At 31.8% G+C, this 72,089-nt stretch overlaps 4 protein-coding genes and 1 long non-coding RNA gene across 5 annotated transcripts; all 5 read left to right on the top strand.

Annotated features, from left to right (window-relative positions):
- Positions 1-6,773: 6,773 nt before the first annotated feature.
- LOC133203991 (uncharacterized protein DDB_G0292642-like) lies at positions 6,774-8,166 on the top strand. The gene is made up of 2 exons (XM_061339781.1): positions 6,774-7,014; positions 7,544-8,166. Exons 1-2 carry the CDS (start codon positions 6,774-6,776, stop codon positions 8,164-8,166), a joined length of 864 nt encoding a protein of 287 aa, XP_061195765.1.
- Positions 8,167-17,922: 9,756 nt separating this feature from the next.
- Positions 17,923-31,615, top strand: LOC133203990 (uncharacterized). The gene is made up of 6 exons (XM_061339780.1): positions 17,923-18,099; positions 23,410-23,439; positions 23,645-23,803; positions 27,264-27,323; positions 30,636-30,837; positions 31,524-31,615. The coding sequence occupies exons 1-6, from the start codon at positions 17,941-17,943 to the stop codon at positions 31,613-31,615; spliced, it is 702 nt and encodes a 233-aa protein (XP_061195764.1). The 5' UTR covers positions 17,923-17,940.
- A 1,891-nt stretch (positions 31,616-33,506) lies between these two features.
- On the top strand, positions 33,507-36,047 carry LOC133204168 (uncharacterized). The gene is made up of 3 exons (XR_009723568.1): positions 33,507-33,712; positions 35,630-35,686; positions 35,876-36,047. It is a non-coding gene; the product is annotated as an uncharacterized LOC133204168 (long non-coding RNA).
- Positions 36,048-38,218: 2,171 nt separating this feature from the next.
- LOC133203989 (uncharacterized) lies at positions 38,219-40,209 on the top strand. The gene is made up of 4 exons (XM_061339779.1): positions 38,219-38,234; positions 38,339-38,632; positions 39,204-39,497; positions 40,175-40,209. Exons 1-4 carry the CDS (start codon positions 38,219-38,221, stop codon positions 40,207-40,209), a joined length of 639 nt encoding a protein of 212 aa, XP_061195763.1.
- Positions 40,210-41,893: 1,684 nt separating this feature from the next.
- Positions 41,894-69,157, top strand: LOC133203988 (ubiquitin carboxyl-terminal hydrolase 17-like protein D). Its single transcript, XM_061339778.1, has 18 exons — positions 41,894-41,897; positions 42,358-42,479; positions 43,434-43,484; positions 50,104-50,280; positions 50,406-50,459; positions 53,164-53,331; positions 60,022-60,046; positions 60,162-60,343; positions 60,425-60,490; positions 60,581-60,637; positions 60,814-60,923; positions 61,419-61,504; positions 64,276-64,358; positions 64,472-64,537; positions 65,068-65,143; positions 67,464-67,543; positions 68,670-68,768; positions 68,914-69,157. Exons 1-18 carry the CDS (start codon positions 41,894-41,896, stop codon positions 69,133-69,135), a joined length of 1,728 nt encoding a protein of 575 aa, XP_061195762.1. The 3' UTR covers positions 69,136-69,157.
- Positions 69,158-72,089: the final 2,932 nt, after the last annotated feature.

Genomic DNA, 72,089 nt, shown 5'->3' with positions numbered 1-72,089 from the left:
ACACGGGTTCCTCGCGTCATAAACGTTCGACGTAATTTCTCAGTGACGTCATAAAGGGTCGACGCGCAATCAATGGATCAATTACGTGCCGTTGAGTTTGAAAAATAAAACATTTCACGCGTTAAAGATTATAATCAGGAAAATATAAAATATGAATAAGTCATAAATGTAAATATAAGTAATAATGTATCACTTTTAAACATCTATCGGGATATAAATACGGGTTGGTACGAGATCAAATTTAACATAAAGCCTTTCGGGCTTTATGGAATTTGATCTCGTGACCAACCCGTATTTATGTCCCGATAGATGTTTAAAAATGATACATTATTTCTTAAATATAAGGTGGCGGGGCCTAGTTTATAAGGGAAAGTGTGATGTCACAGTGGCGGATTCAGGGGGGAGGGGGGTTCAAGAATCCCCCCCCCCCCCCGCCAGATCAAAAATTTTTTTTTACAAGTGTCATTTTAACAATATATTACATAAACATAAACTTTATCCAAGCCCATTGTTTTACACAAAGAGGTGAAATATACAGCCACCATGCGAAATCCCTTTCCGCTTGAGCGCACACAATATACAGGTAATCAACAGTACTGCACATGCAGATATCATGATAGTCCGTGCAGCTAGTGATGACGCAACGTCATACACTAACAACCAAAACTGCATAGTTATTACGGTTTTGTTTTGATATTGCTAAAGTAATATTGTTTCGAGAATTTTCTTCTCCCTTCTGATAATTGAATGTTACTTTATCGAACTACGTGAATAAACTGTGATTATTATTTAATACAAAAAAAAAAATAATACATCAGGGACGTATACTAGTTGAAATGCGTTGTGACCTGTACCAAAAAGCACATTGAAAGTATTCCTTTTGTAGATGGAAGTTACAATGCAATCTTAAAAAGCAAAAGATCTGCTTTTTTTTTTTTTTAAATTACAGTTGAATGATGTTGAATAAAACCCAACTAACGGTTACAACTTCGTATAATGAATTGTGGTAAAACTAATACGTATAAATTAGAGGTCCTGTCAAAACAAGAATTGGCCACTTTTCTATTGATTGTTTTTCAAGATTTTTTTTCAAACATTGGGCAGTTAAGTGGGTGAAAAAAAAAAGAATTAAAGAGTGCATTTATGTTAGAAATTATAATAATTAAACCCCCACCCCACCCCCCACCCCCAATGAATAAACAATAATTCCAATTGCTTTCCAAAATAATTTATATTTATTCTTCAATATGACATATCATTATTTGTTTATATTGCAAATTATATGAACAGTATAGTCAAGTAGTTGAAAAGAGTAATTAGGGTTTCTACACAGAATTCGAATGTTCTAAGTGTTGGAAAATTGCACATCAGGCAGTTGTATTTTGGTAGACATAGCTTCACATGCGACAGTGTGTTGGACGTGCATTTTAAAATGAAGAATTGGATATTATATAGCAAATGGCGATATTTCTAATTTTATCAGATTTTACATTTAATTTTTTCTTTAGAAAAGTCTCATTTTTCAAGTTAACATGGAAGTTAAAAATAATCCCAAAATTTTAATTTTTTGTTCAAATTCTTGAAAATTTGGGTAGGTCGGTCTTGAAAAACAACTAGAAAATTTTGGGCAAAAAGTAACTAATTCAATCTAAAATGCTGGAAAATGCACCATTTGGAGCCATTTTTAAAGAAAATTTCTCGAACCCGAACCCCCACCTATGGGAGGGGGATACCCCCTCCCATGCCCTCCCCCCATTGTTCTCCCCCTTCGGCCCTACGGGCCTCAACCCACCCAGCCCAACGTGGACCTCTGAATCCGCCACTGCGTCAGCATGGTAAAAGTGCAGTGAGAGCAAAGCATGTGATCAGTTACTTTGTCACAGTATAAATTATTTATATGATTCAAAGAATATTGCTTGCAAATATGTTTTTTTAAAATTATTAAACATTATTCCAGATGCAAATGTCTTGTATCTACATTCTGGTTGATCAATATTTCAACCTCATAATTGCACTGCGTACATGTATAAAAAAGAATATTGCTGGATACGAGTTTAAATACTGGTCTTATTTTCGTATCTGTATGATAAAACAGTTAACGTCTATCATGCGAGAAATCGGCAAGATTCCAGTTCCCCACAAGTAAGCATTTTTTTTCGTAGCGAATCCGAAAAAGATAATGGACCAAACCCTCACCTTAATAATATAGTCATTTTTTATCTTTCTATCAAATCTATTTGATACGATGCTCTTTCTTAAGGTATAAAGTGGTTCATTTGAAATTCGTATGAAATTTGCATGAATTTCAATTGTGAAAAGTGATTGATTGGTTGTATGTTGTTTTATGCCCCATTCGAGAATTTTTCACTTACATAGAGATGTCACCATATACCAGGGAAGGGCTTCAAAGGAGTATTCTACTTAAGTATAGTAGTGTGGTCCCATTTTACACCCTTGGTTTACCGGTTAAATATTAGCATACGGTATTTTGTTTGTTTTCATTGTGTATAACAAAGTATTTCTAATTAAAGTATTCTGTATCATGGCCATAGGAACCGGGGGGGGGGGCGGACGGGGGGCGTGCCCCACCCCCCACCCCCAATAATTTTGCCGATATATCGATTACTATAGAAAGCATAGCTTACTATATGCTCGTGCCCCCTCAATAAAAACGTCTGATGACCTTTTTTTTTTCTTTTTTTGTTTTGTTTTTTTTTTTTTTTTTTTTTTTTTTGCTTGTCAAGGAATTTTTGGTAATTGATAGTGCCCCCTCAACTGAAAATGTATGGCTGTGCCCCCCAAACTGAAATTGCTTCCTACGGGCCTGTGTATTTATAATGAATAATTAAACGTATCAAAAAATACAAGCCATTTTTTTAAAACCTAACGCACTAAAAATGCCGGAACATTTTCCCCCAATCAGACTTTGTTTTCTCTATTATATGGAAATGGGCGGAGGCATTAAAATTAGATAAATGTGCTATAAAAATAATATCTTGATATTATAGTTTTCTTTCAAAGACGAATTATATGTTAAAGATTCACAATCAACTACAAATAAATTTATTCTTTACAAATCTTTGACAATAAAACGCTATAACAAGATGAACCAAACAAGTCCATGCTGACAGATATAAAACTGAGTACGTTTAAACTGATAGCTATCACGTTTACTGCGGGTTATCACCCGTAACGATACAAATCCACGTGATTTGTTATGATTATAAACAGGTCATAAAGAGGTTAATCGCATGTAAATGAAGTCAGCGAAGAGATTCAAAATCGTAATACTTTTAATTAGAAAACATAGAGCGCAAGGTTGTTCAACAAATATATGTTCACTCAACCTTTACACATATAATATATACATTATATTTCAAACTCGACTCTGAACAAACCTGTCTTCGGTGTTCACGAAACCTTTGAAGTGTGTACGTGTCACCGATTTCTTTTGATATTCATGAAAATCTTCAACACGCAGCTTCGTATACTGCCTATATCTATTGTTTGACATTTTTAGATGATGATTCAAATAATAAAGACATTAGTTAATAATAAAATTTAATCTTTAAATCTTTTTATATATGTTCGAAATTTGACGAGTAACCGTGGACCACATATAAGCCAAATTATTGAGACTTGTTCTATGACCTTTACCAGGCACTCATGACCATTGAACAATGAGGAATCTTTATCGTGCCATCGCCTGCGAGACACGGAGTTTCGTTTTTTTAAGGTCTCGACCGATGGACCCGCAACTTTCATTTCAAAATGCCAAGCGTGTGGCGAAGGAACAGTTGCTACTCATTTTTATCGACTTAGGTCGGTCGCGACCGGGATTCGAACCCATGACCTTCCGATCATGGAGCGAGCGCTCTATACCGACTGATCTACCGTGACAGTTAAAAGTAAAACAGTTGAAAATCACGCAAGCCACTTTTACCTGACTGTGTATCATTCTAAATGAAATATAAGGAAATTCAGGGTATCCACTTGACAGATTATATATAAAATTAAAAATCATTGTTATTCTTCTGGGTGTCAACTTTGTTTTTCTTTACTAAATTTTAATCCCTGTCTTGTACATGTACCTGTCTTAAACCAGCGTTGGGATGTCTTGAGATTCTTTTAATCTACACTTCACAGCATAGGCGTCGGAACCGGGGGGGGGGGCTTAGCCCCCCCCCCCCCACTTTCAATTAGCCACCCCACTCTCAATTTGCTTCCGACGCCTATGCACAGGAATGATTTCGTATTAACTAGACTACTTTTACCCTTTTAATTTTTTTATGCAAACCAATTCGTTTATTTCCATTTGCAGCAACACAAAGGATAACAAATTATAAAAGAGTAACCGTCTATATTGGTAGGTTAAAGTCAACAATATTACAGCAGTATCGATAAAAGTATTTATTTAAAGCATTATTTGAAAAAAGCTTTTCTCAGAAGCCTCCAACTCTTTCCTCTCCGTTTATTAAATAAGTCCATTCATTTTAAAAGGCAGATATCGTAAAGGGCATGTGTATATATATTTATCTGCTGCTAATCGCAATTGGGGAAATTATCAATAATCATTTTTCTCAATGAACATTGCTATTAGAGTAAAAATGAATTGCTGAGATTTAAAAACAAATTCCTAACGAGAAAAAGGAGAATCGAGTTAGATATATTGTTGTATTAAGAATTTTTTATTATTTTTATTGTATTTTTTTTTATCAAATTAACACTTATCTTTTTAATATATAAATTGTTCATTTTGTCACAATGTAAAGAAGTATCACTGTGATAGGAAATTTATACAGAGATCATTTGAATTCACACATACATGTAGCGCAATACTTCTTATTAAATAGATAAATCAATTCACAATAGCTTTTACATGTAGTTGAATAAATCGAAAGATAAATTACAAATATAGTTGTTTATATGTTTAGCTACGGGTATTTCCAACCTACTTTTGTAAATTTCTGAAAGGTAGGAATAAAAAATGGTGTAGAAATTTATTTGTTGAAGTTTTCTTTCTCAAAATTATTTATTAAGACAATTAGTAAAATAACTATATATATATATATATATATATATATATATATATATATATATATATATATATATATATATATATATATATATATATATATATATATATATATATATATATATATATATATATATATATATATATATATATATATATATATATATATATTTTTTTTTTTTTTTTTTTTTTTTTTTTTGATTCAGGCATTCCAAAGTATATTTTGTTTTATTATACCAAGTTGTCGGTAAGTTAATATAAAATTTAATGTAAATATTATGAACATACATTTGATCTAGAAACGTTACAGGTAGTAATTATACTAAAAGGTAAGAAAAAAATGTTTCAAAAATTTTGCTGTTAAAGGTACTAAGTTAATTTTTTTCAAAGGTATTTTTTGGATTTCTTCTTTTTTATTTTTTCAAATCTTTTTTTTCTAATTAAATGATTTGCCGTCGACGTCGTCTGATCGTTACCAAGTAAAACCTCATATATTGATGTATATTTAATAGATATTAGTGTTGAGCTCAAAGTGCCTTTTTGAATGATTATAGGTAAGGTATAATTATCTAATCAGGCATAATATCATTAATTTGATGAAGCTAAAAAGATAACATTATTTTGTTTAACAGATACACATTTTCCATCTCTCTCTCTCTCTCTCTCTCTCTCTCTCTCTCTCTCTGTGTGTGTGTGTGTGTGTGTGTGTGTGTGTGTGTGTGTGAGGGTGTGTGTGTGTGTGTGAGAGGGTGTGAGGGTGTGTGTGAGGGTGTGTGTGTGTGTTGTTGTTGTTGTTGTTGTTAAAGATACCTAAACACATATATTATTTCTAGGTTTTCCAAGGAATCATGTAAAAATTTCGTAATTTAACAAATTTTAACCCTCTCCTGTATATATATACTCAGGAAATTTTACATACATTAATTCTGTTATCAAATTTTTACTTAAAAATATACTACAGAAGTGATCAAGCCTTAAAAAAATTGTTCAAGTTTCTTTTCAAAATACAGGTAAACAATCTACGATGTCACTTATAATAACAGCAGATACACCTGTACTAGCCTTGTTTACATAAAACTGACTGTGTATATTTTTCGGAATCGGGTCCCTCAATTTTTGGAAATTGAAATGAAAGTAGCAGGGTCTTAATCAAAGGAAGATAAGCATGGCATGCTTGATTTAAAGATCAGGAGTAGTTTTTCTTTGCACTTACTGAATGCACTAAATTGGTTTTTATTATGAATCATGTTACATACTTGTATGTGTGTGTAAGGGGGGATAGGGAGTATAATCATAAATCATGATCAGCAACTCGTGAGAATTAATGTAAATATTGCATTTGTACAGCTCCGATGCACATCTACATCGACCCTAATACCGAGTTATTTTCCGAAAATACTTCATTTTAATTTAAAGTTCTTTTTTAGGATACGCTATTTTTAATTTCAGAAATACCAAAATAGGAGTTTTCCAAAAACACTTTGCTATCTACATGCTATATTTAAATCCAAGTAAGCACACTATTCTACTTTCATTTTAGTTTTCCCTCCGCTGTGCCTTGCACACCAATTATGATGCAGTTTAAGAGATTATCAGCACTGTTTCCATCCGACATATCACCGGTAATATTTATAAATACAAGAAGCAAATTAGTGATTGTTTTGAAGGTATTATGCATTTGCAATTTATACATTTTATCCTAAATTTTCAGGGTTGCATGACAATCCAAGATATAAAAATGCAAATAGAGTCTGATTGCGGGGTGTCTCGTTATTCCATCAGTATTGTAGATTTAGAGGAAGGAATCATTTATGAAAATGAACGGCCAATTTCTGGACTATCAACCCCGCTTCAGGTCATGTTTGGGAATGAAAACAGGCAATTTCCGTCATATCTGAATACAGAGGAACCAGACATGCTCACCTATGAAGAGTCTGAAGACGAACCACGTCTGAAAATGTCCTGTGGGCATGCAATAAGTAAGCAAGTTTAGTATATTATTGAAAAATAGCTAAACTTCTTAATTCTGTCTCCAATACAGTTGGGAGGGGCACTAAACTATATATCAGGTATCCCTACAGGTGCGCTGCTGTTATATTTTTAGAATTATCCTACATTTCCTACTTGGAAATGGGTGATTATGAATTAAAAATACAATAATTGTAGGTTTAGGTACTAAGTTGTTGGCAAAAACTTCTATGAAAACTTCTTCACTTTCACCGCTATGCTATATATTATTTGAAAAAACAAAATACAGAGAATTATATAACTGTACATGTATAAGTATTATTTGCCATACTTGTACATACATGCATGGATTCAAGAATAATCCTTGATTACATATGAATAATTTACCTTTTGGTTTGTAATTTTAAAATAGGTAAAAAGAAGTTAAGTTGTAGTACAAAATGTTTCAAAGGCATATCCGTATAAGACAGAAAAAGTAACACTGTTTCTTGAACTTGCATGATTTTTTTTTTCTAAAAAAGAATGTTTTGATTACTTCAGCTGCGGACAGTCTGTTTGGGTTTATGAGGTCGGAACTGATGACTAATGTTGTAGACACGATACGCTGTCCTACTGAGGGATGCAGATCAGAATGGAGGATGCAGGAAATCGTCCGAAAGGCAGATATGACGGAGGATGAACGGATTTTCTTTGAATATCGAATCTCTATGAATGCCTTAAACAAAGACGACGACAATACTTCAAACTGTCCAGATTGCGGGAATTATTGTCAGAGATTGGCAGAGAACAACAAACAAGTCCATTGTATATTTTGTAGCAAATCGAAAGGCGTAAATTACGAATTTTGCTGGGACTGTAAATCACTTTGGTTCCCAAATCACAAGTGCGCAAATTCGGAACTTGAGGCATTTCAAAGAATATTAAACGAGGCTCCTCGGAAGAAGTTGGATTATTCGCATATTGAAGATGTTCCCTCTAAACGAATGTGTCCAAGCTGTCGTTCTTTAATTGAACATGAGAGTATGTGTAAAGAGATGACATGCATTAAATGCAAGTTTAAGTTTTGTTTCTCATGCTTGACACCATGTAGAAATGGTTCTTTGCAGTGTAGCGGATATAACAGAAAATGTGCAGTTGCTCCTGTTCAAAATGTATTTCAATAGCTACATGTGGGCTACTGTGTAAAGATTTGACTCATTTTAATCTGTGCAAAGTCAGGATGTAATGAATCTTTTTTTATAACAATCAAATCTAAATAAATGTTGCTTAACGACAAATGCTTATGTCATTTGTGATAATATTTTGTACCACATTTTTGATATTTGAAATATCAAGTAAATTACTCAAAGAGTATTTATAACTTAATAATTTAAATAATTACTTATAATATACTTTTAATTAAAAGCCTTTGAACAAATCTCTATGTCTGTGTGGGATTTACGTTAAATAGTATACTAAAGAGATGAATCTGAGTGAACTTAATTTCAAATAAACAAAACAAGCGACGAATTCTAAGCAAATTTTGAAATTCTTTAAATAAGGTGTATCTGGGATCAATCTTCTAGATTCAAACAATGAAAAGAAAACTTGATAGACCTATAGTTTGTCATTTTCAATGAGTTAAGAAGAAACCTGTCATAAACGTAAAATTTATTTATTTTATAATTATAATTTTTTTTTTAATTATTTATTTTGCCCCATCAAACGAGACTGTATTTTGCATGCATATATATGCGTGTATATATATATATATATATATATATATATATATATATATATATATATATATATATACATGTAAATATCCCATGACGTCTCAGAGAACAGCATTTTTTATAGATATATTTACATTTCCAAAAACTTCTCCTTAAGATTCTTTGCAAACTAGAAGACAGTTCATTTTCTCATGAACTACCTTGAATGAGTATGAATATCTCTATTGCTATGTAATAATACCTTACTTGACGTCAAAAATATAGAACAAACTGTTTTGCTTAAAAAACTGACAGCTGAATGGCGTTATTAGTGGCAACTCATCAGAAAAATTAATATGTTAATATAAGAAGTGAATTTAATTGTTGAAAGTTCATGAGGTACATGAACTATGTACAATGCTTCACGCCGGCATATTTATCATGAAGCGCGATAGCGCTTTGAACATGAAATATGCCGGCGTGAAGCGTCGTAGTTCATGATCTCATGAGTCTTCAAAAATTCAATTAATTTTTTAATTAACTCTTTTCTTTATAAGAAAAATGATATTAATTGAACATGGATGCCTAATTTACAATTTTTAGGATTTTGAATTTAGCGTCATTTAAATTATTCATTTTTCCATATTAAATTATAGCATGGAAAAAAATACATATATTTGTTTTTGATGTCATAGCTCATTAAGAACTATAAAAACTATTATACAATTACTATAGATCACTTTAGTTCAGGTAAAATGAAAGAAAAATTATAAAGAGAAACTTTCTACATTCCTTTTTCAATTAGTTGCATCGTTGAAATACTGCATGCCAGATCTTTAACTCACAATAAAATAAAATAGGAAACAGAACTGAGAAAAACCGGTGACTAATATACTAAGGTTTTGGAACCTATATGGACTCTCTGTGGTCAAAGTTATTTAGGTAAAAAAAAAAAAGTTGTGCTTAACTACTGGCTGTCAAAAGTACAAATATCCCCTTCAGTCAATAAGAAAATGAAATGAATGTATCAAACGAAAGTAAAATTTAGTATAAAGAATTAATTTCACAAGAACAAATCTATCAGGTTAACCAATAATGTCTTAAGATGGATAAAGCATATTATGAAAAAAAAATAATACGTCTTCTTTCGGTTTATTTTTTATATTTTCTAAAAATATCCGGAATAGGTAAGTTTCGTTTTGTGTTATTCCTAGAATCACCGTAGAATGTTTTCGTCTTCCACGCATGTAGGGGAAATCTAAATGATTTTTTAAAAATCTTTGTACAAGTATAATCTCGGTGTGCTAAATATTTTCAGACATTTCATGCTTTTGCATTGAATCTCAGTGAAGCATGGGAATCTTACCATAATAATATGATACCCAAGAAAGGTAAGCACACATCAATATCATTCTTAACATTTGACAATTAAGTAATAGCTTTTCAAAAAGCGTGCCTGACTAAATCAATCGATATCTATGAAACGCATATTAAGCAAAAGAAGTGCTAAACGTTTCCGTCATCAAGGAACGACATAGTTGCGATAGTTCATTACACAAGATGTACAATGGACTTTCTCAAATGTCATATAATATGTAAGACATGCCACTGTTTGGTCATTTATTAGTTAGCCCACGGGATGACTAGTTATGTTGGAATGAAACTGCAAGTGCACTTGCGTAGATTGGAATTCTGGGGAAAATTGTTAGACGAGTCGTTCTGAAGAAATTCATATTACTATCATTCCAGTATGAGCGTGTCACTTTGCTTGATCGAGCGTGATAAAGATTCACATGTTGATTACCATATTACTCATCGATTTGATGTTTGATTTCTATACGTTGCATAAGAAATACAGAACCCAGCAATGCTGACCAATCGTATTGAATGATTGATTGTTCATGAGAATGCAGTAAACAATAATCACATGTGGACAGGCAAAGTTTTAATCCTTATAATGATGATATTGATCGTCATATAGTATAATAATATGACCGTGCAAAATGTATATTTTGCACATTCGTAAATATTTTCTATTTTCGGCTTGTTTATGAGTATATATTTTACATACGCAATCTTATGAAATTCTTCTTGATAGAACGTAAATTAATGTTTATAAAAAGTCTTAACTGTAACAATGAAATAGTAAATCAAAGATATTAAATATTGCTTAAGGGTAAATACTTATAAGATAGTGAGGACAGATGGACAATGCATTTCAAGATCAAAAGAGTGTTTGGCAGTAATTGAGTTAAAACGTTTAAGTAACAATTAGCGGATTAACGCAGGTGAAATAATGGGCGTTAACCTTTAGCGATAGTCAGTCTTGAGTAATAAAGATTGACAGTCGTTGGATAGATGTAACTGATTAATTTCTGATTGGACATGTCAATCAAAGTAAAGTAGATGTTTTATAAAGTGTGATTTAGTGAAAGAGGGGAGTTAGTAAGAAACAGAGCTAGAGTAAATATACACGTCAGATTAAGAAGTGTCCGTAAAGCCGTAACGTTAACTTCATTGTCATAAGGTCTGTCTGTCCGTCTATCTATTTAATATAGCGAGTTTCCCCATATAGATTGTAAGGAGTGAAGAGTAGTAACTGATTCCCCAGATTGTTATTATGTATTTTATTAACTTCAATAAATGTGGAAAATATTGCGAGTGTTGAGCTAATTCCCTAGTAATCGCCAAGGTGGAGAGACACCACAAAACGGGCGGTTATAATAGTAGCAGAGTATAGCCTTACTTATTTCATGCTTTAAATTTTCTCATACATACATGTATTAACTCCATTCGGTCAAATCACATCAAATATGACACATGCTTTTTTGAGGACAGAAAACGGGCTTTGACTGACCACGTGTTGCTGCTGACTGGCGCACTGGTAAACAATAATTCAATATTATCGGGGTATTGTTGGATTCTGTGTTTCTTATGCAAAGTGGCATTGATTTCATTCAAATCAAACATCCAATCGATGAGTAATATGGTAATCAATTTGTGAAACTTTAGCACGCTTGATCAAGCAAAGTGACACGCTGTTATTGGAATGATAGTACTCTCTTACCAGAGGGCGCGCTTCTTAATGTACACAGATTGATGAGACAGCCTCTATTTATAGACTGGTCTGTTTTCCGTCGTTCTCGACGACGAAGTACATTGTGAATAGTTTTAACTAGGAAAGTTTTCTTGAAGTGTTTAAGACAAAAATGCTTCAATGCTGCTCTAGGACGCAAAGTCAAGCCCATTCTCCAATCAATTGAATGAATCGCAAAGTATGACGGTCTACTACGTGTTTACGATTCAACAGCGACATGTGGTTGTCGTTGGATTACTGCATAATATTTTACTTGGTCACCGGAAAGAATGAGTCCGTGCTCACATTTAATATTGGAATTATTTTAGATGATTTAAAGTGACAGTACGGCGCGTCTCATCAAAAAACTGACTAGATAAAATTATCCGACAAGATTTGGAATTTTTTTACTACTCATAAATATATAAACTTTCAGAAAATTACAACTTTTACAATTAAATAATTTGGATTATTTCATTAAAATTAATAGTTATTCATGGGACGTAAATATATACATCGCAACGTGTTCGGGGTTCCACATTCCATGCTATGCACGCATGCGTAGTTTTCATAAACAAAACAGCATGGTTAGAGAGGGAATCCCGGTAGGCCTGCTACACTGACAAAGTCGACCAAAAAGAAAAAGAAACTGAAAACAGAACTTGAAAAAGCAACTTTCCTGACTAAAATTTAGTTTGGGGATTAATATAATCGCTGGATAAGGAAGAAACGGGAACTCGGCGACACTCACGCAGGGCTCTCGAAGGTTCTATTCGACAGGTTTGTTGATACTTGTTATCATTTCCTCATTTTTCCGTCGCTTTCAAAGAAAAAAAAATAGTGTAATCTCAACATAAAAAATACATCTTTGACTTATAAACATTGTTGCCATTTGAAATGCTAATTTTTTTTAACTGTGCAGAAACATATTTTGTTTGACATTTGCCGCGATAACGTATGATTAGTTGGTTTTTCCTTTCTCGGACCCCAATACACAAAACGTAAACATTTGTACTTTTAATTTCTGTTGAATTCGCCTGAATGCAGACTAAAATCTTTTCGATTATTATTTTAGATTATTTTATCAGATAGTTATGATAATTTTTTGTTTTTGAAAATTGCTTTCACCTAATATTCATTATAAATGTAAACGCTACAGTGTAGGCACGTGCCGTTTTAGAATTCACGTGGTACAAATAAACAGATCTAAGATTGCTCCAGTTCGTACGACCCTTGATTTTCCGGCAGATTCTAATTACGTTAATTTTGTTTGAGTAGAGAATATTTCTGTTTCTCAAACTGCTTACATCAACTTTATACCTTATTTCTTAATGACATATTGGGTAAATTTGGATGAAAAAGCACATATTTTGCAGCCGTACTGTCGCTTTAATATAGTTGCTTCAAATACCGTACAAACACTCTGACGTTTGCATTACATAAAAACATTTTGATGTTGAGGAGTTACATGTAAATGATAATTGCGCACCTTGTACTGCTGTCTTAAACTGTGTGCATGTATATCATGTGAAAAAAAAACACACTCAATGCTTTATCGACACATTGTGACATGACCCGGCGAGTTTTCCTTTGAAGTCAGCCGTACAATAACTGCGATACAGAACACTTTTAGTGGGCGTTTCTTATGCAAATGAGCAGAAACTGTACTGTATCTGCAAAATATCAACGATACAGTACGGTTTATTTTTAGCGATGACGGAAAACTGAATCCGTATCTTAAATGATACAGACATAAGAATCAATCAAATCGCATGATAGCGCTGTTAGTATTTATTCAAAATTTGAAATGAATTAAGAATTAGTTTTACAACGTAAAGTTACCAGTGGCGGATTCAAAAATTTTAGAAAGGAGGGAGTGGGGGCAGTACACAAATGGTTTTCTTCGAGAAAAAAAAAATTCCAAACTGGAAAATCTGGGGTTTCGTGGGGGGGGGGGGGGGGGTTAGATTCATAATCCGGCCTGACACCATTTGTGCGTGATCGTTTCGTGTTGATAAATTAAAAGTGTATACAAGTTTAGCAAACATAATTTACGAAAGCCAAAAAAGAAAAAAAAACTCGAAAGGGGGGATACCGACGCGCGCCGCGAGTGAGTGCTGCATCTGCTTTTGGTTCCCCTACATTTTGTTTCAAACATGAAGGTAATATGCCCCCTTTCTTACATCTGTTTATTTCAATTTGGAGCCCAGAATTTTGTATACATGTATGACGACCGGTCGATGTCTCTCAGAATACAACCTCCCCGAAACATTTTTGCTTTAAATACATTCCCATACATGCATGATTCTTATGTATCAAAATGTTTTGCACTAAATTCGTAGCTTAGATTTAAAAAAAAAAACAGCAAGAGCTGAATAGAAAGGAAAAAACCTACGCAATCAAATATAAATTAAATTTTGGGAAAACACATTATATACTGCATCTCTTAATTATAATTATTTAAATTGATAGATACATGTACCTGAACGTCCACCTCTCTCGGCATTTCAGTTGCGATTGCTAAAATGGGGGTACTAAATCAATTTTCTGCAAAATCATCTGATTGGTTGAGAGATATATACCCAAATACACATGTAAATTAGCGAGGTCATAAGAAAGGTCATGTCACAAGTCATTTAGAATACTCGTTTCCTACTGTATCGGAGATACAGGGCGGGGCCCGGCTCGAGCTATCGCTCTCGCCTTAAGCCCCGCCCTGTATCTCCGATACAGTGAAAAACTCGTACTCTAAATATAACATAAACATAGAGAGAGAGAGAGAGAGAGAGAGAGAGAGAGAGAGAGAGAGAGAGAGAGAATTGAAAAAATTAATGAGTTTCCAAGGGACAATTAAAGTTGCTCTTTATTTTCAACACAGCTGAGTTCGTATTGATACTTGTAGTAGCCCATAATGCATTGCGACTCATTCAACTGATTGGTCAGTCGGTAAAGTAAACAGATAGCTAATTTGATATGCGAATTTATGCTGACGTCAGAAAATATAGTGGTCTCGACCTATTTATAGGTAGAGCAAAACAAGATATTAATACCCCCCCTCCCCGAAAAAAACCCACTTACGATGATGGTCTTACCATATATTATGAATGAGTTTAAAATATATCTTTATGTACAGTTGTTAAATCGTTTACAGTTTTTCTTTTCGATCGATATCAGGATTTTTCTTATTTCTTCTATAATAACGTTTTTTTTTTTTTTTTTTTTTTTTTTTTTTTAATGAATGAAAACCAGTACAGATCATGATGTCTTCTTAAATCATTTTGCCGACTCTTTACTTAGAATCTTACGGGAGTAAAGCCCATTTCCTCTACGGATACTGGCATACACTCTTGTCACTGTATTAAAACATTAAAAGGAAACCCTTGTTCATCAGAAAGCATTGAATAATATGCTACTGGCTGACTTTCTAAGCTTTTTAAAAAAGCTAACCTTGTAACGTACATTATTTTGTAATATTGAAAGAAAAGGTGGAAAACAGACTAAATCAAGAAGGGATGTCCCCCGGGAGCCTGAGTACGAGTCTGTGGTCATGCTGTTGTGTAGGTGCACTTAGTCCACTTAAGGGATATCCTAGATAGAAAGTTCTATCGTTAAAATGATATTGTCCTACGGACCCGGTTTAACGATAGAATTCGTTCCGTGTATTGGCAATGTTGCAAAATAAACACGGGCGATAACTCGTACTCTATGCATTCTCTATGAACAATCCAGAGAGTTCCGAATGTCAACATGGCGTTAAATTTATAGCGAGGAAAAAACGTTGAGAAAATTAGTTGAATTTTCGTATTTATATGGATTATTTTTTAGGTTAAAAGACATATACAATCTCAAAAAGGATTGTTATGATTAATTTGGTAGTTATTTTCAGTGCAACTCCTTTTGTATTCTTCAAAATCATTTCTTAGTGGATCCACTCCGATTTGCTACATTGCAAGTATATGGGACGTATTCTAACTGTGGTGAGGGCTTGTCCCGAGACACAGATTATTCTAACTAGGGATAACCGGAAAACAAAATAGTAAGAATAATCAGCAAATCCATTGCTTTTATTGATGCCTGCCCATATAGAATGTGTTTTTTAATGAGAAAAATTTGCAGTTAATAAAAAATCTGAAGCTTGAGAATCAGGTTAAAAGAACAAACTTTATTTATTTCCATAGAATTATCATACCCATTCAATAGAACAATCCAAGAAAAAGGAGCGAAGATAATTTCCTTGTGACATTTGGCGCAACATGATTGTGTCACCCTTTTTGCAGAAGAAAAATAGACTGATCCAGTAGTTTAGAAACGCAGAAAAAAATGTTACACGGACATGTCAGACCGTATAAAGAATCAAAGAATAAACAGGTGCATCCCAAAAAACTGAAGGAAATAAACACATCATTATTTTTGCTTCAGTAATATGATTCTTTCTTCTGCAAACTGTATCTGTTTAAATGCAGGGAACAAATTCCGATGTAAATCAGCTTGCACAAAATCTAGCTCACTAAGTATGATCGCTTAGTTTCGGACTATGAAAATATTGATCCTTATACTGCCTGACGCATGTAGCGTCAGGCTATAAAAAAAATAGTTATATTTCAAGTGCTGAGAATTTGCATTAGATTAAAATTCTTACGTAATAATTATTCACTTTTTTTAAAATGTATTTATAACATATACGTTCATCATGAATATCAAAAATATAATTGCCAGTAAAAGTAAAAGATAACAGTGACCCCCCCCCCCCCCCAAATGTACCCAGTAAACAAACACAAAAAACTGTCTCAAAATTAATCGATAAACGTCGGTCGCATTTGTACTTGTACATTTATTTAAAATGATTTTCTTTTAATTTTATGCATTTGAACATTTTCATTGAAAGGATGGCTGCCCAAACTAAACCCACTTTTTGTTGCTGTAAGGTTAACTCCCTGTATTAGATCTATCTAGTATTTTCAAATCGATGAAAATTTCAATTTTGATGTACAAAGCATATATCTTGTATATCTACACCCAATCTCGTTTTGTTTCTTTTTAGCTCAGATACCCTATAAGAAGCTTTAAGTTTATGTAACTTAATGTTTCATATCATTTTATTTTTTTTTATTCCATTTCGATAAAAGGTTCCAGTTTTATGGTGTGGACATACAAACTTTGAACATATTACGAGATCGAAAGCTAGGTTGATGGAAAAACAGGCAAGTATATATTTAAAATTACGTCCTCATATTGATTCATAAGATTCATATTGTACATAATGCCGACTAAAGTTAAATTCCCTTTGCACACTTTATATATGTAAGAAGAATTATGCTAACTTTTTTATGTCATATTCCTTCAAGACTACTTCTTAAAATGAATTTTATTGATTATTTTTCAGTAATAATGCAGGTTGAATTTCGACAACAATCCATTTTTGTTAAAACTCATGGTACCTTACGATGTATATTTGCTGGATGTAATAGAGAGGTAAATACATGAAAATTAGGTCTTAGGTAGGCAACAACCATTCTCTCAGGCAGACAGACAGACAGCTAGACGGACAGACAGCAACATGTAGACAGACAAATATATAGGTACATGTGTGATTGGCTGGTTTTTTTTTCCCCTAATGACTTGAGTGTTGAAGAGAAAATTATCTAAACTAAGTGATCCCATTTACCCTTAGTGATGGTTCACAAATCTTTAAAATATTTATCATATTCTTTCATTTTATGTTTGTTTGTTTACCACTGAATAAAATTTAATTATACTTTCACAGATTCTTTTTTACATAATGCCATTGTGCACCTCCTATTTTTCTTTTTTGATCTGCCTCTTATTTCGGGTCTCCCGGAGCAAGACATGGACTTTGCAATTATAATCATATGGCAGGCGGGGTATCTATTAGTGAGCTCAGTGCTCAGTTGTTTTCGTCTAAGCATAATTTGAAAAAAAAAATCTTAATAATAAAAATGTTGGAATAAACTATTATAGTTTTCAATATAGTGATTAGATTTAAAGTTGATGATATCATGACAATAGAAGTTAAAATTGTTGGTATGTCTCCCCTTTTCTTTTCTTTTAATTTAAAATAGCGTTGTGACAAAAATTTATTGCGTGTCTTAAAATATGAACGTGCATGCCTTTTATAGGTGAAGTTTTTCTTCCAAAGATGCTCCCACATGGTGTGTGCATGCTGCCTAAAATCCTCCAACGCATTTGTTGTTGATGAAGATGATTCAAAAATAACAGTTTTCGCTTGTCCTGAGTGTGTTAGGTGTTTTAGAGAATTCTCATCTTGGACAACGCCACAAACTTTGATAAATACCTTGGCCGAAGTTGTAAGCAATACACACACTTATGGACTTTTCTAAAGATGATTCTGTATTCTTTTTTTAATTAATTTAACACGTGTTTCACTGTGATCAGCATTTCATGAAAACGAATGCTGGACAACTCGCCCCCAAGACAGGTCGCCCCCAAGACAACTCGCCCCTATTTAGGACAACTCGCCCCAATACAGGACAGCTCGCCCCCATTTAAAACAACACGCCCCCCCCCCCCCCAGTTTAAGAAACCAACAAATATTAAATATATTATATAGATATTTGAATTTAAGTATGTTCCTAGAAAGTTAAAACAAACAACTGAAAATAAAATTTCTCAATTTTATTGAAAATAAAACACAACACAAATAATTTAACACTAATATCTTTTGTCGGTACTGGCATTATATATATATATATATATATATATATATATATATATATATATATATATATATATATATATATATATATATATATATATATATATATATATATGTTACGGTGTAAAATACGACTTTTTGGACTTATTATAAATTACTGTGATAATTAACTTTTCGGACTCCGTGTAAATTGTTATAAGAACTTTTCGTATATTTCGACAAATGTGATTAATTCTAAAAATTCTACATATCCTTAATCCTACCCGAGGCACAGTCAGAGATGGACACTTAATCCCTTAATTGACTTCTGTTTTCTATAAATATACGTAATTTTCAGAGCTTGCATGCTTTAATTCTTCATCACGTTGAAGCTGCTTCGGAGCTTGGATACGGCACGCCAATTTTTTAAAACAACTAAATATACGCAATTTTCGGAGCTTGCATGTTCTAATTAGTCGTCACTTTGAAGTATCCAAATTAATTGTTAGCTTTGGGGTGTCATTAAATTTTTTTTCTGATGTTTTCATTTAATTAGTAATAATCATTATCATAAGTTTCTTCAAGTTCAAGTTCAATTTATTCACTCAAACCAATTAATGGTACATGGGGTTCTATGTACAATATATATACAAAAACAATATACAAGATACACGTGAAATGGCGGAAATACCATTCATTACATTCAAATTATAAAGTAACAGAAAATAATAATAATAATAATAATAATAATAATAATAATAATTATTATTATTATTATTATGGAGGACAGACTTGTTCATATACCCTATCTATGTAGCTGCATAGTTTGATTAATACCTTGGAGTCAGCAGTTGACAACAATTCTGAGAATTTGTAGAAATTTGGTCTATTACAATATTTACTAGGTAGATACTTTTTTCTGCATTCTGAGAAAATTGACATTCTAAAATATAGTGATACTCATCTGCTATTTGTCCATTACTACAGATATTACAGAGTCTATCATTTTTGGGAATTCCAAACCACCTCCCAGTCTCAACTAGGAGACGATGATTTGCTGTTCTTAATTTAATTAAAATTGTTCTAAATATTTTAGGTAGTAAGTCTAAATATTTTTCATATCCAAATTCTGTTTTGAAGATACTGTACATATGACCTTTAGACGAATCGCGCATGTCACTTTGCCATTTCTGTATGTACTGATCTTTAAGACGTTGTTCAGCTATAGTTTTGAGCCATTTTATATTTAAAAAGGTCTGTTCATTCCATATATTTGAGAAGCCACAAGTATCAAGTATATTCTTAATGCATAAAATCCAAGGGTTCTTATGACTTCCTGAACAAAACTGTTCAAATAAATTCTTATATGTAACATAAACAATCTTATTTTCAGGGCTTACCAGTAATTTTGCCCAGTGGGATATCATTCTTATATACACCGTTATATACAAAGGGAATCGACCCGTTTCGCCATAAACCATATAACTAGGAGTACTACTATTTAGATTAAAAATATATTTCAAAAATTTAAGATGAACGCGTTCAATTATTTCAATGTTCTCAAAACCCCATATCTCACATCCATACAAAAGTACTGGTGTGAAAACTTTATCGAACAAATCAAGCTGGCAATCTACTAGTAAATTAAATTGTCTAATTTTTCGTATAACACCATACATGGCTTTTTGAGCTTGCTCACATAAATGTTTTTTAGCCTTACAAAATGAACCAGATCGGGAAAATAGTATACCTAGGTATTTAAATTCGTTCACAATTTCAATAACAGAATTATTGTAGTAGAATACATTTTTTACAGATGGGCCTTTCATAATTTTTGTTTTGTCTACATTGACATTCATTTTCCATTGTAAACAACACGAATGAAACTCATTAAGAGCGTATTGCAAACCCTCAGCAGACTCAGACATCATAACTGTATCGTCAGCATAGAACAAAATAAATAATTTAAAATACAGCCAAAATTGGTTTTCTACAGTGTTTGAACTGCTTGCATTAAAGGATAGCGCATGCACATTTTTACAAGTGAGAAATTCTTCTAAATCATTAATATACATAGAAAACAAGAGAGGCGATAAATTTTCTCCTTGGCGTACACCAATGTTACAGTTGTAAAACTCAGATGAAAAACCATTCATAGTCACAAGGGACTTAACTCCATTATACATATTTTTTATAAATGTAAAACATTTACCACTAATGCCATTATTTAACAATTTGTACCAAAGCTCATTTCTCCACATCGTGTCGAATGCCTGTTTAAAGTCAACAAAAGCACAGAAAAGTTTCTTTTTGAAAGACATAACCATGTTTGTAAGAAAATGTAAAGTCAGTATATTATCTAAGGTCGAATACCCTTTCCTGAAGCCAGTTTGACTTTCACTTATAAGGTTTAAATTCTCTACATAGCATTCCAAACGTTTACATAAAATGGAGGTAAAAAGCTTACCAAGACAACTTAAAAGTGTTATTTGACGATAATTTTCTGAATTTGTTGGGTCGCCTTTATTTTTGAAAGTCGGTTTGACAATACCTGTGAGCCATTCGTCTGGAATGACTCCACTATCAAAAATCAAATTAAACATTTTTTTGTATACAGGCAAAAATATAGATACTGTCTTAAAGCCGTCAGTTAAACGTTAATTTCGTCATTAAATAATTAAGATGTTTTAACACTGAGGACAATGCCGGTGCTCTTTTAAAATAGACATATTTTATAAATATAAATTAAAAAAAAAATATGAAAAATCAAAATGCATTTATTCACTCTATTTCATAAGAATTAAATTTAAGAAAGCATGGATATTATGAAAAATCTTTTTATGCATATATTGTGTTCTTATACAAAAATATGATGTGAATGCATAAAAAAAATAAACAACCTATTACAATCGTAAATATTGATTGTGATTTAAATTTGCATATAAAATATACTTAATTGAATAACAGTTATTTTTTCCCTTGCAATTCACAAGAAAAAATAATGGGGGCGAGTTGTCTCTATAATGGGGGCGAGCTGTCTTGAGTGGGGGCGAGTTGTCCTAAATTGGGGGCGAGCTGTCTTTAATAGTGCTGGGGGCGACTTGTCTTGGGGGCGAGTTGTACTGATTCTATGAAAACAGCCTTTAGCAAAACATATATGTAATTTTCAATGACCATGATAATCTAACTTGAACAAGATGTGTTTGTGTGGCAGCTTTTGGTGAGGGTTAAGTTTCTCAAATGCAAGTCAAACTCCAAGGTCAAGAGATTTAAAATTTTGTTACACAAAGAAAGGACTTGTCTCAATGAAAATTCTTGTGAAATATTAAAGCCCAAGCACCAACCATTCAAAAATTATGGCCAAGGTTAATGTTTTATAAATAACGGTCAAATTCCAAGGTCAAGGTCATAGGGTAAAATTAAATGTACCCAGGGAATGCTTTGTCTTCAGAAATACACATTTGAAATATTTAAGCCTTAGTTCTAATTAATCAAAAGTTTTGACCAAGGTTAAGGTTTTTCAAACGTAGGTCATACTCAAAGTTCAAGGTCAAAATTGTTGGTGTCAAAAGGAAGGTCTTGTCACCGAGAATACACATGAAAAATTTATAGGCCTCAGTAATAACTGTTGAAATTAAATTTATGGCAAAGGTTAATTTTTTTAAAATGTGGATTAAACTCAAAAGTCAAAATCAAAAGGGCAAAAATATTTATATCCCGTGAAAGGTCTTGTCACAAAAAACACACATGTAAAGTATGAAAGCCCAAGCACCTACTGTTCAAAAGTTATCGCCAAGGTTAAAGTTTGGTACAATTTTCCAAGAGTGGGTCAAACTCCAAGGTCAAGGTCAAGAGGTCAATTATGTTGGTACTAGTGTTGTCAACGAGTACCCGGTTAGCCGGATAATCGGTTGGTAAATCTGCTACTGGGTTTCTCTTATATATTGATTTTTATAAAGAAAATCAGTAGGAATAATGTATTTTGTTCCTAATGTCCCCATTTTACTTACCGTTATATAACGTAAGTATCGACCTAGCGTTCCACAAATGTGATCAATTTGTTTTGATTAGTATTTCACAGTTTAATTTATTGCAATTGATTGCTTTGATTGCCGAGTTGTATACAAGAAGGTTAAGATTTGATTATAATTACCTCACATAAACCAGTGCTAGTCCGCAGTAAAATATTAAAGAAGATGCCGCCACATGCATCGAAGGCATGGAAATATTTTTTAAAAGAATGGCTGAATTTAAATCCCTGAGGTGTAAATGATGTGAAATGGAATTAGCATACACGGGTTATGTGAAACGGAATTAGCATACACAGGTGGGACAACTAATATACTAAACCACTTCAGACTGAAGTTTAACTGTGAAACAGCGATATGTAAGTACAAAACAACCAAAGATTACGAGTCTTCGAGAACATTTTTTTTTAGAAGATAGTGTTCGTAATTATGAATAAAGTTTATATGCAGTGCATTTGTGTTTTCTATATACCGATAAACAAATGCTAAGATAAATATAGAAATTGTAACGACATTACATGCAATATATATTACAGCTGAGTATATATACCGCAAACAGGAATGTTTCGATTTCTAAAGAAAAGCCATCCGAGTAACCGGTTACTCGATCGGAAAAGTAAGCGAGTAACCGGTTATCAAAAATCGAAGTATGAAAGCCATAGCTCCACCCAGTGAAAAGTTGTTGCCAATGTTAAAGAAAACTTTGTTGTAGGAGATGGAATCACAAAGTTTTCACTTTACAGTGATTTTTGAAATGGGACGTAGGGTCATAGTAAATAATTTGGTATAAGGACAGGTTCATTTTATGCATACAATGAATCTAGCTTCTTTTTTTTTTGTAAGTGATTTAAAAAAAATTGAAAAGTATATTCAAGTAGAATGATCTTCCATATTATATACTTGTATCTCTGAACTATTTTACATCTTATTTGTAGTTTTATTGCATGCAATGCTGTAAACAAGAGGTAAATCTTTTTGTTTCTGAACCAAAATATCATATATGGAGTAACGTAATTATGAGAATTCTATATTAGACATTATAAGATGCAAATATAAATCATTGGTATATTTTTTGATATAACATATATTAACATAATTACATAATATATTGAAAAGATTAACGATGAAATTGATAAGAAAAAGTAAATTAAGATTTTCTAATTTATAAAGGCACACTACCGAGGGAAATGTGGACATTTGTTCTGTCTCCAATGTCTCCAAAGAATAGATTCTAAAAGCAATCAAAGAACATGTAATGTACTAGGTTGCACAACAATAATCAGCAATACAGAAGTCGATGCATGTTATAAGGAGATTCAAGCCATAGAGGTATGTATATGAAGAGATACATGTATAATGTATTCAAAAGATGAAAAGATAAACAACTGCACTCACAAGGACACATAAATGAATCAACGATGATTATATGCTTCAAAATGGAAAAAAAAAAAGAAAACAGAAAAGAAATCATTTTTATAATGGATTTCATATAACCAGTGTGATGCATGGTCCAAGAAAGCAGCCACACAGCAGTGAGAAAACTGACGTATTTACATACGTTTATCAGTAAAATAAGACCGCGGAACATGAACTGGCAAGATTGGAAAGATGCAGCTTAGTCATTTCCATCAGTTACAATCAAAATATTTAATGATAAACAATGAAATGGGCGGGTACAATTCGACACGGACGTCCTAGAAAACATTGGATTGAAATTCTAGTTTGAAATTCATTTGCAATCCACCTAAGCTGCTTTCAAAAGCAAAGTGTGAATGTATGATGCAAAAGACAAATAATTTCAATTCCCAGATATAAGTTTGAAATTCATATTTATATGAGTTTTTAACCTATAAGTTTAAGGACATGCACGTAAAAGTCGTAGAAGACATAGATTATTTTTTTCAGAGGACCGCCATTATTTTTTCAGAGGATTCTAGGATTCTAGAAGGGGGGCTGTCAAAAATTGTCCAGTCAGATCATGCCTTCACATGACAGAATATATTTATTTCTTATTTCAAGAGCTTTTTTTAGTTTCGTCCTCACTGAAAAATGTTTGACAACTATTTTATTTATTTCCAAAATGGTTGCCCCCCCCCCCCCCCCCGAACACACACATACATATACCAAACAGAAATCAAATATTTGTCCCTTTATATTTCTTTAAAACACAGGGCAGAAATTTCTGATTTATATAAAATTCAAACTATACCGAAATTGAAATTATTTGTCTTCTGGGTCAATCAGTAACACCGTGCGTTCTAGCTTAGCTGAGGTGGATTGAACATGAATTTCAAACTTGAATTTCAATAGAAAAATATGTCAACATGCAAGGTAATTATGTCTGCATGCAAAAAAATATGTCAACATGCTTAGCACGTAACCAATCTTTTTAGAGAATATAACTTTAATTTACTTACTAACGCCAGTATCTGACATCAAACATGCAAGATGCAACAGAATTATGTTGATATGCGACTTATTTATGTTTATATGCAAGATAATTATGTTAACATGTAAGATATTTATGTCAACATGCGACTTATGTATGTTAACATGCAACATAATTATGTTGACATGCAACTTATTTATGTTAACATGCAACTTATTTATGTCAACATGCAACTTATTTATGTCAACATGCGAGTTATATCTTAAGGACGTACAACAAACCCACCACCAAAAATTTCCTGTCGTTTAATTTTCGCTATTTTTGTATATATTATACATGACTATATATATACAATGCGTATGCACATTTTGGACAAAATCGTTTGAGTCGTATTTGGACAGGAAGTTCCAAAAGTTACCCCCCCCCCCTTTGGTTATTCACGCGGAGAAGAAATTTTCAATCGGTTAGCTATAAAATCCTTGATAATCAAAAAAGTTCAGCTAGTCTGGCTGTCAAATTTCATTGATTCATTCATATTACCATTAACCACACAAATAGAGTATTTTTGTAGAGGTACACATTGGCAAAATATTTTTTGAAGAACTTAAACTGAAAAACTATGTTTCATTTAAGCCTTAAAAAAGCGTATTTTTTTTTTATTTAAATATTTGTTTATGAAAAAAACCTACCGTTTAATTTTTGATAAAATACTTTTTTCATGTGACTGGTTACAAAAGTAATCTTGATAATTTTTTGTAATTTTTTTGAAGGAGCCGATTTGAATTTATTGCGAAAAATCACCCCCTCCCTCCCCTTTCTCCTTAAGTCACGTTTCTCAAGCGTCTTTCAGATGTGGGACGAAAACATTGTTAGATCTACAAATTTATACAGATGAAAAATTCCAAGCTAGCAAAAATATTTTGCTTTAAAAAAATTATTTACGTTATATATCAGAGTTCTTAAAACATTTCAGTTCATTGAAATGCAGATGTATAGGCAATTTTTGGCGAAGCTCCCCCCCCCCCTTTTTTTTGGTCGCAGTCATTAGAACTTGATGAAACATAGGTTACCCTCGATATATATATATATATATATATATATATATATATATATATATATATATATATATATATATATATATATATATATATATATGATCTTTTAAATCGATCCCTGAAGTACCAATTAATTGATTCATTGAGTAAATAGAATCAATATTGGATTCTCGAATTTTTGTATTCCTCCGCGGGAGGGAGGGATGGGGGTCAAAATTCCGACTGAGATGTATATATTTTTCTAATATTCAGTTTTATTTGGGGCTACTTAAATGTTCAGTAATTGTAAGCCAGCAAATATTTAGGGTTATTAAACTTATAATTATTGGTGGATATTGACACGAGTTGACCGCACAAATGAACGAGCTTGCAAGTGCATTTGTACAGCCAACGAGTGCCAATAATATTCACCAATATAATTTCAACAATTCCTTATTATATAACTAAAACATTTTCCATTGATTTGTATTAATCATTTAAATAGAATAAGTCAAAATTAATGAAAATCTTTCATTATCGGTATTCAAATGTAACTGTCTAATATCCGCGTCCTTCCTGTAAGTGTTCATTATCAGTATCACAATATTCCATTGACCCTAACAAGCATTATGATTAACTTACTGAGGTTTTTATTGAGGCTAATAGGTGCTAAATTATAAGAAAATAATTAAAATTTTGCATGAAAATAGACATAATATCTTATTTCTCTGCCACTACTTTTCATAAATATTGCCTTTGAGCGGTTGGTATTTTTTTTATAACGGGGCGTTCGATATTGCTTGCTCGTATTCGAAATGTTTAGGGACGTATTCGTATACGTGATGCAAACTCAGCGTTCAATAAAACGCCTAGATGTTGAATGTTAATTTTTTTTTTGACTTTTAGTAGTTGTTTATTATAGAATATTAATTAACTAGATAATAAAAAGTCATCTCACATTCATATGGATTTCTGAAACTCAAAAATTTATGAATGGTAAATGAAAGAAGATACATGCATAATGTATTAAAAAGTAAATGTTTATATTTATTCCAGTGAACTCATAAAACGTATCTCTATGATTATGAAATGTAGTGTACATTACAATTTCTCGGCAAAATAAATGCCTAAAATATTCAACTCAGTTGATAAGGATTTCAATCGGCCAACTGATCCACATCTTCCCAAACCCATTCAAACACGCGTACGGGTTATTGTTAAATGGCTTACAATTATTGGCTGATGATTTATTCTTTTAATCTAATATAATAACTAATTAATTTTATAACAGTAAGCTTTTCCAATTACATGTAGAAACATTTCATTTGATATGATTACGTACATATATTCATTGTCAATATTTTAGATGTGGAAATCGTTGGAACTTCCAAAGATACAAGAATGCCAATTTCCTTGCAAGCAAAAGGTACAGTGAAATTTTGTAATCAATTAAAATCATTATCTTTTTCCTAACAGACATAGGTCTTTTATTGAAGTAGTTCCCCATTCAACAGAATATCTGGAGAAAGTAATGCTTTTCCCTAAAAATCATTCAAACTGCATTTTTTTTAAATGAAAAAAAGCCCAAAATATATATCCTTAAAGGTAAGGTTTCTGACCAGAAAATATATACCCCTTCTTTTATCATAAAACGTAACTGTAATAAGGTTTTGACAAATTTAAACACAATAATAAAGCAATAATAATTTAAAATTATTTTAAAATCTACAGTGTATTCATAGATCAGTAAGACTATTATGTTACAAATGCATACTAATTTATTTTTGCACGGTAAAAAGTCTGTTTAGATGAAAGACACATTTCTTAACACATTTTCCGTGTTCAGAATTTCATTACAAGTAAAGGAAAAAGTTCTCTGCAAAAAACTGAAAATTTAAACAGGTGTTTTCATTTTGTTTCATTTAACTAATTATTAGCGATTCTCTGTAACCACATTTTTTGCAACGCATGGTCACCGACTTAGATGAAACTTTGCCCATTATTACAACTTGACATTGAGATTTTCATCTACTTTGAATTTTTATGAAGCCTTAATAAAGACTAAGAAAAAAAAACTATTCTCACAAAACATGCACTTTTTTGCCGCCTATACTAAAAATAAACTATTTAGAATATATCTCTAAGTAAGTGGTAACCATGGGTGCATTTAGGATTACATTTTAGATGCTGAAAATTGCTGAAAAACGTTAAATATTCACTAATATTTACATCCATTGAATATTATTTCCTTTATTTCTTAAGAAACCCATTGCCGTTTATCACAGAGTAAACAACACTAAGCAAGCTATCTGCATAGATTTCTTCAGCAACGGCTGTTCCATCAATTATACATACAATGACATACACTTCTATAATACAATATTTAACATGTTTAATAATACTTTGATTGTTTTTTTTATACAGATATAAATATAAACAATAAAATGACTTCCTTTGTTTGTTAGTACGGGAACTTATGTCGCAGCTATTGCAGAAAAAAAATTTACATAACCCGCTTACGCGGGTTATGTATTTTTTCTGCAACAGCTGCGACATTAATTCCCGTACTAACAACCAAAGAAAGCATTTTATTGTTTAAATGACAGATATTAGTTAATCAAACTCAATCAACAACCCAAGAAAAACAAATAAAATATTTGATTTTATGTAATTAGGTATAGGCAATATTATTCTAAAAATAACTTTCATGGTTGTCATGGTAACAGAGTGAAACCATGCAAAATATGTTGCTAAGATTTGGTTAATGCTACTATCTTGAGGAAAAAACAACAAAATTCATGACTGGCACATATACATCCTTAGGACCTTGCAACACAGACAGCATAAGAAAAAATGTGATTAATTGTTACTTTGCAATGTAATCATGGAAACAACGTACCAGTTGTTAAAAGTGATATTTTTTGCTGCTTTAGGAATTTACTAACCTTTTAATCAAGAAACGTGTTATTTGACTCACCTTGAATAGTACGTATCTGGTAGAACTAAAGTAGAATATCACATATTGATAAAGTTTGATGAAAAATACAACACCGTTGCTATGGTTACCAAGAAGGGAGAATACTCGATTTTTTTTAACTTTATATCAATATGTGCCAGCTTTTTGCATCCAGTTAGAGATTGGTTGGTAGTCAAAATTGAAAGTCAGGTAAGTTTCAATCATAAAAAAAAAGATTTTTATGCATATTTTTGCGGTTAATTTCCATAGCAACGCTCTATTTGAAGAATTTAAATTGATTTTTTTTAAATGTGAAAATTACCCTAACAAAAAAACAATACTATAGAAAACTATAGTTAACTATAGTTTACCATTGTTAACTATAGTATCAAAGTAAAAACTTAGTGTAGTAAAATCTTTGGAACTATGATTTACTATAGTGAAAACTTTGGAACTTTGATTAACTTTAGTGAAAACTTTGATACTTTGATTTACTGTAGAAAAACCCATGGAACTGTGTTTTTGATTCTCATTCTTGATATTTTATGATATTAAATGTTCAAAATTCATAAAAGCTTCAGAGAACTTTTCAATGCAGATGTAATGAAAGTCTTTTTTTATGGAAAAAGGACAATAAAAGTCGCGTCATTTAGAACCAAAATACCTTATCCATCAACTTCAGTAAAAATGTTTTTTTTTAAATTTATAAATGTTAATATTGCATTTGAATTAACTAATTTGTAAATTTAAATTAACGTGTACAACAACCCCCAGCCTCCACCCAACCCCAACACCATCCCCTTAAAAAACGGCAAAATAAGCAACAAATTATTTAAATACTTAAATAAGTTGATAAACTATTGTGAAAACATTAAAATAGTATAATGATACTTTGACACTTTGATTTACTATAGTAAAATATTTGATACTTTGATTTACTATAGTGAAAACTTTGAAACTTTGATTTAATATAGTAAAAACGTTGATACTTTGATTTACTATAGTGAAAATTTTGAAACTTTGGTTAACTATAGTAAAATCTTTGAAACTTTCATTTACTGTAGTAAAAACTTTGATACTTTGATTTACTATAGTGAAAAACTTTGGAACTTTGATTTGCTATAGTTGATTTACCAAACATGTTTATCATGCATTAAAGACGTCAGGCCTTCAACTTTCAGAAACAGTCATTGCCACTTGTTTGCTTTGCTGCAAAAGTTAACTATGGGACTCTGAACATGTTGAAAAATGCCATTTTTTTAACTTTAGGACATATTGCTATGGTAACCATGACACGTAACAACCAATGTTTGCCTGATTTAAGTTTACGGTATCAAAGACTTTTATCATATAGAGTTTGGAGAAATGCGCATTTACCTTGGATACATCAAATATCTTATTACTACTAGAATGCCCATGTTTCAACAAAACCAGAATTTAAGACACTTACAAATAGTTTTGAAACTTCAATTTCCAATCGTCAAAATCTGATGAAATGATGAACAACCTAAAAGACCTCATGCTGTTTATATTTCTGAGGTGCTTCAGATTCCGACCACTAGCCTGCTTTCCCGAATTCCAGGAGGTGATAATCAAGGCGCTGACAATGGAAATCAGTCTCTCCAAGCCTGGTCTAATTACAATGAAACTTTGAAAAAAGAATATTCCACATATATTGCTAATTGATTTGAAATAAGATTGTAGAAATTGTAACTGTATAAATATTAGTTTTGCTTACTGAGAGCTTTTTCCTGAGCTAAATTACAAATATTTTGCCTCTAGGTAGTCCTTGCTTTGAAACCTTGCGGACATGGATTCTGTTACTCATGTATACAAACGAAGCTGAAAAATAATATCGAGACCAGGCATACTCTTTCTGGCAAGAAAGTGTTTCGATGTACGGGGACTCTATGCCAAACAACAATCAAGGAAAGCATTTTAGAGGACTATCTGTATAATTTATCTCGTTCTGTCCTATCGGTAAGTTCATTTCTTAAAGCTGAGCGTCGCAATTTTTCATATGCATAAACCATGATTTGTCAAGGAATAAAGAAATGTAGATAAGTTTTATTTGAGCCATTTGGAGCAAAATCTGGAAACATTACATTTTGTTTGTTTGTTTTTTGTTTTTTGAAACGACTATATGACTTTGTCTTAAGAGTACAAGTCTTGTAATTGACATTGTTTTTTCCATCTATTTAGTTCTCTGTCTGTAAGCACCTGTACGTACATGTGTATGTGAGAGATAATCTGTTTGAACCCTTTCAAGCTTACATACCTCATATTGACGAAATGTATACATATGGATGGAAATAATTTTTGGAATTTTTTTCAAAGTCATGTCAAATTCAATGCCAAATTGATCCATGGACTAATTTATTTCTTAATCTGTTATATGTAAACTAAATCATTTTAACTAGTACATAAACCGTGAATTGAAATGATGATATTGCTGGGCTATTTTCTGCTGAAAAAACTAACATGGGCATTATAAAAATCAAAATTTGTAACTCATTGCGGGATTTTGTTTGAATTAATTGAAGTTGATATTTTTGTAATTTTTTTCAGAGAAATATAAAAAAAAATCATATCTCATTAAAGAAAATCTGATTTTTCAGGTAACATTTATTTTTTGAAGTAGAAAATGTATTTTGTTTTATCTTTAGGCAGCATTTATCCTCGAAATATCGACTAAAGAATGCTTCAAATGTAAAAATAATAGCAAATCTGAGGCAGGTCTGACTAATATTTATGTTTTTTAAAGACGATTTTTGCTAATTGTAAACTAAAGGTTAGTAAAACTAAAAAGTCTTTTATTGCCAAAATATTATATCATTTGTCACCATGAGTAAAGCAATTGTGCACAAAGTAAGGATAGTTTTTCAATTAACACTATCAATACAAATGCAATTGTCAGATGACAGCATTTTTTCTTAAGGTATTTCCACCCTCACAATTTTAATGGTTCAAAGTAGTAAAACTGCTTTTATTTTCACTGAATATACTCGTATATTAAATTAACTAATAATTGCAAAAATATATCGGTCGCATAGTTTTTTTTAGAGATGGTATACATAAATAAACAGAATTATATATCAGCATTAAAAAATCGTACATTTTTAGTTAACAGTATTATAAAAATTATATAAAAACTGGTTTAAATACATAAGTCTTATGCTGAAAGTTTCAAAATAATTGCTTCTTTAGAAATCTATGATTAAATTGTGAATATCAGAGAAACCATTTTGCATTGAAATTATAATAAAGAAAAGGTCTAAATAAGAATACAAAAAGAGAAGTTTTTGCCCGTAGCAACATTTTTCAAGATTGAAAAATTGATTAAATAAAGACAATATACATTTTCAAAATTTCTTTTTTTTTTATCAATATTTTTCGATAAACGTACTGAAAAGCAGTCTTCGAAAAGATATTTTTTGTATTGTTTGTTTGTTTTTTAACGTCCCTCTCGAGAAATTTTTCACTCATATGGAGACGCCACCACTTGCCCCTTGAGGACTACAGATTTTGACCTATACTCGACACTAATTACCATTGAGCAGTGAGGGATTTTTTCGTGATAGCACCTACTGCGACACGGGACCTCGGTTTATACGGTCTCATCCGAAGGACCGGTCTCCACGACTCTAGAGCAGACGCTCTTACCACTGCGCCACGCGGGCGACTTTTCAATTGGGTATGAATTTTATTAATAACAGTTTTTGTATAAAAAAAAAAAAAAAAAAAAAAAAAAAACAAAAACAAAACTATGACATCATACTGTTTGATTTATTACACCTGATAATGCACATATAACTTTAGCATTGCAACAGTTCTGTCTATCTGGTCTATAATTCAAGCTGTAAGGTTAGCCTAAAATTGTCATTTATGCAGAATTTATTACATCTTTTTTTGTTTCTTCATTACTCATTTATTTACAGCAATTCAATTATGATAAACAGTTAAGTCTTTTACAAAAGATTGTTTAAATCAGATCTACTCAATCTAGCCATCAACACAAAATTATGTTGAAAATTGAAAATGCTTTGAAAATAAAATTCATCCTCAAAAATCTTCCACTGTAGCTCACTCGCTCTGTGATCGAAAGGTCTTGGGCTCATTCCCTGTCCGCGACTGACTTAAGTTGATAAAAAAGGGTGGCAATTGTTCCTATGCCAAGCGATGTACATGTTGAAGTGAGAGTAAAGGGTCTTTTGGATGAGACCTTAAAACAGTGGTCTCTTGTCATGGTAGGCGTTTCAACGATAAAGAACCCCCACTGACCAATGGCCCTGACTGCCGAGTAAAGTCTCAATTAAAATATCTTTACCGATACATGTATATAATGACATCTCTATGTGAGTGAAAATTTCAAGATAAACTGTTTGCATGATCATAAAGAAATATTTTACCAAGATGATGAAATTCATGGCTCCTGAATCGATGGTTCCCACCTTACAATTGTTCGTAATTGGTCATATTTTAACTATATATACATCTTTTAAATGCTCCTCTCTTATCATGGTAGTTCCAAAATTTTAATATGCATTTAGCCCTCCGCCAAGATTACGAGACTTATGCACCTACGCATCTTTCAATTTACTGTTGCTAAAATTTAGTGTTTTTATTTAAAAATACATCTTGTCTTGTAGCCTAGAGTTCGAAATACATCATGTGCATCACACCATATTTTTTGCCTGAGTTGTTTGTCAAACAATAGAAAAAGCAGTGGACGGAAACCTTTTCTTCACAGTAACAACATCATGTTACAGATGCCTTGTCTGGTTCCGCAGTGTGAAATTTCAACACCATATCTAACCTTAAAAGACTTTATCGATACTCTTACTGGAAAGTCGAACAAGGTAACAAAATGGAATAAGCTATCTTATACTCTATATTTCAGGGAGAACAACTTCATTATAAAACTTTATAGTTTTCAACTGTTTTATATTGTATATTTGTTTTGCTAGCCTGAAATTCCTACAATAAAAGTTTGGACCATTATCACGCAACAATGCAAGCCGTGTATGCGTGTCAGTATTAACCTCTGCCACGCCACTTGCGTCCTTTGATAGTTTGGCAGAATCATAGATGTTGGCGTTTTGTTAACAATATAGATATAACAAAACATTTATTATTTAGAAGTAGAGATGAAACTAAACATTTTCCTTACTCAAAGTTTGTTATACAATGTTAAGAAACAATCGGAAACTTGAAATGAATATTGCATATTCTTGCGGGATTTCGCTTAAAATTATGCTAACTGACTGCTTTTATTATATCTTTTGTTGCCTTTATCTTGATAAAAAAAACACAATAAAATAAAAAAAAAAGAATGCCATAATATCGATTCTTGAAATTTTGATACATTTATTATTACATGCAAGGTAAATGTAACTGTTACAGATATATTTGCCGTTAAAAATTTGATTTTTTTACTATTTATTGAGAACAAAAAAATGCACAATGACCTAATTTGGCTTTTTAAATGTTCAATGTATTTGTGAGCAGAAGGCAACAAACAGATTATTATGATAAGTGGAAAGAGTTGATTATGAAAATAATATTAGATTTAACGTTCTTTTTGCAAAATTTATCGATGTATAAACTCATTATTTTGCATTCACAAACTGAATAAAAGTGCGATATTTGTATGGAAAGAACAGGGAAAATGTAATCTACTACATTGTTTTCCACGTCTACCTTCACTACATTAAATTGAATATAAATAAATCGTAAAGTCAGTAACATTCCAATGAAGCAGAATTTAATCAAAATTTTCTACATGGGAGGAAAACACTTGTTGTGGGCTTCAACCTGGCATTTATCTAAATCCACGACCTTTTATTAATTAAAAATAGTTACTTCTATTCATATGTCAACTTGATACACTCCAATTAACTTGAAATAGAAGACAGACATAACCTGCCACATCTGTTTCATATTTGGATATTTTATAGCGTGTATCACATTCAGCATTTCGCCGTTAACTTTCTTTATTTATGTAGTAGTATTCAGCTATCTCCTTCACATGACGTTTACTTATCCAAACTTATTCACTACCCAATGGGATGTTCTGAGTACCTATATGTACTTGCATCAAGGCAAGCCATTGACAGATCAATTGATGTTACAGGGATTTCAACATCTTCGTTTTAAGTCAGCATTTCCGTGATCGATATGATTACCTTGTTAACAAATATAACCTATCTTTGGGTAGTATTTAGCTGAAATATTTTATATCAATTATAAGGCCGTCATTTTATACTGAATTAAACTACCGAGTGTTCCGTCTACCTGATCAATACATAGGATTCAATGCAAATTTACTGAAAACAGAAAAAAACAAGCTTTTAAGAATTTTTGAATCGCAGAAGGATTTCATTTTGGGGATTCTTAGGAGATAAGTAGAGTTATTTATCTTTAATGTTAATGTAATGAACGTATTTTTTTGTATATCAGAACAATGTTACGAAATAATGTTATTAGGTTTATTTGGAATTTATTTGCATTGCGATACATATTTGACATGATGAAGGCTCTAGGGTTATTCAAGTTTGTAGTATCTTAGAAATCATATAAATTTGATATTTTGGACATAAATGTTAAACAAGAAAAATGCTGAATAATTTGTCAATAGAATGTTCACGTATGCTTCTTGGGCTGTAAGATATTATGTGTCAGCGATATCGAAAAATAACCCCGAGATAAAAGAATTTAGTCATTCAAAATTAATTGTGTATCTCTTTTATTCAAAGTTTTTTTTTTTTTTTAATCAGGTTGAAATTTTTCTCCGGAGAGCAAATATATCGGAATTATGTTTTTGCAAAAAATACGTAAGTATGTAACATTTTTCATATAAAGGCAAAAGGTAAATATGCTTTGTCTGAACGTTAAAATATGAAGTTAACATTAGATACCTAACCCTCAAGCTGTTTGTTGTATGTATCGAATCTCTTTCGAAGAATTTATTTCAGATATCTTCACTCCCATGTGAGGTTGAAAATATATTTCAAACTTTTCAGGCTTTCGTAACTAGAATGGCTTGCTCGCATGGACTTTGCCTAGATTGTATCAATGATATCATTTCTACAGAGACAGTGCAGTTCAATAAATGCAGGGGCAATTTCGACAAATGCACCAATATCATTCCTATCTCAATATTTCGGGCGTTTCTGCAAGAAAAAAATGCAAAGGTATGTTATCCTATTTCTTTTTTATTTAAGTCATGCATTCTTTATTATTACGTGTAAGTACAGGTGCATTTTCAATCAATTTAAAAGTGTCCAATACAAACTCTACGACACTTATGTAAAAGCAAATCCTTCTAAGAGGGCTTTATTTGAACCTAAAATATTTAAAAAAAAAAAACCTGAGACCATGAAATGTCAAAAATAAAGACAAACTGTGCGGACAATGATTTCGTTTTGTATTTTGAGATGCTAGTATGTCAATCGTATTGTATTTTAATAGTCCACGAAAACGAAGAATAGTTATATATGGTGAGATGTAGTATTTGTATCAAAGTTTGATTGATAGAAATTTACTCGTTATTTTTATAAAAAAAATTTTTAAATCGAGGATGTGTATAATTTTGCAGTATCAATAATATACAATTATTGCTGATTTTGAGGTAAATACGATGATTAAGACACCTGAGGAGTACAATATTAACCAAGCCCGAGGAGCAAGGAGAATATTGTTTTTCGAGTGTTGCTAAATAATCCTATTGACCTAAAAACTGTAATAATTGTTTTATTATATGATTCAATTATTAAATGATAAAAACCCATTAGACAATCCATGCAGTTTTACTCCTTTACATTTACTCAAGTCCTAGCCAAAGATAATGTGAGAAACACGATAAAATAAACAGTTTATTTAAAATGTTTAATCAAAAAAACTGTAAGGCACGATGAAAGGGTCAATTTTGAAAAAAAGGCATTATAAGGAAAAAAATTGAAAAAAATATCTTTGACACACTCCCCTTCCCCCAAGAGAGAATTCTCCCAACTCAATATTTTATTTAGTGGGATGTTAAGGTCAATAAACGGGGAATGGAGCTTTCATTTAACATTTATATGCTTAAATTGAAATTAAATTTACATTCTCAAAAGAAAGGTGTCCCCTACATGGACCCCCCCCCCCCCCTCACACGCACACATCACCTATGTGCCTTAATGTTATGATCATATGAGTGGAAAGCAGATGCAAGTGAAATAATTTTTTCTAAAGCTTTTAATATCAGTTTGGAATTTCTCAATCTCTTTTAGTCTAATATGGAGAACATAAATCTTTATATTCATATTTGAAGGTCACTTGCAAGTGAATATAACGTAGTTTTCTCTACATTGGTGGATCGCAGCCAAAGAGAGAGATAGGACTTATTCAATCATAAAATAAATTGTATGATTGGGGTGTATATTGCCGAGAGGATATAAAAGCCAAAAAAATGTCACTATTTAATAATAATATAATTTTATTTTACATAAGTTCATTGCTGGGATATATTTTACCTTAAAAATTGTTTTCCTTCGACAAGCCCTTTCATTGCCAAGTATGAAAACTTTAAACTGTATTTATAAGCATGAAAGAGTATTTTTTGAATTATTAATAAAGAATTCTCATTAAGGTTGGTTTGACGATTCCTAAAGAAAGTCAAGAACAGAAAGGTATGTTACAGAAGAATTAATTACAAACCGAGAATTTATTCTTTCTTTTTTATAAAACCAACAGTTTTATTGTACATATCAAACCAAATATGTTACATGAAAATGTAAAATTTAGTTTCTAATATTTTACTTTCTCAAATATTTAGGTTTTGAAATTTAGAGAAACTAGCTATAGGTTGGAATCAAATAACCTGATAGACTGCATATCATGAATTTGAAAGAAGTTGTAAAAAGATCCCATGCAGGCCTCTTTTTCTATATATGCTATTCAATTTTTCGCAGAACGAAAACTTTTGTACATATTTTATTGACTTAAATCATCCGATTTCGAGCAATTTTGCTATGTGCCGCTTCAAGATAAAGAGAAAAAAACAGACTAAGTAACTACTATCCCTGTCCTTTGGGACATGATAGATTGACCAGTACTTAATTAACAAAGGATGTGGTAAATTTTCTTGCTCGTTTAATTAATTAGGCGCACAGCTTGTTTATACAATGAGCAAAGGCCTGTAGTTATATAGGATACAAAACGGATGTTTCCTTACGTACGGATTGTACACTATACACCTTAAAGTCTTCTGTATATCTGGACACATGAGAGAGGTAATTAAAAATTAAAAAGGATCAGTAAGCTTCTTTGAAAAGCTGTCACGAGTATATCATTCTGGTTAAGAATTTAGACCGCGGTATGAAGCTATGTTTATTATACGTGGTATTGCATTTTTTACTATTGAACACTTTTCACGTTAGTCGAAGGAGTGAAGAAATACTCTTGATACTCTGTTGCACGCTCATTTCTATAAATCTTTATTTAAGAATCAGCAAACGCTAAACTAGTGCTCGCAGTCAATGAAGCGAATGGATCTTTGACTTTGTCTGCTGAATTGAGTTCTTCCCTGCCGATTAAGGCCATATCCTGGATTCATAATGGAAATGAAGTACAAGTGGCTGAAAATCCAGAAAAATTCTATGAAGATGTATCGAATCCATCTCATCCCTTTCTAGTGATAAATGATTTAGAGAAGATGGATGTTGGGTCTTACGCATTGAAAGCAGAAACCGACGACAAAATATGGATCAGTGATGAAGTGCTTTTTTCCTTGCCCTGTGGTATGTGCATATCTATTTTTATGAAAATATACATGAAGTTGTTAACTTATCATTAAATGTAATCTAATTTTTTTTCATTGAAGAATTTTATATCCTATAACCAAAGAATTTAAAAACAAGCACAGGGAGTTCTAAAAGGTTTTTGAAAAAAAATTCAGACCAGTTAGATCAATGTGAACATTGATGATATTGGAAATTTTCTCCTTCGTAACTTTGGCATCACTTTCATTTATTATTTGCAAATGCCTACTGAAATTGCGTTCTTCCGTGATCAAATCAATTGTTTGGAAAAAAGGAATCAATCCAGCTTTAATGGAAATTTCAGAGAGTGGATTATACGCGCGTCGTTTAAAACTTGCATTTTGTTGACTCTTTTATGGAAATGCAATTAATAATGTGACGTGAGGGGCTAAAATAAAGGGGCAAATCTATGTTAAAAGTGTTTATAATTCCATGCATAGTGAGCTTGTTCTAACTGTCACAATGTCATGTGACACACCATGGCTTATATTTATTTATTTATATCCATACTCAATCAAATGAACGTTATAATTTTTTTCTCTTTTCACAGAAAGTACAAAGATTTCAGTACTTCGTGCCCCTGATAGAGAAGATGGTTCTATAGTTCTTCAAGCAAAAATTTTGACAAAATGGCCTATCAAGCGTATAAGATGGCAGAAAAACGGGACGGATTTGTTCATTTCAAACATTGTAATGAAATACATAGAAAACAAATCTGACAAATACAATCCTTCATTGACAATATTAAATTTTGAAAATGCAGACGAGGGGAAATACTCTCTAATCTCGGAAAGTGTTGATGGTGTAGTTAAGAGTGAAGATATTGAGATAAAAGCTCCTAAAGGTAGGGTATTATATTGTTGTAGATCACATTTTTGCTAATGCTGATTGCTTATACCTGGGCAATACATGTAACCATGCATTCCTAATAAATGACATATTAAAAAATGTCATACCCTGTAGATGAATATCTTCCTAATTTGTTACCAACTAAAACCCGGGTTAACAGTTTAATCCAAAGTTGTTTTTTTTTAGCTCACCTGAGCTTAAAAGCTCTGATCACATTTTGTCTGGCGTCCGTATGTCTGTCCCACTGTAAGGATTTGAAATTAAAAGAGATGAAGACATGGTCTTGGAGGTATCTGATTGTAGATTTTACAAGAAAATAATTTGTGCTCGAAATGTTGTCAATTACATGTAATAAACCTCCTAGATCTAATGGTAAGAAAATAAGAATCTGTCCTCTGATTTCCAGAAAAAAATTCTATAAATATATTTAAAAAATTGCTCTGTCTGACATTTGAAATGTACATGTTATAATTACAAAATTGAATGTCAAATTCCGATGAAGCAATCTATGGAGACCTACTGCGTTTGAAAGGACATGAAGTGTTCTCTGATTCATAAGGTGCAGGCTGGCTTTTTTTAGGAATTACATTACTTTCCCTTTGCAACGAAAATGTGCACGGGATGATTGTTATATTATAATGACTAAAAAAATCCTCATTTTCCCAATAACAGTTGCAAAAACCAAACGTGTGAATAATTCAGATTGATTGATTGATTGTTTATTGTTTAACGCCAAGTCGGCAATATTTCAGCCATGTTTCGGCGGACGAATAATTCAGAAAGTAAAAGGTTTGACTTATAAAGTGACAAATTTTAAAAGTATTGTCACCTGGATAACATCTTTTGGAAAACCCAGGGAGTTTCGCTCTAGCCTATGTAATTTTCTTAATTATAATTTTGCCATTTGACGTCAATAAAAAATCGTTTGTTTTATATGTTTTGATTGTCCCTGGATGAGGTGACCTATCCTTAGAATAATCTTTAAGCACAGTCAATCTATCCCTCGCCCGAATATTTCGGTGTTTTATATCTTTTTTTTCTTTCTTTTTTAATCATTCGACATTTGGGTTGAACAAAAGGGGATAACTCATTGAATTTTATCAATGTAAGAATTGAACATACATCTCCCAGCCCCTAAAATCTTGGTAACTTTGTGTCACATCAAAATCGCATCGAATTTGTTCTTCTCTTATTTTCTACAGCAACCCAAAAATTTAAGGTGGATATGACTCTCAACAAACCTGGAAGATCAATAAAATTCATTTGCAACATCCAGTCAGCAGTGAGGATTGAAACCATTCGTTGGTTAAAGGATGACAAGGAAATAGACTTCAAAGATAAAAGACATATTAGTAAATATTATTTGGGAAAATCTTCATATAATACACCCACTCTTGTTGTGTTTAACATAAACAAAGATGATCAAGGTCTCTACCAGGCTGTTGTGAAAAGTAATCTTGGGACATTATTAAGTGAACCAGCCTTGTTTGAAATTCCAAAAGGTAAAGCAACAAACGTTTTCTTTTTGTAGAAGTATTAGTATTACTATAGACGGTAATTCTGATAATTCTTAAGGTGTTAAATTTTGCGATATTTATTTCAAAAATTATTCACAATTTCTTTTGTTGTTGTTGTTGTTGTTGTTGTTGTATTAGAGCACCTCTTTCGAAAACGTTCAGGTTGTTAGAAACTTTGCGAAAATATAGTTCTTATTAAATTCCCAACAAAACTTTCCTCAGGCAAACATTTCGTACGTTTACACTTATTTAAAAATGATTTCTAAACCAGGCAGTCTTAGCAATTTTTATCGTTGATATGTATTACAGGATATTGTTTTAATAATATGAAAAAAAAATCTTAAGAACGTATATGCTTTCTAATTTTCAGATGCTATTGGAGTTTCCTTGAAATCAAAATTTGAGGGGAAAGCTTTAATTCTTTGTGCAGACATACACATCTCTGACTGGCCACTTGTTAGATACGTTTGGTATAAGAATGAAAAAGAATTTTATCCTCTGAAAAATTGTAGACAAGATTCTTCAGATTTCCTCCGTCCGAAAGTAGTATTTTCAAACTTCTCCGAATCAGACTATGGGCTATATACCATTTCAGCGGAAACGTTAGGCGAAGTTTGCGCTAGCGCCTCTATGAATGTTCTTCTTGTCAATCGTAAGTGCAAGTCAAAATGTCTAAAGAACTTTGAATTAAATCTTTGAAGTTGCCTATGAAAGATGCAAAACATGTTCTCTTTCAGATCTTTAGATATTGTTTTTGAATCATTTTTTTTCTTAGCAAAGTAATTATGAATAAAACTGTTTGTTTGATAAAGAATAACTTTAGCTAGATACATGTAACCTTCAAGTTGGTATATAGGTCAACATGTCTTAAAGTATGGGTAAAACAAACTCTGGAAATATTATTTCAATATCGTTTAATATGCGGAGAACCTTATGCTTGACAAACATCAAAAGAAAAAGAAGGGGCATCCCAAAGGAGCATATTACTCTATTGATTTAGAGGTCACAAGATCAAACGATCTTTTCTTGAAAGATATAGTCGGTAGATCAAACAATATTTTGATTGCCCCTGTATATTAGAAAAACAATATTTTCATGATCTTTACATACCTTCTACTTTTGAAGTTAACTTTCTTTCAATATATTTCAAATTGAGTGTGTAATTTTTTTTTTAATATCTTTATTACATTTAAAGTTGTTATGTCATTTCGGACTGTTAGAAGACTTAATTGTCTGATTTTTTATTTATTTAATGTCGAAATAAAATGTTTTAATAACACATTAATTTCAAATTCAGCATTATCGTATGTGTTTAAAACCTCTCTATTTTTTATGTAGAACCTGCCAAACTTACAACACCAAAGAAAGAATATAAGCCAGATAATTATTCTGATATGCAATCACACAAAAACAGCATACTGAAAACCCATCACAGAAACTCAGAGAGTAAAATTTCGATGGTGAGTCATCAAAATGTTTTAATATCTTAAGTAATAAGATAATTTTATTAATCAGATGGTTTATTATTGTAGGGAAAAGTTAATCTATTTATGTCCCTCTGATTGATTGCTTCCCGGGGTCAACCTGTTGTCTGTGTTCGTTTGTAAACCTTTCATATTTTTACTAAATTCTCCTCAAAAACAATTGGCCAGTTTCAACCAAACTTGTCACAAAGCAATATTGGTTATAAGGAATTTTAATTTGTTTAAACAAAGCGCCACGCCCTATTTCAAGAGGAGATAATTATGAATAAGTGAAAATTCAATGTCACCTTCTAAACCTCTTCTCAATAACCACTGTGCCAAAAATGGAAACTTCATCAAATAATTACCCAAAATTTTAGGACATTTTAAGGGATCAAAGTTTTACCTAGGAATATGTAAGAATTTTATTTTAAATCTTCTTCTTAGGAACAACAAAGTAATGATTATTAATTTTGATTTGAGAGCATGTTCAGGTATTGTAGATCAAAGTTTGTTCAAATCATGACCCTCAGGGAAAGGATTTAGCCACATTCGGCGATTAAAGTTTAAGAATATGTAAGATTTTTTTTTAAATCTTCGACTCAAGAGCAGCAACGCCCTGATAAGTCTTATTTATTATTGAAGAAACATCATTCAAATTTGTTTAATAAGTGATGCTGGGGATAGATGTGGCCAATAGGCCTGTTGTTGTCAAAAACTGACTTCTTAACCAAAATAATGAATTGTGGAGGATCCTTATAAATTATGATATCCGTATTGACTTATGTGCATTAAATGCATTAAATGCAAAAGTTTAACGGATCCAGGATAAAAATAACCAATAACTTCTAACCTTAACATACACACACGCCTGAGGATGAAATCTTTACAAATGAAAGTTCTGGTACCAATATTAGCAATTCTATATTCAATTTGGTAAATTTCTTTCAGGTTAAACATCCATACATAGGCATCAAATGTTGCAAACTTTGCCAAGAATTGGTAAGTCAATACACCAAATGTGTTTTACAATAATGAAAAAAGGTAATTTATGTTTATTCGTGTATTTTTATACGGATATTTTTATACCCGCACTTTCTAAAGAAAGTTCGGGTATATTGTTGTTACTCATGTCTGTCCGTCCGTCCGTCCGTACGTCTGTCACAATCTTCTTTCTTAAACTCCTCTTACATTTAACCTTGTAGCCTAATCATCTTTTGGGAAATGTTTGGTGGTGTCATGTAGATGTGCAGTAAGGTTTCGGAATTTTCATTTTCACCCTGGGGGTCAAATGGGGGTCGAAAAATGACGTTTTTTATGCAAAAACCCCTGGTTCCCTGAACTCCTCTTACATTTTACCCAGTAGCCTAATCATCTTTTGGGAGATGTTTGGTGGTGTCATGTAGATGGGCAGTAAGGTTTTGGAATTTTCATTTTCACGCTGGGGGTCAAATTGGAGTCGAAAATAACGTTTTTTATGCAAAAAGCCCCTGGTTCCCTGAACTCCTCTTACATTTTACCCAGTAGCCTAATCATCTTTTGGGAGATGTTTGGTGGTGTCATGTAGATGTGCAGTAAGGTTTCAGAATTTTCATTTTCACCCTAGGAATCAAATGGGGGTCGAAAAATGACGTTTTTTATGCAAAAAGCCCCTGGTTCCCTGAACTCCTCTTACATTTTACACAGTACTTAGCCTAATCATCTTTTGGGAGATGTTTGGTGGTGGCATGTAGATGGGCAGTAAGGTTTTGGAATTTTCATTTTCACACTGGGGGTCAAATTGGAGTCGAAAATAACGTTTTTTATGCAAAAAGCCCCTGGTTCCCTGAACTCCTCTTACATTTTACCCAGTAGCCTAATCATCTTTTGGGAGATGTTTGGTGGTGTCATGTAGATGTGCAGTAAGGTTTCAGAATTTTCATTTTCACCCTAGGAATCAAATGGGGGTCGAAAAATGACGTTTTTTATGCAAAAAGCCCCTGGTTCCCTGAACTCCTCTTACATTTTACACAGTACTTAGCCTAATCATCTTTTGGGAGATGTTTGGTGGTGGCATGTAGATGGGCAGTAAGGTTTTGGAATTTCCATTTTCACCCTGGGGGTCAAATGGGGGTCGAAAAATGACGTTTTTTATGCAAAAAGCCCCTGGTTCCCTGAACTCCTCTTACATTTTACCCAGTAGCCTAATCATCTTTTGGGAGATGGTTGGTGGTGTCCTGTAGATGTGCAGAAAGGTTTTGGAATTTTCATTTTCACCCTGGGGGTGAAATGGGGGTCGAAAAATGACGTTTTTTTTATACAACTATAAATATGTCCATAGGACATGAATGCCCCGCCGAGGATTTATTAGTAATGCAACATGAAAATTTGTATTTAGTATATGAAATTTGATGAGAATATCTTGAATAGTTTCTTTAAAATTGAAATTGAAATCTAAAAAGTTGAATATAGATGATAAACTCTCACCAAATTATGTATAAGTGCATAAGCTTACATAAATATATCTTAAATGGTTTCTTTAAAATTAAGCAAAATGCAAATTTAAGAAAAGTGAGGTCAAGGTCAAGCTTAATTACACTATCTTGAATGGTATCTTTAAAACTGAGCTAAACACTTATTTAAGAAAAGTGAGGTCAAGGTCAAAGGAAAGGTCAAGGTCAAAAAATGATGCAGTTACATAGCTCTCATCAATATCTATCAGCATATGAAGTTTGATAAAAATATCTTCGATAGTTTCTTTGAAACTGAGCTTTGAACAGAGCTAAACACACAGTGTGACAGAAAGACAGACAGAAGGATAAAAGGATGGAAGACGGACATGACAAACTCTATATGCACCGGCCATATTCATATATAAAAACAAGGTAAATAAAATGTGTTTGTGAAACACTGATGCCCCCGTATGGCAGCTTATGGCTAAGGTTAAAGTTTCTCAAATGCAAGTCAAAATCCAGGCCAAAAGATAAAAAAATGTTAAATTTGATAGCCCTAGCTGCAACTGTTCAAAAGTTATGGCAAAGGTTAAAGTTTTTTAAAAGTAAGTAAAACATCAAGGTCAAGGTCAAAGTTGTTGGTATCCAAAGGAAGGTCTTGTCACAAGGATTACATATGTAAAGTATGAAAGCCCTAGCACCAACCATTCAAAAGTTATGGCCAATGTTAAAGTTTTTCGAAAGTAAATTAAACTCCTATGTCAAGGTCAAAGGGTCAAAGTGGTTGGTATCCAAAGAAAGGTCTTGTCATAAGGATTACATATGCGAAGTATGAAAGCTCTAGCACCAACCATTCAAAAATTTTGACCAAGGTTAAAGTTTTCCGAAAGTAGGTCAAACTCCTATGTCAAGGTCAAAGGGTCAAAGTTGTTGGTATTCAAAGGAAGGTTTTGTCACAAGGATTACATATGTGAAGTTTGAAAGCCCTAGCATCAACATTTCAAAAGTTATGGCCAAGGTTAAAGTTTTTCAAAAGGAGGTCAAACTCCTAGGTCAAGGTCAAATGGTCAAAGTGGTTGATATCCAAAGGAAAGTCTTGTCACAAGAATTACATATGTGAAGTATGAAAGCCCTAGCTCCAACTGTTCAAAAGTTATGGCAAGGTTAAAGTTTTCCAAAAGTAGGTCAAGGTCAAAGGGTCAAAGAGGTTGATATCCAGGGGAGGTCTTGTCACAAGGAATACACTCATGAAGTTTGAAACCCCAAGCACCAACTGTTCAAAAGTTATGGCCAAGGTTAAAGTTTTTCAAAAGTAGGTCAAACTCCAAGGTCAAAAGGTCAAAGTTGTTGGTATCCAGAGGAAGGCCTTGTCAAAAAGAATAAACATGTGAAGTTTGAAACTCCAAGCATTAAACGTTCAGAAGTTATGGTCAAGGTTAAAGGATCATAAAACTTTGCAAAACTCCAAGGTCAAGGTCAAAAGTTCAAATATGATGGTACCCAAAGACAGGTCTTGTGACAAGAAATACACATGTGAAATATGAAAGTCATAGGTCCAACCAATCAAAAGTTATGGGCAAGGTTAAAGTTGACAACAGACAGACAGACAAACAGACAATCAGATAAACAGACAAACAGACAAACAGACAGACAGGACAAAAACAATATACCCCCAGGATCTTTCGATTGGGGGGCATAAAAATTTTGTTTGCATGCACCCTTTCTCCATACCACCTCTCCATGTTCCAAGATTGAAGTTTTAATGTCAAAAGGTTCTTAAGTTATGGTTTGGAGGTGTTTTTCTCAATTTGACCTTGAATGAAGAAAGGAGTCAAGGTCAACATTTTAGTGCAGTGCATCTTTTGTAAATGTCTTTTTTCTATGTTACAAATTTGAAATCCTAATGTCAAAGGGTTCTCAGGTTATAGCCTGGACTATATTTTTATGTAAAGATTGACCCTGACCTTATCAAAAGGTCAAGGTAAAAAGAGTTTGGTGGCCTCAACCCCAATTCCATACCGCCTCTCCATGTTCCAAGTTTTAAGTCTTAATGTCAAAGGGTTGTCAAGTTAAGGCTCGGACAAAATTTGATTGAAGAAAAAAAAAAATGACAAAAACAATATGTAGACTAGTATAGTCTACTTGTTGCATCAAACCTGTAGGAGGAGTAGTTTTGAAAGAACAAATTTGTTTCTACATTATGTAATGAAACTTTCACATAAGATGCATCTTTTGTTGCCTAGTGGTTCTTGAGAAGGAATTTTTTTCTTATACAGTAAAGCATACTTAAAGCGAAACAACCCTATAATGAATTGACACTTACAGCAAAGCGATTTTCATTCCCCATGACTTTATAATATTTTGTAAAATTAATGGATTTAAGCAATTACACTTATAACAAAGCAAAATCATCCATCCCAGGCACTTTGTTATAAGCGTGTTTTACTGTACATTCCCATGTTTATAAAACTTTGATCCCCTATTGTGGCCGCACCCTACCCCTGAAGGTCATGATTTGGACAAAGTTGAATCTACACTAAGTATTGAAGTTTCACATAATTTTAAACTTTTCTGGCCCAGTGGTTCTTCAGAAGATTTTTGAAATAACATTAAATTTTCACTCATTCTTATCTCCCCTTAAAAGAAGGTTTGGCCCTTCATTTGAACAATTGTTATGTTTTACACAAAAAAGAATATTTTGCATGAGAAATAAAACTCTTTGTGTTTCTAAATATTTCATCACACCTCTAGTGTGTTTCTTCTTTATATCTTAACTAAGATAATGATGATTTAATTATGACTTCAATTTTGTACAGGCCTTTGTATGATAATTATACCCTGAGGGGTATGTTTACCTGTCTTCAACAAGTCAGGTGATTGTTCACAGTGAGTATTTTTCCAGCATAATTGTCATGACCAAGTTCATTTCTGCCTACTGAAAATACTGATCTTGAGCAAATTAATAGGAGTTTCAAGTGAAATTTGTAACAAACCATGTTAAAAGGCTTCTGGCTTTGTCCTTTTGTAATTATAGATATAGATCAAAGACAAAATAGTGAGTAAACTTTTTTTTCTGGGAGGGATAACATTCTTGCTGCAGTATGAATAAGTGTAAATCCTAAAAAGTAATCAATTAAAAAAAAATTGTCTTATAATTTCACTTTAATTTTGACTCAAGTAGATGTTAGAGAGAGAGAAAGAGAGAGATTACTCCAGGTATATAGCCCCATGCAATATATATATATATATATATATATATATATATATATATATATATATATATATATATATATATATATATATATATATATATATATATATATATATATCTGTGATAGCAAATTCTCAGGAGACAATTTTTGAAAAGCAATTTTCCTCCATGCATTGTTTTCAGAAAACTCAAAGCTGAAAATTGAAATTTATAAACATGTCAACATAGTGCAACTTTTATCTATATTGATAAAAATGTACATTAAAAAAGTATGATTAAATAGCTAAATCAAAGTATTTTGAATAGCAAAACCAAGCTATACCAGTATAGCTAATTCAACTACAGAGCTTAATCAATTTTAAGAGATTGTGCAAGACCTGTTTTAATTCTTAATCATTCTTAAAATATTTAGATCCCCATTCCTGATTCAAGGGAGAGCTAGGCATATGACCAAAATTCTATTGATTTAATAAAGACACATGTATGTTGTGAGAAGATCAGTAAATAATTATGACAAGTGGGGAACAGCAGGGTTAATAAACACAAATTTTGAGGAGTTTCAACATTTAAACCATGCAGACATGCAGTTAGAAAAGATCCCTCACTGCTCAATGGCCCTAAGTGTCGACCATAGGTTAAAATTTGAAGCCCTCCACCGGCAAGTGGTGGCGTCTCCATATGAGTGGAAAATTCTTGAGAAGGACGTTAAACAACAAACAAACCCCGTTCTATACTAAACGTTTAAAATAATATATTCATAATGTACTTACCGCCTGTTATAGGTACTGTTAATTTGATAAAATAATAAATCCATTTAAAACACACACTAAATATTAATAATCCCAGTGGTAATAATGATGTACATACATGTACACCATGTGCAAAACAATAATGATAACGGTAAAAGTAGTGCTCGCAGTGTGAAGTAATTCCACGCACGAGTCCAGAAATTTTCCAAATAGGTGTACATTTGTAAAATTTATATTATAATTACATACAATTTTTTTTTCATACGTTTGTGTTATCTATTTTTAATATGACAGGAAAACGGGTGAACGTGGGTGGGGTTGATTTTTGGTAATGAAATATTTACATGCACGGATCTAGAGGGGGGAGGGGGTCCGGAACCTATACATGAAATCTATATACGAAAGCAACTAAAAGTGACCTTGGAACCCCCACCCCACCCCTAGAAAACACCGACCCCTGTTAAGTTGAAAAGGTATACATATGAAGCTTAAAAAGTGAGCGGTCAAACCCCCCTCCCCCCCCCCCCCCCACCATGAAATAGAATTTTTTTTTGCTTGTCAAGAAATTTAATTTCTGGGTTGAATCCCCTTGGAAAAAATTTCTGGATCCGCACCTGATTTACATAAGAGGCCCATATGGGCTGCATGTTCGTCTTATTTATGCTTGATTTGAATGTGTGCTTCTTACTTGGTTACCAGAATTTGAAGGAGAGCAGTCAGAGCACATTTCAGGGACGTAGCAAGAGAAAAAAATTTCAACTTACCTGAAAAAAATTGACAAGCCCCCCCATTTTTTTTTTTCAAAGCTCAAAATTCCTATTTCGTAGAGGGTGGGGGGGAGGGGGTGGGGGTGGATTCTAACTTCTTTCAGTACTCCAATTTAATATATACACTACTACATTACCTTTATTTGACTATAATGCAACAAAAAGTCGGGGGGGGGGGGACCACCCGTTCATGAACATTTTCAATAGTAAAAAGTTGTTTCGAAAAAAGGGGGGTAGGCCCCCTCTGCCCCCCCCCCCCCGATGCTAGTGCCTGTGTTTAGAGGCAAACACATTAGTGCGGGTATTACTGTCTCATGACAGCATCTAGTTGATATTATACTATTCTTCTGAGAACCATTTTGTCAAATCCTGATTGTCAATAATTGAATTTATTAGATTAAAGCAACAAAAATGCATGCATTAGTTTTCCTTGTATTCAAAATGTGATTTGTCCAAATCCAGGCTGTTGCTGAAATAGAGCCATGTCATGATAGTTTTTGCTTGAATTGTATGGCTGTTTTAACAGCCCAATTACCAGATGACCATAGGTATTTCAGTTGTATAGATGATTGCAAATCTTGGATAAGTTTGGAAGCACTGGAAGCTTTCTATAAAAGACCTTGTGCAAAACAGTTAGAGGTAAGGACTAAAAGTTCTATATTGTTTTACATAGTTTCTATATGTTAATATTTGAATGTATTATCCAACAGACGCTCATACAAAATAATAGCAAGAATCAATATTGTATGTTTTTCAATTTCAAGGCACCGATATACTTCCAAATCAAAAATGATGTTTGTGGAAATTGTAAAGGAGATGTAAGTAAACGTTTTGAAAAGGTTCATTTATATCCTTTGTTAAGAAGTTGTAAGTACTAAAATTAAAATAAACATTGTACTTTTATTTATATGGCATGTGCATATATTTAAAAAAAAATGATAAACCATGGGGTTTTTTTTTTTTGGTTCCATGTGCAATAAATATACTGCATATTGTATCCTTTATTTCTTTATACATCTGTTTTTAACGTTGCCAAGCTATCATATATATGTAGGTTTTGTTTTTATTATTATTATTATTATTTTGGTTTCTTTTTTTCTTCTTCTTTTTCTTTCTTTTTTTTTTTTTTTTTTTTTGCTATTTTTGTACTGTTTGTTTGTTTGTTTGTTTTTTGTTCGTTTGTTTGTTTTTTTTTTTTCTTTTTTTTTTTTTTTTTTTTGGTTCTATTTTTCCTTTTTTTTTTTTTTTTTTTTTTTTTGTTTGCTTGTTTTGAACATACGTAGATTTTTGTAAGATATAAGATCCCTATATAATATATCAAGATCACAAATATTTTTTCAAATTGTGAGCAGAGCAAGTAAAACACAATTTAATTAAGTTGTACAACTTTCATTCAGAATATAGTTTTATATAGCTTTATATGTCGTTTTATCATTACAATACCTGTGCATGTAGTCCCCGGCATAAATGAATAGAATAAATAAAAACATCTGGACCAGATTGCTTTTCGCTGCTTTATAATGAAAACTAAGAAACATACCACTAAGGATTAAATTTATTTATGTATGATTTATATGAAATGCGAAAATAACAACCAAGAACAGTGTTCAAATATCATAATTTAATTCTGTTGCGCATCTTTCCATCAGAAAATTAATTGACATAATATCAGATGTTAGTTTCTCAATTTATTTTTCATTCACAGCAGATGTCATCACCAGCACCAATAAATAAAAACAGACAAGATTGCATTTCTACTGTTTTATAATGCAAATTAGGGGACATTATTTGGAATTAGATTATCATTATCATTATATTAATGTATGGTCTCTAGAATATTAGTATCCCTAATGCGCGTGTCAACAATGATCTTTGCCATATTATAAGGAATAACAAGTTTGAATGAATTTGAGTTTACTTCCAAGATCTAACGTTAACAATTAAACAATCAATATCCTCAATACAAGTTTTATATTAAGCTGGATTATTAGTTCACCGTAAATATGAGTTGTGAAAGGTTAAAAAGAAAAATCACTACCCCTTCATAAACATTAATATAAGATACAAAAGGTAATTTTTGTATATGCATTTGAAGAATAGAAGAATATGACCTTTAAAGAAACTAAACTGTATGGATTCCCTCAACCCCCCCCCCTCCCCCAATTTACGATATATTAACGAAATAAATGGCCTTTGCTAAGCAAAATGGTGTATGTGTTTTTACATTCAACATTATCTTGACAGTTAAAATATTATTTTTGATAATAACAATTTTATTTCATCTTTTTATATTGATAGACAATACAAGTAATAAACCGATCTGGCTAAAAATATACTTTAAAATCATTTCCTTATTAAATAGAGCAAAGTATTAAAGTGACTGTACGGCGCATCTCATCAAAAAACTGACTTGATAAAATTTTCCTACTAGATTTGGAATTTTTTTACAACTCATAAAAGTATAAACTTTCAGAAAATTACAACTTTTACAATTAAATAATTTGGATTATTTCATTAAAATTAATAGTTATTTATGGGACGTAAATATATACATAGCAACGTGTTCGGGGTTCCACATTCCATGCTATGCACGCCAGCGTAGTTTTCATAAACAAAACAGCATGGTTAGAGAGGGAAGCCCGGGGTAGGCCTGCTACGTTGACAAAGTCAACCAAAAATAAAAAGAAACTGAAAATAGAACTTGAAAAAGCAACTTTCCTTACTAAAATTTAGTTTGGGGGTTAATATAATCGCTGGATAAGGAAGAAACGGGAACTCGGCGGCACTCACGCAGGGCTCTCGAAGGTTCTATTGACAGGTTTGTTGATACTTGTTATCATTTCTCATTTTTCCATCGCTTTCAAAGAAAAGAAATAGTGTAAACTCAACATAAAAATACACCTTTGACTTATAAACATTGTTGCCATTTGAAATGCTAATTTTTTTTAACTGTGCAGAAAAATATTTTGTTTGGCATTTGCCGTGATAACGTATGATTAGTTGGTTTTTCCTTTCTCGGACCCCAATACACAAAACGTCAACATTTGTACTTTTAATTCTGTTAAATTCGCCTGAATGCAGACTAAAATCTTCACGATTATTATTTTAGATTATTTTATCAGAAAGTTATGATAATTTGTTTTTGAAAATTGCTTTTACCTAATATTCATTATAATTGTAAACTCTACAGTGTAGGCACGTGCCGTTTTAGAATTCACGTGGTACAAATAAACAGATTTAAGATTGCTCCAGTTCGTACGACCCTTGATTTTCCGGCAGATTCTAATTACGTTAATTTTGTTTGAGTAGAGAATATTTCTGTTTCTCAAACTGCTTACATAAACTTTAAACCTTATTTCTTAATGACATATTGGGTAAATTTGAATGAAAAAGCACACATTTTGCAGCCGTACTGTCGCTTTAAACCGACCAAAAGAAAGGTGTACAAAAGCGTGAGAGGGTTGTCCTTTACTGCAAAAAGTTATTATTACGGGAGTTATTGTATATTATTTCTGCTTACAGGGCATAATTAGGGCAAGACATTGTAATCACTCCTTATGCCTCGATTGTCTGCAAAAATGCAAGCCGGATGAAAAATGCCAAACCACAAACTGCAATAGTAGGAAACTTCCTCCAAAATACCACTTTGATTTTTTGATATCGTCTTTATGCAGCGAGAAGTTAGACAAGGCAAGTTTTTTTTTTTGTAAATGATAAAAGTATGAAAATATTTATCATTTTTCTCACACTTTTACATGTACAATTTATACACACCATTCCCTCCATTGCCAAATGCAAAAATATGTAGAAACCTTATGTAATTATAAAATGTTTAAAGCAATATTAAACAGAAAAAAACCCATAAAATTCCAAAGCAAATAAATTACATTAAGGAGGGATTTTTCTCTTATTCTACTCATTTTTCTTGTATTTAAAAATTAATGAAATTTTCATAGATTCAGGAAGACAATATCACTAACTGATGGCATCAATTAGATTAAATTTGACCCTTTTATTTTAGAAACAAGGTCAGGTCAAGGTCATTATCTTTTTCCTTGGCATTTAGAGTAAAAAATCATTGTTGCTAAACATGTGATGCCTACTTCTATTTTAAAAGATAAAATGTTTTTCTTTTGGCACAAAAAGATGTTACCATATCGGGTCTAACAGATGATTCTACCAAATTAATTGACATTATTTAACTTTTAAAAATAGATATTGGCTAATCCGGATTTCCTCTATTTTTCTTAATTTTTTAGGATGTATTAGTTATTTTTATATACTTCTTATATTTAAATGTTTCTTATTTTTACATATGGTAAAGTAGTCATATAAATATACAAAATGATACAAAAACAAAAAGCTTTGACCATTCAGTAAGAGAGAAAAAACATTTTTACTGATTTTTTGCTCAAATCTGTTTTAAGGTTGGAGGCTTTCAAAAGCTAACAAGATTGTAGTTTGTTTAGAAAATCATTTTCATTTGCTATGTTTTAAAACTTTAGGGCATTATTTATAATTTTAGTTATATATAAAAAGTTCTTCAAGTGTTTGATTGTTTAAAAAAATTAACCACATGTAATGTTCTGTAAGTGATATTGAAAGGCAGAAAAGGAGATATTTTCATAAGCTGCAGTTGCGCCAAAAATATAGTCCCTTATGGATTTCAAACTCAGTTTACCATTTCTATTTAAAATTGTACAATTATGATGAGTAAAGAAAATATGATATTTTAAATTCATTACAGCTAAGTTTATAAGACATACAAGCAAATATACTTGGAATATTCCGTCTAGTCAGAAACCAGACAAGAATCCCTTCTTAAGAATTAATTTGAAATTGTTATTTGAAATTTGAGAGAAAAATCCTATATTGATATTGATACTTATATGAAAGAACAAGGTTCACTTAGGGCCTTTTTTGGCCCTGTGATTTTCTAAAAAACTGAAACTGCTTAGTTTAAGTTGACAATGCATTAAATTTCATTTAGACATTTGGCAATTGTGAATCTTCGAAAAATGACGTAATTTTCTGGCTAGTCAATGCATTATGACGTCATGAAATGCGTCATTTTCCTCATCTCCTGAACAATTCTACAAAACAGCCAATTTTTATAGCTATTTTTCGATATTTAATATAGAGCGCAATCTCTGATTTAAAATATGCAATTATTTACTGATAGAACGTCTCTGAGGATTATAAAACATATTTTATTTTTTAGATCAGAGGGTGGGCTCATATTATTTTTCTTCTCTGAAAGTATTTGAATATACCTGTTTTCCTTAAAATTCAAGAACATTGCAATAAAGCTTGTTTTCCAAGACCTGGACTTTAAGGAGAAAAATTTTAATAGGAAATGAAAGCACTAAGTCTCTACTTTACCTTGATGTTTAAAATGGAACATAAGGTGTTAGTCAATAAATTGGTATATCTACAGGGCCATTTTATGCATAAAGTGAATCCAGCTCTTTCAATTGTGGAAAGAAATCAAGAGATTACTACAGTTTTGGTACATTTAGATTTTCTTAGTGTAGACATCAATGGAAAATGGGAGGAAGTTATAACCCCCCCCCCCCACTCGCCCCCTTTTTTCTGTTAAGTCATATAGAATATATAGGAAAGAGGAATGAAAATTGAGAATCTCGTGGTACCTGCACCCTTGGATCAGAGACGTCGGGATAAATCTCTTAAATAAATGCAATCTTTCAAATTTTTCTTCTTTACTCCTGGACATCAAGCAGACAAACTATTGGCATAATCGTAATAAGTATTGGACCCTCTTCCAAAATTATTAAATCCATGACCTCAGAGTCCGGGGCTCCAGTGTTTTATATAGTGAGAATGAAATAATTACTTTAAAAGTCTTCTTCTTCTTTACCAGATTTGTGAAATTTAAACACTGAATTGTCTACGGATTTTTCCGTTATTTCCTGATCATGACAATGAGCACACGGCGGGTGTGGCTGGTCGGCAGGGGATGCTCACTCCTCCATGGCACCTGATCCCACCTCGGATCTTTGCTTTGCTCCTAATTTACATTGTTTGAATGGACTTTTGAATTTGAATACTGTTTGTGATCCCCAGATATTCTTTTCCATAGGGGCAAGTGTTCTGGTTCTTGGCAGGCAAAATAAATATTTTTACTTATGAAAATGTCTTGATTATGATGATGAAACGCAATGTTTACGTATTTTTTGAATGACCCTCTTACATGTCAGTATTCCGTATTTATAAAAGCGTGTCGAATCGCTAGCTTGCACAAAACATACAGGAAATCATAGTTAACTGATAATCCTGAGAAATTGTAGATAGAAAAAAGTACTAAAAGAAGATACGACAGTTGTTTGTTTGTCAGGAAATTGAAAATAATCAATAATTGGGCGACATATTGACAACAAACTGGGAACATTTAGCTGCTATAGCAATGGGTAGCAAATTATATCCCTATTCATGTTATTTGAGTGTCTGGTTTAACAGCGTGTCATGGGACATTTAAGGTGCATGAACATATACAAGTCAGATCGATAAAATATTGAAAAATGTATTTATCGTTCAATGAATTCAATATTTGAAAAAAAAGAATGTATGATAACGTATTTGCATAAATTGTTCTAAAAAGGTGTTTCCTAAAACGATAAAACGGAATTTCTTTTTCAGAACTTACCATTTATGATATATCTGGAAAACAGTGAAGGACTTTTTTCAAATGAAAATTGGAACTGTTCGGTGTATACCTGCAAGGAAACGGTATGTCATCGTTAAATGCAGTAGAATAAAATCATACCAACACAGGTTTTAATTTGTTTTCCCTCATTCTTTTTTTCTCTGTGTCAAAAGTAATTTACAAGAAACTAGACAAAATGCAAGAACTGAAAAAAAAATACAGAACTTAGAATTTATGTTGATTGATCATTTAAAGGGGCAGTGTGAAAAGTAAGTTTCACTTATTATTTAATTGAATGATAGCTTTTTTCATACATAAACTTATTAGTTCACCTGAGCCTTAAGCTCGAGCAATCTTTTCTGATCAACCGTTGTCCGGAGTTCTGAAGATTAACTGGGCAAGTTTTCATCATAGTTCGTTTATGTCATTCGAAGGTAAATGGAGTTAAAAATATCTCAAATAAATAGTTAAGTCCCCCTTCAAGAGAAGATAATAAAGGAAAGTCAAAGGATTTGATATTTAAATAATATTCATTTTAAGAACCAAGGAACCAACTAAATAAAACTTAAGTAACTTTCATGACACGGTATACGTAGAATCTACATTTTCAAAGATAATAAAGGAAAGTCAAAGGATTTGATATTTAAATAATATTCATTTTAAGAACCAAGGAACCAACTAAATAAAACTTAAGTAACTTTCATGACACGGTATACGTAGAATCTACATTTTCAACATCATTGACTATAGGGAAAGAACGGGAAACAGTTGAAAAGAGAATCATTTTTTTTATATGGGAATACAAGTATGTTGAGGAAAAGTTTTAAAATTGTCCATTGTTCCACCGGGTGGGCCACAAAAGTGTATCAAAGTTTTACATGTGAATATATGTATATGCGAAAATATTTTTAAACAGTCCTTCCAAGGAAAAGCGGGATCACGATCTGTAATATTAATACGCAAGCATCCTCAGAGTCACATCTGATTAAGCCATTACGGAGAAATTTTGAGGTGGACCACATTATTGAATTGTTTTACTGGAATGCATAGAATAATCTTCTTTCCATTTCCAAAAGAAACATTAATTTGCATTCAAAACCAAGGTAAATGCAATTAATTTGTTTTCAAATATCGGAGTATGGGGTTAGTTCTAGGAAATATGACAACAGGGCAATTTTCGTCATATCAAAATTGAAGCATATTGTATTGATTCATAGACATCTTAGAATTTGAGTTTGGCTACAAAAAGGGGGGGGGGGGTTAAAGTATTATTTTTAAAATTCTCTGAGAACAGTTGGGCTTATATTACTGGACTGAGTGATGCTCCCCCATTGGCTTCTTTTAATTTGATAATAGTACCTCCTTGTTCATCGAAATGATGAATACAGGAATCGAAAATTAACATTAAAAACTAAGCATATGAATGTCTTTGGATAAATAATGAATAATTAGTTCTTCCCTTCCTGAGATATTTTTTGTTCATTTTTAGGCACTTCTTACAGTCATTCGATGTGGACATAAATTGTGCTCAAAATGTGTTCAAAATGCTGAAAAGGATCAGATTAAAAGTTATCAGTTGAGCATTGCAAAATGTTCGGGATCATTTTATTGTACAGAGCGATTCCCTCTTTTGCTCTGTTGCCAAGAAGGAAAAAACTCTGATACTAGTGAGGTAATACATGTAAACATTTAAAATCTTCGAAATTACATTTTAACTTGTTCAAATTACAAATGCTACATATATAAACAGATTATATATATATATATATATATATATATGTGTGTGTGTGTGTGTGTGTGTGTGTGTGTGTATGTATATGTATGTATGTATATATATATATATATATATATATATATATATATATATATATATATAACATTCACTCTCAACGCTTACTTGAGACTAAGATGCTAGGTGAAACATCGATTATTTTGTGATGGTGATAGACTAGCCTTAGTTTTTATATACGAGACTAACCTGTTATTAATTGAATATTATGCGAGATTCAAGCTCAGTCTCTTGGACAAGTGCTGGACTAAACAATATCAATTGAATGGATGAGAGAACAAAACTCCATGTGTTGGGTGGGTGTGACTAATTCTATTCAACCGAGTGGTATGCGAAACGAACCGAAATCAGTTGAATACTAGGAGAGGAAAATCTTAATTTTTGTGAATTTGAAAGCTAATTAACGACTTAAAGATTGTCTTCGAATTAATGTGACGCCGTAAATGGTGTTTTTTTCTCCACACAATCGAACATACATGTCAAACTTTGTGTTTGAGACAAAGATATATACATTTAAAACTGTCTAATCTGACACCTGTGCAATCCGTTTCAGTGTAAATTTCGACTTTTATTAAGGACTTACGTCTCCTACGGAAGACCTTCTTATTATTCTGTTGTTCCTTTTCTACTGTTATGATTATCAATATACTGATCGGGAGGTTGTGAGTTCGAGTCTCGGCCACAACTGACCTAAGTGGATAAAAAATGGGAAGCTACTGTTTCTTTGCCATGCACTCGGCACTTTGAAGTGAAAGTTGTGGGTCCTTCGGATGATACTTTGAAAACAGAGGCCCCGTGTCACGGCAGGCGTTGGCACGATAAAGATCTTTCACTGCTCAATTGTCCTGAGTGCCGAGTAATAATTTAAAGCCCTTCATCGGTACATGTATATGGTGACGTCTCTATATGAGTGAAAAATTATCGATTGGAAGTTAAATAACATATAATCAATCAATCAATCTTACCGATTTTGTGTAGACAATTTCTCGATGTCCTTAAAATCTGAGTTTAGATTAAAGATGAACCGATTCTGAACATGTAGAATGGTTGTCTGGTTAAACCGTAGACAAGATAAGGAGAGCTAAAAAAATCCATGCAACCCTCTTATTTTTTTTTTATACTTATCTACACATTATTCCTCAATATACAAATCAAACTACACAAAAGTATGCTCAAATTAGCAAAATTTTGCATTTGCAGCGCACAGATAATAACATCAAAATGTCTCTTCAGCATAATTTTTGATTTTTTTATAATCTGCTAAAAATATGTTAGATTAACCTGCACTAATACAGGATTTCACTCTTTAAGCAGGCGAGGGACTTTTTTCTCAAACATTTAGGGCGGGGCCTTCTGAAATTTTTGATAAGTGTGTTTTCAAGGCTCTTTTGTACCATATGTATCTCGACCGGCGATCTCAAAGACAGTTTTTGATTTTACAGTATTTACATGTATATATGTTTTGATCGATATCATAATACACTGATTCAAAACTTCCGCATAAAAAAGTTGCAATTTTATGTTAAAGATTATGTGATTTCCCTACATTTTTCGTCTTTTGTCATTGTTTAATGTATATAGAGTCGTCAGTCGTAGATCAACTTAGAGTTGAACTGCTCTTCGGTGCGGCTTAAGGTCATCAAATGTCGCCATTTTACTTGTATTGTGCTTACCATTGTGTCATTTAAACCGCTTAGGAAACTGTCAAAAATTGCGCATATAAATTACGCAATATGACGACACACATGTAGTATGTATAAGTTTAGTCAACCTTCGTATATATATCCAAACAAATCTCATAATCTCCTTTATTAAAATTTAAAAGTGACCATCTCAATGAGTGTTTTTTATATGATGGCAAAAAGTAAGCATACTAACATTGAAAGAAGGGTAAAATATGTTTCTAAAAACACTTTCGCTCTTTTAGGCTTCAAGAAAGGATGAGACAATGAGTAAGTAAGATGTACATGTATTAGATTTTGTACTACATTTTGCAAAAGATTAAGAGTACCTAATGTACTTTTCTCAATTTATTACGTTTGTTGCTGATATTTTTTTGTTTGACAGGTTTAGTAATTGACAACGTTTCCAGATCACACAAAAACACAATGAGACACGAAAAATATAATCAACAATCTTCGTCATGTCCTGAAGCAAAAAGCACCGACAGTGGTGATTTAAAGGGTAAAAGAAAATTGGAAAAAGATAAAGAAATTCAGGATGAAAGACAATCAAAAGAGAAAATTGCAGTAAGTACTTAGCATTTTGTCACTTTATCAATAAATATCATTATTGATGTCTCTTAACACTCATGTTTTGTTTTCATTTAGAGGAAACCAGGGTCGAGGGGATTAAGAAATATAGGCTTTTCCTGTTATCGAAATAGTATTTTACAGGTAATATAATCAATTATATCTTAAAACACCAGAATTAAAATTGTGTAATTATTGTCTTTTTCGTTAAAATATGTGTTTTTCTAATTTTAGATTTTAGCAGAAACGCCTCACTTTTTGGAACTTTTAGGCAAATCATCATCAGAAAAGGTACCTGTTCATATTTTCACTACGTGTATGTCATGAGGTTATTTTAAACTCATTCTTATTATATATATATATATATATATATATATATATATATATATATATATATATATATATATATATATATATATATATATATATATAAAATTTATTTATTAATTTATCTGTAATTTTTTCAGAAAAAAGAATGGATTATTTTGTTGCAGTTTATTTTGGAAGGAATACGAAATAACATAACCGAGGAAATCGAGGAACAATTATATGAATTTCATCATGAATTCAACAAATTGTGCGTGTAACTTCCACTTTCTACTAAGATTAAATCGATCATAAAATGTAGCTCGATCTAAAAAAATTTTCTGTAATACTCTTGTTTAACAAAGTAAAGGCTGGAATAACAGAAGCAAAGAGAAAATGAAATGACAACGAATAGTAACCAACTGTTAGGGGAAACTGTAGGTGGAGAGCGATATTGAACAAACTCAGAGTGGGAAGCTTATCATTAGAATACATGTACGTTCAAAAACAAAAGAGCGAACAGATTTTGACAACAAATAAATGCCGAGCACATTGATCCCAGTTAACTAATTCAAATACGTGTCTTGAGGTTCATATTTTTTTTCCTTTGTTTATCTATTTTTTTTTTTTATTCATTTATAGACTGTATTATGTAATACCTTGATGTTTTGTAATAAAATTTGAAAAAAGAAAAGAGAGTATTGATAAGTTTGCAAGAATTCCATGACATTGTATAATGATATACCAATTAACTTACTTTTTGCAGAAACCCTGAATATCGAGAATATGAACAAGAAGATTGCCTTTCTTTTCTAACATCTCTTTTGAATGGTATCCAAGATGCCTTGACAGGTATTTAAATCAAAGCAATTTATCCATGGTCGATCTTTTTCATACAGATATATATAGTCAAAAGGAATGATATACATTAAGAAGCATAATAATTCGACAGTGATGTTAAACAACTATATTGTTTTTGAAATATCTGATTTTGCCAACAATATATATTTTTCTCATTTTGTTCTTCATCGTTCGTCGTTTGAAAACGATTCTTTAAATATTTTCTATTCATTGAACCCATTTAACCTTTTTTTGTAAATCGTAATTATGTGTTACATTCAACATATACGTATTTTTATTTCATGGTCTTTGCGTCCTGATGGATGTGGCAAAAGCAATTAAATAATTGTAATCTTTGAAAATGTTCTTCTTTACTTTAATTTAATTTGGAGTCCGTGTTTTCTCTGTTTCCGTATTGTATCGCTAAAATTGCCTCTGAACTTGAAGAATGTTCGTTATCTCCATATTGTATTAATTATTCCTGGACATCAAGCACAACATAAAACTCGACATGATTTAAGTAAGAATTAAGCATTCAACCAAAATTATGAAATTCATTTCCCCTGGGTCAGGCTAGGGGTTCTGATGTAAGGGCGGGGCTCTATTAAACATACAGCACAAAAAGCATTTTTTTTTTCATTGAAAATCTTTTCCTTTAATCTGGGGCTTGTAACAAACAATCGAAATGAATGACTATGATGAGCAAGGGTGTTTTTTTTTCAAAAATACATAGTAATACATAGTCCAAGGGTCAAGCAGACCCTGGGTTTCAATTGGAATTGTATTTATCATTTATTGAGAATGAAATTGAATTTTTTTTAACTCTTCAATACAACAAACCGAAGTTATCACAGATAGAAAACTTTTTAACTTTTTTTTCCAATGTTCGAAAATAGAAAGCGTTTATTTATCATCATTTTGAGACCACAACAGTATCACAAAAAGATATGGAACAACTAAACAAAGGTTTAGTTGTAGAACGAGGCGGGTATAATATTTTGCCACAGTAATTTTTCCTTTAGATGCATGCTGGTCCCCCCCCCCCCCCCCCCCACTTTTTGTGGCTGCTAGGTCGAGCCTGGCAAATCCAGGATTTGGACAGCTTATTAGGCTTTTTTTTTTAGGTCCCCCCTTTTTAAAACCGTTGCTACGGGCCTAAGCTTGTCTGTATCTGTTAGGTTGTACTCCCTTCCCACGAACTTAAAATTGCACCCTATGTTCATGTGTATCTTGGTATCTTTAAAAGAAACGCTCAGCAAAGACTTAATTCTTTAAAATATATTATAACTTAAAATGTTTTGCAAAAACTTCGACAATATCGATCGCTGTCGAGAATAAAAAAAAAAAAATCGGACGCTCAAAAATGACCAAGTTCGCTGAAAATTTTTCATCTTCTCATACAAAACACGAGTAGTTCTTGGTATCCTCTTTTTAATTTACCAAAAGAAAGGGGTTTATTTGGAAAAACGCTGCATGACAACAAGTGATGTCACCACAGCGATATCCTGTTAAAAAAGCAGTTATATGCGGTGTGTGTTCTCGCATAAGCATTGCCAATGTGAAAATTCCATGTACGGGTCATTTGAAAGCACGTGATATACTTATCACAGGCATTGGAAGCAAATTACATCTAGACTACAAGTGTGTTGGGGGTCCAAACTTCGTTGATCGGTATTGAATTAAGAATAAGTCTATTTGTTACCACTTCAGCTGTTGCTCATGAAGATTACTTATTTCTGAATTTCTGCATAAGTCCATTTTTATGTTGCATGTAAAGGTCCGCATGCGCGTAGCAAAGATCAGAAAACACACAATCATTCTGCCAGTATTTTGACTATTTTTTTCGATACCTTTTATATTTTGTCAATTTCTTTCAGTGTTTTTCAAGAATCTGTGCAATTTGGTACATACTTAGCAATTTCTACCTCGATTAAACAATGGTATAAATTTACATGCGAGAAATAGTATAATAAATCAGATCCTTTGAATAATGTCATTCTCATTTTTAAAAAACGTGTTCTTTCTTCGTGAATATGTATATACTAGGTTTTTGCATGAATGGATGCTAAATATAGGATAAGCCTGCAATTCAAAAGTATGTCAAATTCAAAAAGTATGTCACCTTAATTTTTTTCTGCAGAAAAAAAACATTATAAATTGAATTAATTTTTCATTAACACGAAAATTATTTAAAGGACGTTATCCTTAACGGCAAAAATAATTCCACAAAATGATACTTTAATGCAGAAATGTTTAATTGTATTTTGAATATATTTATGCATTCTTCAAAGCAATTTTTAATTTCATTAACTATTACGTCCTAAGACGATATGACATCAAGAAAATAACTTGAATTCAATATTTTAATAAATTTGAAACAAAATACTGTATCTTACGCCAATATCTTGATTGGAAATTATCGAGCGCAGGTTTGTGCAGATTTTATATTTTAATACAATGTGTACTGATGATATATGTAAATGGTACTTAAGCAAGTTTGTCCTTTTGTAAATGTTGTAGTAAAAATTAACAAATTCTTTGTATTTATCCACTGTTTTAAACATATCAGTAAATTCCCAATAGTTAGTGACGTAACAGAAACAAAAGATGCCATTCATATATTTTTTTTCAAATCATTAATATATATATATATATATATATATATATATATATATATATATATATATATATATATATATATATATATATATAATACAAAATATGCAATTTTGCAAATTCAAGAGATTTTAAAGTTTTGGCTTATTTCATATGGTTTGCTTCAGAACAACGTGGAACGTCGAAAGACCCCGTTCACGTATTTAGAGGAAAATGGAGAGACAAATATGGCTGTCAAAATTGTTCGAAAGTTAGTCTGATACACATCTTATTATTGCAGCAGTAAAAACGCGTTATGTGTAATTAATTATAAGAAATGTTATGCTGAGTGATTTTTTTTTTTTTTTTTTTTTTGAGTAACAGGTGGAATACTTCAATGACAGTGATTTCTTCTATCTACCGCTACCCTACGCCGAAAAAAAGAACAAGGTGAAAAAAATGGATGATATCTTTCATGCAATTATTTGTGTCGATTTGCGCTCAAAATTGTACTCCAAAAATGTTTTGTTTGTTTGTTTTTTATATATATATAAAGCTGGACATATTTCTTTCATTCCTTTTTTTTTACAATTGTATTAATGTGCAATTTTCTCCGTTATCGGTTCCCATGAGTTAGCACCTCACATTTGTTTTAACGAAATCCACTTTGAAAGTATGCACTTTTATTTTAACATATAGAATAAGACTACAATAATTACACTCTGTTAAAATCTTTAAAAAAAAGCATACAAATGGCTGATTTTGATAATATATCTAAGTATCTAAGTATTTATTTGTACATACCAATGTAGATTTTTACTACTTTTGATGCATGCTATAGAACTTATGGAACAGATGAATCGAACAATTTATATTTGAAAGAAATGCTAAATGGATGTGTTTTCAAATACATATAAATGCATTTAACAAACCTACTTATGAAAATATCAATTTAATGAAATTTCTTAATGATTTCGTAGGAGGCAACAATTGGGTCTTGCTTTCTTGGCCTTCTGAAGGAAGAAGAAATCGACATCTTTCCATGCTCTGAATGTGGTTTGTGTAAAATGCCTAATTCAAAACAAATACTTTGGTATATTAAAACTGCACCCAGATCATTTTTCCCGGAAAATTACACTCTTTTTGAAAACCGTAACTAGATGATAACTCGTCAAATCTCCTGACAAATTTTCAAATATGTAAAAATATACGTCAGAGTGTTTATTCTCATGAGAATAGCCCACCTCCAACTCTAGCATCATTCCAAAACGTTTTTCTATAGAAAATGTCTTAATGAAAAAGTGAAAAATTCAACTCTTCCCTGCATGGGGTTAATAGTTTGGGTAGATAAACATTAATATGATTGTAGAATATCTCTGAGTCTTAAATAATACAATGTAATGCTAGAGTCGCACTATCCTTTCATAGAAATATTTTACACTTCGGTATGAATCCTAGATAAATTATCAATGTGTACATATCAAAAAATTTCAGCAGCATACTCTAAATAGTTGATAATGTTACACCACGAGGTCTTTGTGCATTGTCACCATCAACAGAAACTGAGTCTGAACTGTCACTTAATTTACAATGTTTGTTTTAAAAAATAACTTGACAGATAACTACGAGGGAAAGACGGGGTAAGATACGCATTGCATTCATTTAAGGAGGAGAAGAACCTTGAGCTGAAAAAAAAATACTTGTCATTCAATTTTTTTTCATATTTTGTATATTTCTAATTAAGTATGTCCCACATATCTTAAAGCAGTTATATCATTAGGTTTCTTATCTTATTTTGGAGATATTGATTGACAAATACTATGCCCTACAGTATCTAAGTAGAGTTTTAATTCCCCATGTTTCCGGGCTCATAACTCTGTCCAGAATGGGATTTTTTTAAGCATATATAAAAAATATCAAAGTGGACATGTATCTTTTAAAATATTTCAGAGTATAACTAGGATTTAAAATTCGAAAAAGGAAGTTTTGTCAATCACACTGCATCTGGATAGGGAAAATTACGCACTTTTTAAGACAACTTAAACAACAAAAAACGTTATTTACAAAAAATTCTATCATTCAATATTTTTTAATATACGTTGAAATGCAAATCCCTCAAATTATTGATTAACTGTAAAAGTTTCGAATGATGAAGCTGGCCTCATTTTTTAACAGGACATCGTTAAAGAGGACATTAGCATTACAAAAACGTGTCATGTTACATTTCTCGAGTACGGGAAAAACCAACTATGACGTCACACGTAAGCTAATTAAGCGAAATAAGATATACCTACATAAAATTTCCGTCATCAGCCATGCAAAAATAATTTTTGTGTTCCGCGTTTCTCAAAGTATTTCATCTTATACTGATTATGACCTGTTTTTACATAATAATCATAATAATATCGCCACTGTATTCACCGAGTATGATCTTGCTGTACTAACAGATCGTGTATGACGTCACCGATTTGTTGGACGCGCAGTTTATGGAAACAGAGGAGTGGATCAATCTTTTTCATAATTTGTTAATATTTACAAGAATGTTAAAACTTTTTTATTTTTTTTTTTATATAAGATGGTAATTAAAGTTAAAAAATTGTCAAAAAATTATACAAGAACTGATGCTTTACACGTTTTGCACTTGTATAAACGGAGACTATGACGTAGTTAAACAGAGTCATGTGACCATGTGTCCTTCATCCCCTTAAATCATTTAACAAAACTCAACAAAGATTTAATTAATATTATTAAAGAAATGTAGGACAGGCTGGGTAACGACAAGGTGCCTCAACAGCAATTAACACTTCACAAAGTGACTAATTATCCCAACAATTTCAATCTTGAGGGTCTTAATTATTTACCTCCTAATCAGCCGAATTAAATGTGAAAGCGTCATAACTTATAAATATTCAGAGGGTTTTTAATATTGTAAATCGAGTGTTAAGAAAATTTAAATGTATTAAATTTTTTTCCGACTAACCAATTACAGTTTTTATTTTTACCGATTATCATCGTTCCGACCGAGTAACCGGTTTCAAATTGTCACCCCTAATATATATATATATATATATATATATATATATATATATATATATATATATATATATATATATATATATATATATATATATATATATATATATATATATATATTGATCTAAAGTCCACGTCATATAGTTTACTTTTAGTCATAATATCATTATATAACAGATTTTGTCAATTCATAATAGGTGGGTGTAGTCTTAAAATACCATCGTCAAAATATTTCTAACGTGGTAAATCATTTTGCAGTAAATGAAGAGAAAAGACCAAAATAGCTTTCAAATATTTTATGCATGTATATATATATATATATATATTTTTTTTCAACATTAAGGATCTCAGAAAATAACCAAACAGCTTGAGATTGTTCAATTTCCTACAATTCTTGTTCTACAATTTTCCAAAATTCAGGAGGTAAAAAAAGCCTTTTTATAACTTTTTTTTTAGACATAAAGAAACCGTCACAATAATCAAACTGAATATGAAAGAATAACATATCCTTCTATTTATTTTTTTTACTTCTTATACAATATCATATGAACTGAAAAGAAGGAAGGGGTTAATTCCTTTTTTATCTCACCTGGTCCCAGGATCATGAAACATCTTAAGCTTAAGTCAAAATCTTAATGTTTTAAAATTTAGTAGAAGTCAAGCAGACAAAATTTAAAATACTTTTCAATATTGCTTTACAAAAGCATTGTTATCTGCAAAATTTAGAGATAAATTCGATAATTGATAAACATTTTACAGGCGATTGAAAATTTGACTGAAGTCTAAGTCTATTTTATGATCTTAGGGCCAGGACCACAGTTTATCCGTATGTCTGCTCGTCTATATTCAATCGTTTAACATTAAGTCCGTCGCCCGCGTGGCGCAGTGGTAGAACGTCTGCTCTAGAATCGCGGAGTAAGAAGTTGATCCTTACGTTGCGGGCTCGAATCCCACTGTGGGACGTCGAGACCGGTCCTTCGGATGAGACCGATTACACTGAGGTCCCGTGTCGCAGTAGATGCTGGCACGAAAAAGATTCCTCACTGCTCAATTGCCTTGAGTGCCGAGTATAGGTCAAAATTTGCAGCTCTCCACTGGCAAGTGGTGTCATCTCAATATGAGTGAAAAATTCTGCAGAGGACAATAAACAACAAACAGACACAAATTAAGTCCTTTTTTAACTTCCGAAAACTTGTGAAGTGTTTGGTTAAAGTTGGTAGATCAGAATTTTTCCTGCACATAAAACTTGTTAACAGGAAAAATATTTCTTTTAAGAACAGGCCAAATAAGTCATACTGATAACAAAAGCATCTGAATGTTGAGAGAAGATAATTTTGATAAATCATACACACTTTAAGACTTAGTTTTGTTTACAATATTGAGTCAACATACATTATGACGATATAGGTTTTTTTTCTTTATCCGATAAAGAGCATCAATAACCCAAGCTGTTTCGGAGAGCGGTTTGGCCCATTTGACTCTTGTTCTTCATACCCATTAATAAACATTTTAAAACAATTGCAATGCAGAGCGTTGTTTTTGTATGTAGGTTGACCTTTCTCAACAAGAATGCAGCTTTGAAAAACGAAGAAATTTTGTTAGATTCTGGGATAATTTTGACGGATTGACTAACGCTGAGCTGAAAAGGGTATAGTATAGAATAAATACTCTTTGTTTCCCAAGCCATATATTTAGTTTCTTTTGTTTTCTTTTTGTTTGTCAGCCGCATTTTTTCTTTTTATTCATTGCTTTGTAATATTGTTTGATATATATATATATATATATATTTTTAGAAAATTGGGGATGATACATTGCGGCCATATCGGTTATTTGGAGTCGTTGTTCATTGGGGAAGCGAAAAAAGTGGACATTATATTAGCTATGTGAAAATAAAAGGAGAGCTCAAATGGAAAAGATGTGACGATTCGTATGTTGATGACATATCCCTAAAATCTGTTTTGAAGTGTAATGCTTATCTACTGTTTTATGAAAATTGCGAATCAGAAATTAACTGAACCTTTCTATGTTTTAAAATGATTTACAGAAAATTTATTTCTTCTTTTAAAATGAAATGAGACAATGTTGATAGCTGTTTTTGATAAAATAACAAAAAGCTTACAAATGAATTGCAACAATTCTAGACCTTCTTACACCTAATGATTCAGAATATCACATATATCGTACTCTTATGTTATGGATTTATTTTAACAATTTTATTTCCATCATCATAAATTCTGTCTATGGAAAATTTTTATTTAATGATGTTAATGCATTTGTGAAAGAAGGACATAGCGAGGGATTATGAATCCAGCTTGTTCAGGTACCCTTACGGTTGTATTTTAAAAGATCTAATCAATATACTGGTGTTCTACAGTTATCAATGTGTACATCTATTTATCCGTTTGTCTTGTGTCCGTCATGATCAAAATTAGTTCTACGACTATAGTGAATTGGACATATCCGAGAGAGTTCCCAGTGGAATTACTTGTCAAACATTCAAGCCAGAGAAAGAGATATGTTATTTGTAACCATGATGATATGAAATCGACATTTTTTGTTTCATTGGTTTGTACATGTCATGGACAGTGGTATGAGGAGAAATGTACGGTGTAATTTTTTGATCAGTTGTTTAGACGTCAAGGTCAAAGATTTAGCTCATCAATTTCTTTAATTGTATCAAACATGTACATATTACCATTATAGTATTTCTTGTAATCATTGAATATAATGTTTAAATTCACTAATAGGTAATCAATAGGTATTGGATTATGTCAAAAATCTTTCTTTTTAAATCCAACTAGTAAAGAAGGGTTTATCACGTTAAAATTCATACATGCATTTTTTTTTTCGTATGAAGCATCACTGTAAATGGGATTTTATATTTTGTATTTTTAAAAAAAAAAAAAAAATGTTACCTTCATATACATTAAGGTTCAAATGCGTGATTATAGTTAATTATAGTTAGAAAAACAAGCCTAAAAATTTAGATCACCCTTTCGACGGTCAAAATAAAAATTATATATTTTATAAAATCATTTTTTATGTTGTACATGTTTTAAATACTTAAGTTTTCTCCGATAAAGATCAATTTTTGATTATATATTAGTTAAAAGATACGCTATATATTCAACACCTACTTGCCTAATGTCTTAAGTTCGAAATCATTGATAAAAGTATTCTGGAGGCCCTATCCAGCTAATTCTCATTTTATCAGGCATTTGGAAATTTCAGGTCTATAGCTCATTATGTGTTTGAAACTTGTTTTGTACTATCGTGTAGTAAGTATCGGTCGATGAAAATTATTTGATAAAATGAAAAACAACTGCATAAAAAATGCATATGTTTTGAAATAATTATTTCTGAAACAGGACAGTACCATTAAAAACAATTTACTTTTTTTTACATAATCATAACATAATGAAATAAAAAGAAGAACAATGGATAGTTTTCAACTTTTCGTTTTTTCATTAAGGTATATTTTTTCTAATGGAAACGTCATATGATGATGTCGATATGGCTTGCTTTTCTTATCCTTACACCACCGAAACATGGCTGAAATATTGCCGACTCGGCGTTAAACAATAAACAATCAATCAATCTTAGCCTTAAACACACTGACGTCTATGCAATGGATGATGATGAAGTCAAGTTTTATCAGTTGTTTTGAGGATTTATCAAATCATGTCAAATTTTCGAGAATAATGATCTAAACATACCTGTTTTTATATTTATTAGACACAATCACGTGTTAACATTGTCATGATTATCACTTTTGTAAAGTTGTTTATTATAATTATCATATATTAGTAAATTTTGTCATAACTTTGATTTCTATTTTTTGAAACTGCGCTTCACTAGAATGAAGTAGAAACGGTTTAGGCTGTATTTTACCCTAAAAAACTGTTGCTTTCAAAAAGTAATGAAATTGCCTTATATGTAAGTTAAGTATATGAATGTAAATCATATATGGTACCAATTTTGATGCACCAGAGGCGCATATGATAAATATATATAAATATGATAAATCATGAAAATTATAAATTGTCACCTTTCAAAATTTAAAACAAAACAAGATGTGTTTGTGAAACACTATGCCCCGATGGTAACACAATTCTAGAGTGGGACGTAGACTACAGTGCAATAGTTATGTCCAATGTTAAAGTTTTTCAAAGGTAGGTCAAAGGTCACAGTTGAGGTCACATGATCAATAATTTCTATACCAATGGAAAGGTCTTGTCATAATGAACACTCCATGTCAAATAGACAAACAGACAACAGTCAGATAGGACAAAAGCAATATATCCCGATATCTTTCGATCCGGGGGCATGAAAAGGCCTAAAAAAGACTCCTTTTTTTCATAAGAAAAGAGCGTCCATAGCGATCATCCACTATGATTTTCAAATGTGTAAAATCCTTTAAAAAATCACATTTGTCAAAATCTTTGTAGGCGATGCATGTGCATGTGCTATATATTATCTGAAAGAAAATTCCACAAAAAATCGATGTCTTCTGCAACTTTTAAAGAAAATACAGAAAATGCACAAGTTCATGAAGTCACTATTACATGTAGCAATTAGGAGGTCATATGAGGAAACGATTGGTATGTTCTTACTGCATTGTATTTCAACAATTCAGAAATTATGAGTTCTAGTTTCTTACATCACTTCAAATTTTATAAAATTATAGGGCCAAATATATTTTGAAATCATATTTTTATTACCATATTTAAAAATACAACCTATCCTTGCGTCGTATTTCGTCTAACATATTTCATATCAAAGAAAGGTACTTATTTTAAATACGAGTGGCATCAACGAGCCGGCAAATGGATTATTTTCTTGGAAAGATCGCAACCAATTAGTTTTCCTAACGTTCCTAACGTTTAAATGACATTTTCAATAATATATCTTATTTAAACTCTTATTAAGCATGTTTACAATAAAAGGATACAATCGACGAATTAAATAC

This window comes from Saccostrea echinata, unplaced genomic scaffold (assembly GCF_033153115.1).
Source record: "Saccostrea echinata isolate AGI-Se365-2 ecotype Australia unplaced genomic scaffold, CSIRO_AGI_Sech_v1 ptg000052l, whole genome shotgun sequence".
NCBI classification, from domain to species: domain Eukaryota; kingdom Metazoa; phylum Mollusca; class Bivalvia; order Ostreida; family Ostreidae; genus Saccostrea; species Saccostrea echinata.
Note: the sequence above shows the minus strand (reverse complement) of the source record. Positions and strands in the feature narration are given on the sequence as shown.

Excerpts from the sequence above, each read along its gene's own strand:
- LOC133203991 (XM_061339781.1), top strand. The coding sequence starts at position 6,774 with ATGCAAATAGAGTCTGATTGCGGGGTGTCTCGTTATTCCATCAGTATT. Across the intron at positions 7,015-7,543 it reads GTCCTGTGGGCATGCAATAA|CTGCGGACAGTCTGTTTGGG; the intron begins GTAAGCAAGTTT and ends TGATTACTTCAG.
- LOC133203990 (XM_061339780.1), top strand. The coding sequence starts at position 17,941 with ATGGTGTGTGCATGCTGCCTAAAATCCTCCAACGCATTTGTTGTTGAT. Across the intron at positions 18,100-23,409 it reads TAAATACCTTGGCCGAAGTT|TTTTATTGCATGCAATGCTG; the intron begins GTAAGCAATACA and ends TCTTATTTGTAG. Across the intron at positions 23,440-23,644 it reads TGCAATGCTGTAAACAAGAG|GCACACTACCGAGGGAAATG; the intron begins GTAAATCTTTTT and ends TAATTTATAAAG.
- LOC133203988 (XM_061339778.1), top strand. Across the intron at positions 64,538-65,067 it reads ACGCCGAAAAAAAGAACAAG|GAGGCAACAATTGGGTCTTG; the intron begins GTGAAAAAAATG and ends ATGATTTCGTAG. Across the intron at positions 67,544-68,669 it reads AATTTTCCAAAATTCAGGAG|GTTGACCTTTCTCAACAAGA; the intron begins GTAAAAAAAGCC and ends TTTTGTATGTAG.
- LOC133203989 (XM_061339779.1), top strand. Across the intron at positions 38,633-39,203 it reads GCTTTTTTCCTTGCCCTGTG|AAAGTACAAAGATTTCAGTA; the intron begins GTATGTGCATAT and ends CTCTTTTCACAG. Across the intron at positions 39,498-40,174 it reads TGAGATAAAAGCTCCTAAAG|TTGCAAAAACCAAACGTGTG; the intron begins GTAGGGTATTAT and ends TCCCAATAACAG.